Genomic DNA, 72089 nt, shown 5'->3' with positions numbered 1-72089 from the left:
CCACTGACCACACCAATGCTGCCCGTGTACCCCTGGAACCTATTTAAAAGTTCATAGAGCCTAGTTATATATTTTATTTACTATTAATAAGGCCATGATGGACTACGCTGTACCACGCTACAAGCTAACCAGTCGACACTTCTTTTGCGAGAAAAGCCATCCCAACCCTCCACCAGCATGTAGAAGACCGCATTGTCCATGCACTCTGGCAATCTGTGAGTACAAAGGTGCACCTGACAACAGACGCATGGACCTGTAGGCATGGCCACGGAAGATTACGTGTCCATTACGGCGCAATGGGTTAATGTGGTGGATGCATGGTCCACAGGGGACAGCCTACTAAGTCTGTCTGCAGTCCCTAATTCAAATTGTCCTCCACTGTCTAAATTGGAGCTTCCACCTTCTGGCTTTCGGCCTATAGTATCAGAAATTAAACTGCATTTGGCCTTCAACTTTGGTTAGGGCCTACTAACGGCTTCTGCCCCTCCCTGGTGTTGCCCTCAACTAAATAAAGCTGAGCTTCAACCTTCCGGCTCTCATTAAGTGGTTTTTAAAAAAAAAAATGGTGGTTAGGGCCTACTAACGGCTTCTGCCCCTCCCTGGTGTTGCCCTCAACTAAATAAAGCTGAGCTTCAACCTTCTGCTCCAAATTACCATTTTAAAAAATGCAATAGGCTTTTCCGGCCTACTAAAGGTGTCTGTCTGTGTGCCCCTGCCTGGTGTTGTCCTCAACTAAATAAAGCTGAGCTTCAACCTTCTGCTCCAAATTACCATTTTAAAAAATGCAATAGGCTTTTCCGGCCTACTAAAGGTGTCTGTCTGTGTTCCCCTGCCTGGTGTTGTCCTCAACTAAATAAAGCTGAGCTTCAACCTTCTGCTCCAAATTACCATTTTAAAAAATGCAATAGGCTTTTCCGGCCTACTAAAGGTGTCTGTCTGTGTGCCCCTGCCTGGTGTTGCCCTCAACTAAATAAAGCTGAGCTTCAACCTTCTGCTCCAAATTACCATTTTAAAAAATGCAATAGGCTTTTCCGGCCTACTAAAGGTGTCTGTCTGTGTGCCCCTGCCTGGTGCTGTCCTCAACTAAATAAAGCTGAGCTTCAACCTTCTGCTCCAAATTACCATTTTAAAAAATGCAATAGGCTTTTCCGGCCTACTAAAGGTGTCTGTCTGTGTGCCCCTGCCTGGTGTTGCCCTCAACTAAATAAAGCTGAGCTTCAACCTTCTGCTCCAAATTACCATTTTAAAAAATGCAATAGGCTTTTCCGGCCTACTAAAGGTGTCTGTCTGTGTGCCCCTGCCTGGTGTTGTCCTCAACTAAATAAAGCTGAGCTTCAACCTTCTGCTCCAAATTACCATTTTAAAAAATGCAATAGGCTTTTCCGGCCTACTAAAGGTGTCTGTCTGTGTGCCCCTGCCTGGTGTTGCCCTCAACTAAATAAAGCTGAGCTTCAACCTTCTGCTCCAAATTACCATTTTAAAAAATGCAATAGGCTTTTCCGGCCTACTAAAGGTGTCTGTCTGTGTGCCCCTGCCTGGTGTTGTCCTCAACTAAATAAAGCTGAGCTTCAACCTTCTGCTCCAAATTACCATTTTAAAAAATGCAATAGGCTTTTCCGGCCTACTAAAGGTGTCTGTCTGTGTGCCCCTGCCTGGTGTTGCCCTCAACTAAATAAAGCTGAGCTTCAACCTTCTGCTCCAAATTACCATTTTAAAAAATGCAATAGGCTTTTCCGGCCTACTAAAGGTGTCTGTCTGTGTGCCCCTGCCTGGTGTTGTCCTCAACTAAATAAAGCTGAGCTTCAACCTTCTGCTCCAAATTACCATTTTAAAAAATGCAATAGGCTTTTCCGGCCTACTAAAGGTGTCTGTCTGTGTGCCCCTGCCTGGTGTTGCCCTCAACTAAATAAAGCTGAGCTTCAACCTTCTGCTCCAAATTACCATTTTAAAAAATGCAATAGGCTTTTCCGGCCTACTAAAGGTGTCTGTCTGTGTGCCCCTGCCTGGTGTTGTCCTCAACTAAATAAAGCTGAGCTTCAACCTTCCGGCTCTCATTAAGTGGTTTTTAAAAAAAAAAATGGTGGTTAGGGCCTACTAACGGCTTCTGCCCCTCCCTGGTGTTGTCCTCAACTGAACAAAGCTGAGCTTCCACATTCTGGCTTTCGCCCTATACTATCAGATATTAAACTGCATTTGGCCTACTAGTGTGGTTAGGCCCTTGAAACAGTGTCTGCTGCTCTTGGGTTTGCTACTCCACTGAACAAAGCAATGCCGCCTGTTTAGTCCTGTTACCAATTTTGAACTGCATTTAGCCTACTTTATTCTTTGGCCCTATATCTGTTTCCTCCTCATCCTGCCCATTGCCCAGCCACTGCTAAATGAGTCTGCTGGTACATTGACCTAGACCACTACATTCCCCTTGTACTCTACACAGCCAGAATCTGACCCTGCTGAAAGTAAGGTTCCCCTTCCCGCATGTTATACCACCTTACACAGGGACAAAGAGGAAGGTGCAGATGAAAGTGCAGGTTCCTTCATCAGGTGGGGGGGCATACTCGTTGGCGACGTCACTGGCACAGGGCCCCTCAGAGTACGCAAAAGTGTCGCTGCTGGTGGGAGGCGCCCCCGCCATGCAAACACACCGCCGTACTTTGAGGGGCCCTGTGCCAGTGCCAATGCGAACGAGTGGGCCCCCCCCTGCTTGCTCAGGATCACAGCACTTGCAACGTTTAAATACTTACCTTTCCCTGCAACACCGCCGTGACGTAGTCCGCATTTCCTGGGCCCACGAAAAACTTGAGCCAGCCCTACTCCCCCCACAACTTTCCCCCAATTCCCTATGCCCAACTATTATTATACAGTTAATTAAGATTGGCAAGCTTCAGAAACAAGAATGGATGTTTTTGGCATTAAAATGGGCACTGTAGGTGTTTTCCTGGCCTCCACTCACTGCCGACTATGCTTCCCCATTGACTTGCATTGGGTTTCGTGTTTCGGTCGATCCCCGACTTTTAGCGATAATCGGCCGACTGCACTCGACTCGACTCTGGACAAAATCGGGTTTCCCAAAACCCTACTCGATCTTAAAAAAATGAAAGTCGCTCAACCCTAGCGATGACATCACGGGTGCACCGATGGGCAAAAGGAAAGACACGCATGCTTGTCGGCGCGAGTTAAATGCTTCTGTCAGAGATTGACAGCAGCATTTAACAGGTTAATAATTGTTAACAGCAGGTCCTGGCTGTAATTCTCAGGTGTCGCCTGCGGGTCGTTGCGTGAGCCCGCTCTATACATCCGTTTCCAACTTGCACCGTATATATACGGTGCATGTCATGAAAGGGTTAAACATTTCTTAAAATCCAATACTCTTTTTAGGTTCATTTTTATTCATTTTTCTTTAAGGGAATGTGTCTCATACATTTTTTAAAATGACCAATAATACCAAATAGGAGGGACAAATATCTCCACAACATGACCAGACCACATATTTACCGAATAATGCCGCATACAAGGAACAAATTCTGCCACACCATGACCAGACCACATATTGCCACCAGATAGTTACAGAATAATACCTCATAAATAGTGTTGAGCGATACCGTCCGATACTTGAAAGTATCGGTATCGGAAAGTATCGGCCGATACTGGCAAAGTATCGGATCTAATCCGATACCGATACCCGATACCAATACAAGTCAATGGGACTCAAGTATCGGACGGTATCCCTGATGGTTCCCAGGGTCTGAAGGAGAGGAAACTCTCCTTCAGGCCCTGGGATCCATATTAATGTGTAAAATAAAGAATTAAAATAAAAAATATTGCTATACTCACCTCTCCGACGCAGCCTGGACCTCACCGAGGGAACCGGCAGCGTTCTTTGCTTAAAATGCGCGCTTTTACTTCCTTCCGTGACGTCACGGCTTGTGATTGGTCGCGGGCCGCCCATGTGGCCGCGACGCGACCAATCACAGCAAGCCGTGACGTAATTTTCAGGTCCTCAATGCCTAATTCTAGGCATTCAGGAATTTAAAATTACGTTCCGGCTTGTGATTGGTCGCGTCGCGGTCACATGGTCGACGCGACCAATCACAAGCCGTGATGTCACGGGAGGCAGGAGACGCGCGCATTTTTAAAATTACGTCACAGCTTGTGATTGGTTGCGTGCCGCCCATGTGACCGCGACGCGACCAATCACAGCAAGCCGTGACATAATTTCAGGTCCTGATGCCTATTTCTGCATTGAGGACCTGAAATTACGTCACGGCTTGCTGTGATTGGTCGCGTCGCGGTCACATGGGCGGCACGCAACCAATCACAAGCCGTGACGTAATTTTAAAAATGCGCGCGTCTCCTGCCTCCCATGACGTCACGGCTTGTGATTGGTCGCGTCGCCCATGTGACCGCGACGCGACCAATCACAAGCCGGAACGTAATTTTAAATTCTTGAATGCCTAGAATTAGGCATTGAGGACCTGAAAATTATGTCACGGCTTGCTGTGATTGGTCGCGTCGCGGCCACATGGGCGGCACGCGACCAATCACAAGCCGTGACATCACGGAAGGAAGTAAACGCGCGCATTTTAAGCAAAGAACGCTGCCGGTTCCCTCGGTGAGGTCCAGGCTGCGTCGGAGAGGTGAGTATAGCAATATTTTTTATTTTAATTCTTTATTTTACACATTAATGTTGTTTCGATACCGATACCCGATACCACAAAAGTATCGGATCTCGGTATCGGAATTCCGATACCCGCAAGTATCGGCCGATACCCGATACTTGCGGTATCGGAATGCTCAACACTACTCATAAAGGGAACAAATACCACCACACCATGACCAACCACATAGTAACTGAATAATGCCACATACAAGGAATACCAACATATAATGACCAGACCACATATTACCACCACATAGTGACCGAATACTACAATACTGATCATTAAAAAAAATAAAACCCACAATACTAATATTGCCATAAGTGCCATTATACACAGGAGCTCTGAATATAGTGTATATTGTACAATTAATATAGGGATCACCGATTTCATTATACACAGGAACTCTGTGTATAGTGCACAGTGACATTATACACAGGAGCTTTGTATATAGTGTCAGTATACAAGTAATACAGTGATCACTGGTGACATTATACACATGAGCTCTGTATGTAGTGTCAGTGTACAGGTAATACAGGGTTTACCAGTGACATTATACACAGGAGCTTTGTATATATTGTCAGTGTACAAGTAACACAAGGATTACCAGTGACATTATACACAGGAGTTCTGTATATAGTGTCAGTGTACAAGTAATACAGTGATCACTGGTGACATACACAGGAGCTCTGTATATAGTATACAGTGCATAGTGTTAGTGTACAGGTAACACACTGACTCACCGGTGTTATCTCTAGTTGAAGTCCTACTTCACTTTTCTTCTTCATCCAATTTGGACCACCATCACTTCTGCCAGCCAGGATGCAATTCTGCATTAAATAACAGTAAGGCTAGGTTCACATCGCGTTAGTGCCATCCGTTTAACGGATCTGTTAAACGGATGCGATAACACTGATGCCCAAAATCTCTTTTTTTCGACAATCGTGCTAACGCATGGTACCATTGCGTTGGCATGCGTTAGCAATAGAGGTCTATGCACAGCGAACGCATCCGTTCACAGTGTGTTAGACCTAACGTACCCAAAAAGTGGTAGACCGCGTTCGAGGGCGCGTCACAAAGTAATGCATCATCGCTAACGCATGCCAATTTAGACATGCGTTAGGATGCGTTACGATAATGGAAGTCTATGGGCGCGTTAATGGCTCCGCTACATTGCGTTAGTGCCGCTAAGTAACGGATCCGTTACACGGATCGCCCTAACGCAATGTGAACCTAGCCTTACCTAGTTCATCGCTTCCAGAGCACATTCCCCACTTTTTCCTGCTTGTACATTATGCAGCTGAATAAATACATGCACCCACCATTAATATGCAATTAGTTATTATACAAATATAAATTGTAATCCACCACTGCGCCCCCACTAACTATCAATAGCCACTTTCCCCACCCAATAAATATATAAATTAATTAGAACCTGTACTCTTTCACCCAATCCATTACCAGTCACATTCCTGCATTCTTAATCCCCCACTCTGTACCTCCCGCTCCCCTGATTCATTATATTTGCATGCCTCCATCTGCCCCAATTCAATATTTCAATATTTCTTGTCCTCTCTCTCTATCATCCCTACCCTCAATTCATAATTTACTCCCCCATCCCCCAGTCTCAATTAATCATCATTTACTCTCCCCCACACCATCAATTCATTATCATTTGCTCTCCCTCATCCTCAATTAATTATCACATGCTCCCTAACCCACCCTGAATTTATCATCATTTGCTCTCCCCCACCCTCAATTCATTATCATTTGCTGTCCCCCACCCCCAATTCATCATTATTTGCTCTCCTCATTTCCCCACCCTCAAGTCATCATTTGCTCTCCCCAACCCACAATTGATCATTTGCTGTCCCCCACCCTCAATTCATCATTATTTGCTCTCAATACCCCTCCACCCTCAATTTATCATCACTCAATTCATCATTTGCTCTCCCCACCCTCAATTCATTATCATTTGCTGTCCCTCACCCCCAATTCATCATTATTTGCTCTACTCAATTCCCCACCCTCAAGTCATCATTTGCTTTTCCAAACCCTCAATTGATCATTTGCTATCCCCCACCCCCTACCATCAATGGATCATCTTCTGTCCCCCACCTCATTTCATTATTATTTATTCTCCCCCACCCTCAATAATTATCATTTGCTGTACTCCACCCATAATTCATCATTATTTGCTCTCCCCACTCCTTATTCTTAAGTCATCCTTTTCTGTCCCCGTCCCCCACCCTCAACTGATCATTTGCTGTCCCCACCCCAATTTATCATTATTTGAGCTCCCCCTCCTGAATTCACTGTCCCCTGTCACACATCCTTAATTCATCATCACTTGCTCCTCCAAGCCCATTTAATTCCTTTAAAAAAAATAAGTTTTTCATACTTACCCCTCACGATCCCCAGCAAAAGCAGCTCTGCTTCTAGTGTACTCCTGAAGAAGGGCGCACGCATATGCTAGCGCATATGTGCCATCACTAGTGCATCATAGAAGAGGTGAGAGATTGAGCGGCACACACTGCATTATTTTACCCTGGGCCCAGTGAGCAGAAGCACAAGAGGAAGTGGGGTGTGGGGTCCTGACTGGGTCCAAGCCCCCACTCTTTATTTCTGCTCACTGGGCCCAATATAGCAGTAAGGGCATGAATGCCCTGATGACAGCCCTGCTGCTGATCCATGGAAAGGAATCTAGCAGTCATTGCACATGTCTACCTCTAATGATCCATAAAAAGGGAATCAAGCCGTGGTTGCACATGTCCACTACTGATGACACAGTTTTTGTACATGTCTACTACTAATGATGACCCATAGAAAGGAATTGAGCAGTGGTTGCACATGCCTGCTACTGCTGCCACATAGAAAGGAACCAAGCAGTGGTTGCATGTGTCTACTATTGATGTGTCATAGAAAAGACTTATGAAGTGGTTGTACATGTCTACTACTGATGACCCATAAAAATGAATCGAGCAGTGGTTGCACATTTCTACTACCACTGATGTGGAGATCCTAGCTGTCTATCATTGCACTGATCATTTATTTATCTCCTATGCTATGGAGAGGTAATAAATATGGCATGAAGCCATCCTTTGAAATTTTAATTTAATGGGTCAACCTATTACATAAGCTACATGAAATGATCGGATCGCTTTGCGCAACCATGATCCAGGTCAGTGCTCTCAAGAGCTGCATGAATTTCCTAACCTTCTAGGTTCCTCAGGGCTGTGTTTGATTATCTGGCCTGGTGTGACATCATCTTGTGCACCGTTCGGCACATAGATTATTATTACTATTATTATTATTTATTTATATAGCACCATTGATTCCATGGTGCTGTAAATGAGAAGGGGTTACATACAAGTTACAGATATCACTTACAGTAAACAAACTAACAATGACAGACTGATACAGAGGGGTGAGGACACTGCCCTTGCGGGCTTACATTCTACAGGATTATGGGGAAGGAGACAGTAGGTTGAGGGTTGCAGGAGCTCCGGTGTTGGTGAAGCGGTAGCTTCAGTAGTGATGAGGAGGCAGCGGGGTCAGTGCAGGCTGTAGGCTTTCCTGAAGAGATGGGTTTTCAGGTTCCGTCTGAAGGATCCAAATGTGGTTGATAGTCGGACGTGTTGGGGCAAAGAATTCCAGAGGATGGGGGATATTCGGGAGAAGTCTTGGAGGCGATTGGATGAGGAGCAAATAAGTGTGGAGCAGAGAAGGAGGTCTTGGGAGGACCAGAGATTACGTGAGGGAAGATATCGTGAGATTAGTTCAGAGATATATGGAGGAGACAGGTTATGGATGGCTTTGTAGGTCAGTATTAGTCATTTGAACTGGATACGCTGAGGGAATAGGAGCCAGTGAAGAGATTTGCAGAGGGGGGAAGCAGAGGAGTAGCGAGGAGAGAGATGAATTAGTCGGGCAGCAGAGTTAAGGATGGACTGGAGAGTGGAGAGGTGCAAGGGTGTTAGCAGGGAGGCCGCAGAAAAGGATGTTGCAGTAGTCAAGGCGGGAGATGATGAGGGCATGCACAAGCATTTTAGTAGATTGACAGTTGAGGAAAGGACGGATTCTGGAGATATTTTTGAGCTGGAGGCGACAGGAGGTGGAAAGAGCTTGGATGTGCGGTTTGAAGGACAGGGCAGAGCCGAAGGTTACTCCGAGTCAGCGGACTTCCAGTACGGGGGAAAGCATGATGTCATTGATTGCGATAGATAGGTCAGGTAAGGAAGATCTATGGGATGGAGGAAAGATGATGAGTTCAGATTTGTCCACATTGAGTTTGAGGAAGCGAGAGGAGAAGAAGGAGGATATGGCTGATAGGCACTCTGGGATTCTGGACAGCAGAGCGGTGACGTCTGGGCCAGAGAGGTAGATCTGAGTGTCATCAGCATAGAGGTGGTACTGGAATCCATGGGACTTTATGAGTTGTCCCAAGCCAAGTGTATAGATTGAGAAGAGTAGGGGTCCTAGAACAGAGCCTTGGGGGACTCCAACAGAGAGAGGGTGGGATGAGGAGGTAGTGTGGGAGTGGGAGACGCTGAATGTGCGGTTGGAAAGGTACGAGGAGATCCAGGATAGGGCGAGGTCTTTGATCCCAATGGAGGAGAGGATCTTTAGTAGGAGGCAGTGGTCAACTGTGTCAAAAGCAGAGGACAGGTCTAGAAGGAGGAGTACAGAGGACTGTCCATTAGCTTTGGCGGTAAGTAGGTCGTTAGTGATTTTGGTCAGGGCTGTCTCAGTTGAGTGATGGGGGTGGAAACCAGATTGTAGATTGTCAAAGAGCAAGTTAGATGAGAGGTGGGAGGAAAGTTCAGAGTGGACGTGCTGCTCCAGGAGTTTGGAAGCGAATGGGAGCAGTGATATTGGGCGATAGCTGGACATAGCAGTTGGATCGAGGGTTGGCTTTTTAAGGATAGGTGTGATTGTGGCATGTTTGAAAGCAGAAGGGAAGGTGCCAAAAGATAGTGATAGGTGGAAGAGGTGGGTTAGGGATGGGATAAGTGTGGTGAGGTTGGGGAGGAGGTGGGATGAGATGGGGTCAAGCGCACAAGTGGTGAGGTGCGATTTGGAGAGGAGACAATTAAGCCCCCCTTCAGTGATGTTGGATAGGGAGGTTATGGGGTTTTGGCATTGGTCTGGTATACGAAGGGGTTGTGGTGGTTGAACAATGAAGACTTGCCTTGTCTGGTCGATCTTATTTTTAAAGTGTGTGGTAAAGTCCTCAGCAGAGATGAGGGAGGTTGGAGGGGGCAGTGGGGGGTAGAGGAGGGAGTTAAAGGTTTTGAATAACTGTTTGGGGTTGTAGGATAGGGAAGATACAAGGGTTGTGAAGTAGGCCTGTTTAGCAGAGGTGAGAGCAGATTTAAAAGCGAGTGTTGCCTGTTTGAATGCAGTGAAGTCGTCTTGCAAGTGTTAAAATTCGCTGGCATAGAGATAGTAAAAAAAACCCTACAAGGGGGAGATCATAATAAGCTATTATTGCAAAAAGAAGCCAGATGGATTTTGAATACTAATGCGCAAGGTCCAATTGGACTACATGACAGATTAGATATGTCGGTATTTTTATAGGAAGTCCATTATACATGTCTGTAACGCTATGTTAAGGAAATAAGGGTCCGCATTAATATTTAAGGTTGTGAGTCTGCTTAGGAGAGATAATTACTTGGCACTATTGCACTTTCACTTGTTGTTTAAAAATTGTTTGTTTTTGTATGTATTTGCATATACGTCTAAAACCCTTTAAAGGGAAATGACGTTTAGTAATTGATCACCTGAACCCGTTGAAGCACACTCTGTGCAAAACGGCCGTCGTCCACGCTCCAACACCGCACCCTCCTGTGAACCTGATGTCCTAACATGGATGTTTTAACCTGTACAAGTTATATCCAATAAAGAACACGAATACACAGCAAAAGAAGGGTGAGTGACGCATATTTTCTTCTTCTTGATGATTATTCAGCTATGCACCTGATTTGCAGAGCACCACAGACCCAGATAATTCGTGAAAACTGCAGACCAGTTGTAAATGAATCCAAGCTCTAAAGAGTCTGTATTTCTCTTGTGCCGTCTATTCCATTTTTTCTTCAATAATTGGAATTCGTCTTGCAAGTGTGTTTTCTTCCAATGCCGCTCCACAACCCTGGACACTTGCTGGAGCTTTTTAGTGGTGTTATTGTGCCAAGGTTGTCTATTGATACGTCGCACTCTGCCATGGACGAGAGGGGAAACTGTGTCAACAGCTGATGAAAGAGTGGCATTGTAGAAAGCAGTGGCACTGTCTGTGTCGTGGAGTGAGGATATGGATGCCAGTGGTAGGATAGAGTCAGAGAGTGTGTGGGTGTCTAGGTGTGCAAGGTTTCTGCAGGGGTGCGCATTTTGCTGGCCATGGATGACCGGTGAGGAGGACAGGGATGAGAAGGTGAGCAGATGGTGGGCAGATAGAGGGAGAGGGGAGGTGGTGAAGTTAGATAGAGGGCAGAGACGGGTGAATACTAGTGTTGAGCATTCCGATACCACAAGTATCGGGTATCGGCCGATACTTGCGGGTATCGGAATTCCGATACAGAGATCCGATACTTTTGTGGTATCGGGTATCGGTATCGAAACAACATTAATGTGTAAAATTAAGAATTAAAATAAAAAATATTGCTATACTCACCTCTCCGACGCAGCCTGGACCTCACCGAGGGAACCGGCAGCGTTGTTTGCTTAAAATTCGCGCGTTTACTTCCTTACTTGAAGTCCCGGCTTATGATTGGTCGCGTGCCGCCCATGTGGCCGCGACGCGACCAATCACAGCAAGCCGTGACGTAATTTTAGGTCCTTCAGGATTTTAAAATTACGTTCTGGCTTGTGATTGGTCGCGTCGCGGTCACATGGGCGACGCGACCAATCACAAGCCGTGACGTCACGGGAGGCTGGACACGCGCACATTTTAAAATGCGCGCTTGTCCTGCCTCCCGTGACGTCACGGCTTGTGATTGGTCGCGTCGCCCATATGGCCGCGACGCGACCAATCACAGCAAGCTGTGACGTAATTTTAGGTCCTTCAGGATTTTAAAATTACGTTCTGGCTTGTGATTGGTCGCGACGCGATGCGACCAATCACAAGCCGTGACATCACGGGAGGCAGGACAAGCGCGCATTTTAAAATGCGCGCGTGTCCAGCCTCCCGTGATGTCACGGCTTGTGATTGGTCGCGTCGCCCATGTGAGCGCGACGCGACCAATCACAAGCCAGAACGTAATTTTAAAATCCTGAAGGACCTAAAATTACGTCACGGCTTGCTGTGATTGGTCGCGTCGCGGCCACATGGGCGGCACGCGACCAATCACAAGCCGGGACTTCACGTAAGGAAGTAAACGCGCGAATTTTAAGCAAACAACGCTGCCGGTTCCCTCGGTGAGGTCCAGGCTGCGTCGAAGAGGTGAGTATAGCAATATTTTTTATTTTAATTCTTTATTTTACACATTAATATGGTTCCCAGGGCCTGAAGGAGAGTTTCCTCTCCTTCAGACCCTGGGAACCATCAGGAATACCGTCCGATACATGAGTCCCATTGACTTGTATTGGTATCGGGTATCGGTATCGGATTAGATCCGATACTTTGCCGGTATCGGCCGATACTTTCCGATACCGATACTTTCAAGTATCGGACGGTATCGCTCAACACTAGTGAATACCAGGTCTAATGTATGTCCGTCTGTGTGGGTGGCTGTGGAGGACCACTGAGTAAGTCCAAAGGATGAGGTAAGGGACAGAAGTTTGGAGGCTGTTGACTGAAGAGTATAAATGGGGATGTTGAAGTCACCCATGATGATGGTGAATGTCAGCAGAGAGAAAGTGAAGAAGCCAGGTGGAGAATTGGTCAATAAAGGCAGTGGCTGGGCCTGGAGGTCAGTATATGATGGCCACTTGGAGGTTGGAAGGAGAGTAGATGCGGACAGAATGGACTTCAAAAGAGGGGAGGATAAGGGAGGGTAGAGGTGGGATTGGGTTAAAGGTGCAGTTAGAAGAAAGGAGAAGACCCACTCCTCCACCATGTTTGTTGCCGGGTTGAGGGGTGTGGGTGAAGTGGAGGCCACCGTAACATAGTGTAGCAGGGAAGGCAGTGTCAGAGGGTGTTAGCCATGTTTCTGTGAGGCCAAGGAAGGCAAGATTGTGAGAGAGAAAAAGGTTGTGAATCACGAGAAGCTTATTGCAGATTGAGCGGGCATTCCAGAGTGCTCCAGAGAGAGGGAGCAGGGGGGTGGGCATCAGGGGCACGGGTTTTATGTTGGATGTTTACGCACCAGCACAACAAATCTTAAGACGAGCCCAAGATCCTGAAAAGTCAAGAAAGCACTGACCTGGACCATAGATCGAGGTTGTACGAAGTGATCCACTCATCTCTACATGCTACCATACCCCACTTCCATTTTCAAAGCCATAATCTTGAATATTATATTGATATATCACACAGAAAGGAGATCATGTTTTTAAGAGATCTTTTGTAATATATTAATTTCCAAATCAAGAGATTAAATGCTTATTTCACTTCAATCAAGAAATCATCTGACATCCCATTGTAGCCAATAGGTTTAACTCCTGTTGATACCCCGTGTATTTGAAGAGCAGGGAATGAGAAGTTCTAATTACACTTATCAATTGGCTGATTATAAAGCAAGACTGAGTTACATCCAAAAAGCTAATTTTTCATTCTGTGATTTAGATCTGGTTGTGTTTTGCTCAAAGGGCTCACATGCCAAGTAGGTAGAAAGGCTGTAAGCAATTAAAATACCATGCTAGCTTCATATTCACTCACTGGTTGCTATCCCACCATGCTCCAGTCTGTTAATCACTCTTAAAACACATATTTATAACTCCAAAGAGGATTACAGCACTTTTTGTCGCTCAGGGCTCTGTTTTAGGCTATCAAATGCTGTTAATTTGTCTCCACATGCCATAGCCAAACAGCGGAAGAGAGAGCTTATCCTGCCAATCAGAAGGCACTGCGGGGTGTTTGTGCCGTATGCGGGGCTTTTATTACTACGCGCTGTGGAGTTAACTAATGCTGCTTTCACTATTACAGTTTTTACCAGCTTTCCGTCATACCAGTAGCATGCTTTACTATTACTAACTACAATTCCAACAACTGAGGTGCAATTCCAGTTTTTGAAAAATAATAAAACATAAAAAAAAATTTTGTCTTCGCTTTTGATATTTTTAATTTGAGCCTCTAAAATACACAGGATTAAGAATTCCTGGCAAATGAACAATGTGCCTACAGCTTTGAATTTGGCTTTGGATTTCCTTAAATGCAAATGCATCGATTTCACTGGTACCATAATAATCAAGAGAAACGGATCCAAGCCCAATAAATTAATGGTTATCATAGATTAGGGATCTTCTAATCACATATTTGAAAATTCCAAAATTGTAAACGTAATTTAAAGCGCCATATTTAAAATGACAGATGAACAGTGGAGTTAACGCTTCTAGGAGGTACTAATGATATGGATGATAAAGTTCATAGGTGACCACAAGGTTCCTTATGTGTAGGGGTAGATATTGTCTTTCAGAGTCAAAGATTGACACTTTATGCCACTCAAATTTTCCTTTCTTGTGATGTTAAACCTTAATTATTTCAGCAAGTGGAACTCCTCCAGAACACATTAATACAGTAATACTAATAGTAGATGACAGTTTCACTCTGACGCACATAACAGTAAAGCATAGTCAATGCAAGAATGAGAATGTGTATGCAATATGATGAAGGTGGTAAGAAGATGAAGGTAGACTCTAATCACCCGCTTGCCCGTTTTTGTGTTTGGCATGTTGCCTCTGTTGTTTTGCATTGATCCTTTGCACTATCATTTATATTCCATTGTATTTTATTCACAGGATACAGCACTGCCAGAGGAAAATATTAATCTGTGAGATTTGTTTGTTTCCAGCCCCTACATGGATTTATGGATTTATGTTTAGTATACTTGTCTTTGTTTAAATTGTGTGTTCATTACCAGCGATGCATTCTCTGTCTCTGTACAGTGGCTTGCAAAAGTATTTGCCCCTTTCAGATTTGTACCTATTTTGTTACATTACAACCTGTGTTTAACCCCTTCACCCCAGGAGCTTTTTTAGTTTTTTCGTTTTTCGCTCCCCTCCTTCCCAGAGCCATAACTTTTTTATTTTTCCGCCAATATGGCCATGTGAGGGCTTATTTTTTGTGGGACAAAATGTACTTTTGAACAATACCATTGGTTTTACCATGCCGTGTAACAGAAAATGGGAAAAAAATTCCAAGTGCGATGAAATTGCAAAAAAAGTGCAATCTCACACTTGTTTTTTGTTTGGCTTTTTTGCTAGGTTCACCAAATACTAAAACTATATATAAAATAAATTTTTCAGTGGCGCTTAGACACCAACTTGGTATAATGCTGCAGACTTATACCACCCCCACACTGTGGTTAAAGGACAAAATCCTGTATACAATATAATAATTAATTAAATCTGCGCAAAATACTGTTAATAAATTCAATAAATTTTTTAAGAACTTTCACTGAAAGTGTCATATAAATATCGTTTTTCACATGCTCTGCTCTGAAAGTTCTTAAAAAATTTATTAAATTTATTAACAGTATTTTGCGCAGATTTAATTAATTATTATATTAAATACTAAAACTAACCTGCCATTATGATTCTAAAGATCATTATGAGTTCATAGACACCAAACATGTATAGGTTCTCTTTTATCTAAGTGGTAAAAAAAAATTCCAAAGTTTGCTAAAAAAAAAAAAAAAAAAAAAAATTGCGCGATTTTCCGATACCCGTAGCGTCTCCAATTTTCGTGATCTGGGGTTGGGTGAGGGCTTATTTTTTGCGTGCCGAGCTAGCATTTTTAGTGATACCATTTTGGTGCAGATATATTCTTTTGATTGCCCGTTATTGCATTTTAATGCAATGTTGTGGCGACCAAAAAAACATAATTTTGGCGTTTTGATTTTCTTTCTCGCTATGCCATTTAACGATCAGGTTAATCCTTTGTTTTTATTGATAGATCGGGCGATTCTGAGCGCGGCGATACAAAGTATGTGTAGGTTTGATTTTTTTATTGTTTTATTTTGATTGGGGCGAAAGGGGGGTGATTTGAACTGTTATATATTTTTTATTTTTTTTATATTTTTAAACACTTTTTTTTCTTAATTTTGGCATGCTTCAATAGCCTCCATAGGAGGCTAGAAGCATGCACTACACGATCGCCTCTGCTACATAGAGGTGAAGCACAGATCACCTCTATGTAGTGGAAATTCAGGGTTGCTTTGAACGCCGACCACAGGGTGGCGCTCAAAGCAATCGTCCATCAACAACCATAGAGGTCTCAAGGAGACCTCTGGTTGTTATGACAATGCACCGATGACCCCCAATCATGTGACGGGGTCAGCGGTGCGAGCACTTCCGGCCGCGTGGCCGGGAGCGCTAGTTAAATGCCGCTGCCAGCGTTTGACAGTGGCATTTAACTAATTCATGGGCGTGGGCGGATCACGATTCTGCTCGCACTCATTGCGCGCACATGTCAGCTGTACAAAACAGCTGACATGTCACGGCTTTGAGGTGGGCTCACCGCCGGAGCCCACCTCAAAGCGGGGGTTCTGCCAGCTGACGTACTATTCCGTCAGCTGACAGAAAGGGGTTAAATATTTTTGTAATCCGATTTGTGTGTGATGCATCCGCACTAAATATTCTAAGATGGTGAAGTGAGAAACATATAGGCATAAATTACATTTATGGGATCAAATAACTAAAAATTGGCCTGTGCATATGTATTTAACCCATTTGCTATGAAGCCGCTAAAAAATTTTGGTGCACGCAATTGCCTTCATAGCACGAGCTTAGTCAAAGGACATCCACCTGTGTGCAATCTAAGTGTCACATGGTCTGTCAATATATACACTTTACTTTTCCTGAAACACCATTAAGCAAGAGGCACCACTAACCAGACAACAATATGAAGACCAAGGAGATCTCCAAACAAATCAGGGGCAAAGTTGTTGAGAAGTTCAAGCCAGGGTTGGGTTATAAAAAAAAATCCCAATCTATGATGATCGCCCGAAGCACCATCAAATCCACTATTATCAAATGGACAGAACATGGCACCACAAAAAACCTGCCATGAAAGGGCTACCCACCAAAACTCTCAGCCCGGGCAAGGAGGGCATTAATCAGAAAAGCAGCACAGAGAACAAAGATAACCCTGAAGGAGCTGCAGAGTTCCCAAGCAGAGACTGGAGTATATGTCCATATGACCACAATAAGTCACACATTTCTTAGAGGTGGCCTTATGGAAAAGTGGACAGAAAAAAGCATTTACTTGCACCCAAAAATGGTAAGGCTCATTTTCAGTTTGCCAAAAGACATGTGACAGACTCTCCAAATGGGGGAAGGTGCTGTGGTCAGATTAGACCAAAATTAAACTTTTTGGTTACCAAGGTAAATGCTATGTCTGGTGCCAAATTAACGCAGCTCATCACACCAAGAACGCCATCCCCAAAGTGAAATATAGTGATGGCAGCATCATGCTGTGGGGATGTTTTTTGGAAACAGGGACTGGGAAAATGGTCTAAGTCAAAGAGAAGATGGATGGTGTGAAATCTTGAGCAAAACCTGTTTTAGTCTGTCAGTGATTTGAGACTGGTATGGAGGTTCACCTTCCAACAAGACAATTACCCAAAGCCTTCTGTTAAAGCAACACTCGAGTGGTTTAAGGGGAAACGTGTAAATGTTTTGGAGCGACCTAGTCAAAGCTAACACCTTAATCCAATTGAGAATCTGTGGTCAGACTTGAAGATTGCTGTTCACCAGAGGAAGCCATCTAACTTGAAGGCGCTGGAGCAGTTTTGCCTTGAGGAATGGGAAAAAACCTAGTGGCAAGATGTGGAAAGCTCATAGAGACTTACCATATTTTTCAGATTATAAGATGCTCCGAATTATAAAACGCACCCCAAATTTTGAGAAGCAAATAGGAAAAAAAAATTTTTTTTTATAAAATGGTGGTGCTTCTTATAATCCATGCATCTTCTTGCTTACCGGGGGTGGTGGCTGCGGTGAAGCAGGGTCCCAGGGTCGCTGCTGGAGGAGGCAGGAGTGGGGTTATGCTGCAGGCCACAGGCTGGGATGAGGGGGTGTTCCGCCACTGTGGGTGTCCGATGCTGCTGCGGGGGCTCTGCCGACATTTTGTGAAAGGCCAGCGCTTTTCGTGAAAGGTCAGTGCTGAGATCTCATCTCCCGAGATCTTGGTGCCTGAGATCTCCATCTGCGCAAGCGCCACCCCCGGCGGACATTTTCCTGGACCGCACAGGAAACCATGGAACTGTGGGTGTCTGGCCTTTCACAAAATGTCAGCAGAGCCCCCTGCAGTACCGGAGACACTCACAGCAGCACTGGACACCCTGCAGCACCACCGGGCACCCGCAGCACCGCCAGACACCCCCTCATCCCAGCCTGTGCCATGCAGCAATGGTATCTGTAAGATATATCCGCATTATAAGACACACCCTCATTTTGTATTCAGGTACTCTGCAATAGGCTCTGGTATGTCACTTTGCACTAGGCTCTGTTAGGGTACCAGGCTCATTATAAAATTGCGGCGCTACCTGTGATCTGGCATTTATGCAGGTCGGGTCACGTGGTGCACTGGCCAATTACAGCCATGGCTATAAATAAATAATACAAAAAATGGCGTGAGTTCCCCTGTATTTTTGATAACCAGCCAGGCAAAACTGACAGCTGCAGGCTGCAACTCTCATCTGTCAGCTTTAGCAAGGTTGGTTATCAGGAATAGAGGGGTCCCCACATCATTTTTTTCAATTATATAAATAAATTTAAAAAAGGCTTAGGGTCCCTCCCATTTTCGACAACCAGCCAAGCAAAAGCAGGCAACTGGGGGCTGGTATCCTCATTTTCAATTATATAAATAAATTTAAAAAAGGCTTAGGGTCCCTCCCATTTTCGACAACCAGCCAAGCAAAAGCAGGCAACTGGGGGCTGGTATCCTCAGGCTGGTAAGGGGCCATGGATATTGGCCCCCCTCAGCCTAAAAATAATAGTCAGCAGCTGCCCAGAAAATAGGTAGTGTGGAGACATGGGGGGGTTGGCTGGCGCCTCAGGTCCACTAGCCAGAACCGAATGGACCATGGCTTGTCCCGCCAAACGCCCGTTCTCTCTTTAACATGGATGTAATGCTACTCAGACAACACAGTGTGAGGGTAAAACAGTGTGGCAATGCTTTATTGAACCACAAAACAGGCAGATAACAGATAGATAAGTCCAAGCACAGTACCCGAGATGGTGCACATTGCAGAGTTTCACTCTTCTGCTGACTCAGGTTGCTAATAGCAGCTGTGACTTCAGATCTTCCAGGGTCACTACCCCACCTGTGGCACATGCACAGAGAGGAGGGAACGACAAGCGTAGGAAGATAACAGCCCATTGAGGTACAAGGCCAGTTGACCCAACAATCACAACCTGGCTTCTCCAAACATATCCAATAGGTTGTTTCCTGTAGAATGGTAGATCTGTGGCCCTTGTGATGGAGCCATGATGTAGTGCTGCTGTCCTGTCTCTGGTCCTTTGGATGTATGTCTTGGCAGCGTCTCTGGCTGTCTCTCTCTCTCTCTGTCTCTGAATCTCTTTATACAGAGGCATGTAACCTATTTTTAGATTTAACAAGTGTCCTTCAGTCCAGCATCACAGAGAAGGAGAAGAATGGTGACGACCAAGTCGCCTTGTTTATGTAATCTATTTACATAGATTTTCCTCCTCTGTTTTAAAAATCAACAAACTATCTGGGCTAGACAATGTATAATTAGTATATCAGTAAATCTCACTAGTCATCCAGAATAAGAGCACACTATATTATATGAAATATCAGCTTGCATGGCAATATTACAGGCTTACACTTAGGTAGGAGAAAAAAAGATCATCCCCACACTGCCGCAAGAAGAATTCCAAAAATTGTAGAGGTTTCAACGTGGCTTATTGAATTTATTGAATAAGCCACGTTGAAACCTCTACAATTTTTGGAATTCTTCTTGCGGCAGCGCGGAGATGATCCTTTTTTCTCCTACCTAAGTGTGTGTTTCAATCAGGTCCTGCACTGACCTGTGGATCTGCAGCAGCCACCATCAGGGTATGTGCACACGTCCGGATTTCTTGCAGAAATTTCCTGAAGAAAACCGGAAATTTTTTGACAAGTGTGACCAACTTGTTACTATAGATGCTGCTTATGCAGCATCTATAGTAAAAGATAGAATGTTTTAAAATAATAAAAAAAATAAAAAATGGTTATACTCACCCAGACGATCTCCTCAGCGGCGTCCGTTCCTATAGATGCCGGTGTGGTTCAGGACCTGTGATGACGTCGCGGCTTGTGATTGGTCGTGTGAGTCACATGAGCGGTCACGCGACCAATCACAAGACAGTGACGTCATCACAGGTCCTGAACCACACCATCTATAGGAACCGAAGAGAGAGCATGCACCGGAGAGGCAGGAACACTTCGGGGGCCATCAGAGGGTGAGTATAGGACTATTTTTTATTTTAATTCTTTTTTTTTGACCAATTATATGGTGCCCAGTCCGTGGAGGAGAGTCTCCTCTCCTCCACCCTGGGTACCAACCGCACATAATCTGCTTACTTCCCGCATGGTGTGCACAGCCCCGTGCGGGAAGTAGCAGATCAATGCACTCCTAGGTGTGCGGAATCCCCGCAATTCCGCATTTTTAATGAACATGTTGCTTTTTTTTCCGCGATGCGATTTTCTCGCGGAAAAAATCGCAACATTTGCACAAAAAATGTGGAATACCCTGTAAATAATAGGAGGCATATGTAAGCGGTTTTTTTGCATTTTTATCACGTTTTTATAGTGAAAAAACGCGAAAAAAACGCGAAAAATCCTGAACGTGTGCACATGGCCTCAATATATGTCCTTCCTTCAATCTCACCAGGTGAGTAGTTCTCTTGGTAGGCAACTTTGTGTAACGTTTGATAAGACCCTAATTGCGCTTTTGTGTCTCCCTCTTTTCTCTGAATATTACAGGCTTACACGAACAAAAGTTTGTTTTCTTGACCAACCAGAAATCAAGACTTAAATTCAAAAGCCAATATATAAATAAAAAGTCTATTCTTCTTGGTTTTCAAAAATTAGTTGTCTGGCTAATTAAGATACAATGCTGTGTCTTCACTTTGCTCCCCTATCTTAATTAGCCAGACATGATAGGATTCTGATCATCCCTCTCCACTTATCTAGGATAGTCCGCTTCATGTCTTTAAGCACAGTCACGAATGTAAGAGGTCTCACCTTTATGACAACAAAACTTTGTATCATCCAGTTTCCTAAGAGCATATGCCATGTTTTTCTTACGAAAATAAACTCCACACATAACTGAGGAGAAACTGCTGATATCCATTGAGTCCACACATGGCTTCCTCCACATTCCGTAGTACCTGGATTAAATTCCATTCAATCCGTTGAAGCTGGCACATCTGTAGTTTCCGTTTCTTGTTGAGGTTATACATCCACTCTGGTCTTCTTCTCAAGGCCGAGTTGGTGGGATTGAACACAGTAGCATCCAAAACCTGCTGTGCATGTCTCATCAATGGTCTGCTCGGTCTGTCTGTATGCCTCCCTGGTTGTGGAGCCGTAGGCGGTGTGTGAGAACACCAGTCCCCTCCAGCTCCCCCAGTTCCGCCGGCCTTTGTAGTAACCCACTGCTATCACCATAATGTGGAGATACGGGGTGGTCGATGGCTGCCCCAGGTCTGCTAGCTGAAACTGCATGGATCAGGGATCGTCCTGTCAAATGCCCGCTCTCCCTTTAAAGTCCCAGCATTATACCCAAGATAGTGCACATTACAGAGTCTCACCCTTCTGCTGACTCGCCAGGATAATAGCAGCTGTGACTTCAAATCTTCCAAGGTCGCTACGCCATCTGTGGCACACACACAGAGAGGAGGTAACGACAAGCATAGGAAGATGACAGCTCATTCAGGTACAAGGCCAGTTGACCCAAGAATCACAAGCTGGCTTCTCCAAACATATCCATGGTTTAGCGATGGTCAATGGAGCAGAATTGGATTCTTCCAACCGGGGCCAAGGTCCAATAGGTTGATTCCTGTTGAATGATAGATCTGTGTCCCTCGTGATGGAGCCATGATGTAGTGCTGCTCTCCTGTCTCTGGTCCTTTGGATGTATGGATGTCTCAGCAGAATCTCTAGCTATCTCTCTCTCTCTGTCTCTGAGTCTCTTTATACAGAGGCATGTAACCTATTTTTAGATTTAACTGGTGTCCTGCAGTCCAGCATCACAGATAAGGGGAAGAATGGTGACTAGGGTTGAGTGAAACGGGTCGGCCATTTTCAGAAGTCTCCGACTTTTGGCAAAGTCGGGTTTCATGAAACCCGACCCGACCCCTGTGTGAGGTCGGCCATGAGGTCGGCGATCTTCTGAATCTGGTATCGGAATTCCGATACTGAGTTCCGATATGTTTGCGATATCGGGAATCGGTATTGGAATCCATATTTAAGTGTTAAATAAAGAATCAAAATAAAAAATATTGATATACTCACCCTCGGACGCGCCCTGGTACTAACCGGCAGCCTTCCCTCCTAAGAATGAGCGCGTGAAGGACCTTAGATGACGTCGCGGCTTGTGATTGGTCGCATGACCGCCCATGTGACCGCTCGCGACCAATCACAAGCCGCGACGTCACCGCAGGTCATTCACGCGCTCATTCTTAGGAAGGAAGGCTGCCGGTTAGTACCAGGGCGCGTCCGAGGGTGAGTATATCAATATTTTTTATTTTGATTCTTTATTTTACACATTAATATGGATCCCAGGGCCTGAAGGAGAGTTTCCTCTCCTTCAGACCCTGGGAACCATAGTATCCCATTGCACTGCATTGGGTTTCGTGTTTCGGCCGACCCCGACCCCGACTTTTTTATAGGATCGGCCGATTTCACTCGACCCGACTTTTGAGAAAGTTGGGTTTCGTGAAACCCGACCCGATCCTATAAAAATAAAAGTCGCTCAACCCTAATGGTGATGACTAAGTCGCCTTGTTTGATTATGTAATCTATTTGCATAGATTTTCCTCCTCTGTTTTAAAAATCAACAAACTATCTGAGCTACACAATGTATAGTAAACATATCAGTAAATCTCACTAGTCATCCAAGATAAGAGCACATTATGCTACAGTTGTGCTCAAAAGATTACATACCCCGGCAGAATTTTTGCTTTCTTTACCTTTTTTCAGAGAATATGAATGATAACACCTTTTCTCCACTCATGGTTAGTGGTTGGGTGAAGTCATTTATTGTCAAACTACTGTGCATTCTCTTTTTGAATCATAATACCAACCAAAAACATCCAAATTAAACTCAGATCAAAAGTTCACACACCCTGGTGATTTTGGCCTGATAACATGCACAGAAGTTCACACAAATGGGTTTGAATGGCTACTAAAGGTAAGATCCTCACTTGTGAACTGTTAGCATTTATGCACACACACTGATTACAAGCAGAGTGAGTTTCTGGGATCCAGACAGAATCTTGCATCGGTCATCCAGCCACTGACATTTCTGGATTGTAAGTCATTAGAAAAGCAAAATAATTGTCAATGGATCTACGGGAAAAGGTAGTTGAGCAGTATAAAACATTAAAGGGATACAAAAAGATAACCAAGGAATTGCTAATGCCAGCATTGAAAGCAATGGGTGGTGCAAAAAACACTGAAAAAACACAAGTATCCATTTTTGCTGCATTTTTTCTTCCAAAACCTGATGAAGTAGAATCAGATTTTTTTCATGCACTAAACTTTATGAGCATGCTCCAAAGACAAATTTACCACGAAAAAGACGCAGGAAAAAATGCAACAAAAACTAAGAAAAAACTGCTTTTTTAACCCCTTACTGACATCGGACGGGATAGTACGTCCTATGTCAGCTCCCCTGCTTTGATGCAGGGTTCCGCGGTGAGCCCGCATCAAAGCCGGGACATGTCAGCTGTTTTGAACAGCTGACCTGTGCCTGCAATAGCGGCGGGTGAAATCGCGATTCACCTGCCGCTATTAACTAGTTAAATGCCGCTGTCAAACGCAGACAGCAGCATTTAACTACCGCATCCGGCCGGGCGGCCGGAAATGAGCGCATCGCCGACCCCGTCACATGATCGGAGGTCGGCGATGCTTCTCCATTGTAACCATAGAGGTCTTTGAGACCTCTATGGTTACTGATCGCCGGTAGCTGTGAGCGCCACCCTGTGGTCGGCGCTCACAGCACACCTGATTTTCTACAACATAGCAGCGAACAGCAGATCGCTGCTATGTAGCAGAGGCGATCGTGCTGTGCCTGCTTCTAGCCTCCCATGGAGGCTATTGAAGCATGGCAAAAGTTTAAAAAAAAGTTAAAAGAAATGTGAAAAAAATAAAAAAATATAAAAGTTTAAATCACCCCCCTTTCGCCCCAATCAAAATAAATCAATTAAAAAAAAAATCAAATCTACATATATTTGGTATTGCCGTGTTCAGAATCGCCCAATCTATCAATAAAAAAAAGTATTAACCTGATCGCTAAACGGCGTAACGAGAAAAAAATAGAAACGCCAGAATTACGTTTTTTTGGTCGCCGCGACATTGCATTAAAATGCAATAATGGGCGATCAAAAGAACGTACAGTGCCTACAAGTAGTATTCAACCCCCTGCAGATTTAGCAGGTTTACACATTTGGAATTAACTTGGCATTGTGACATTTGGACTGTAGATCAGCCTGGAAGTGTGAAATGCACTGCAGCAAAAAAGAATGTTATTTCTTTGTTTATTTTTTTTTTTTTAATTGGGAAAAGTTTTTTCAGAGGGTCATTTATTATTCAACCCCTCAACCCACCAGAATTCTGTTTGGTTCCCCTAAAGTATTAAGAAGTAGTTCAGGCACAAAGAACAATGAGCTTCACATGTTTGGATTAATTATCACTTTTTCCAGCCTTTTCTGACTATGTAAGACCCTCCCCAAACTTGTGAACAGCACTCAAACATGGTCAACATGGGAAAGACAAAGGAGCATTCCAAGGCCATCAGAGACAAGATCGTGGAGGGTCACAAGGCTGGCAAGGGGTACAAAACCCTTTCCAAGGAGTTGGGCCTACCTGTCTCCACTGTTGGGAGCATCATCCGGAAGTGGAAGGCTTATGGAACTACTGTTAGCCTTCCACGGCCTGGACAGCCTTTGAAAGTTTCCTCCCGTGCCGAGGCCAGGCTTGTCCGAAGAGTCAAGGCTAACCCAAGGACAACAAGGAAGGAGCTCCGGGAAGATCTCATGGCAGTGGGGGCATTGGTTTCAGTCAATACCATAAGTAACGTACTCCACCGCAATGGTCTCCGTTCCAGACGAGCCCGTAAGGTACCTTTACTTTCAAAGCGTCATGTCAAGGCTCGTCTACAGTTTGCTCATGATCACTTGGAGGACTCTGAGACTGACTGGTTCAAGGTTCTCTGGTCTGATGAGACCAAGATCGAGATCTTTGGTGCCAACCACACACGTGACGTTTGGAGACTGGATGGCACTGCATACGACCCCAAGAATACCATCCCTACAGTCAAGCATGGTGGTGGCAGCATCATGCTGTGGGGCTGTTTCTCAGCCAAGGGGCCTGGCCATCTGGTCTGCATCCATGGGAAGATGGATAGCACAGCCTACCTGGAGATTTTGGCCAAGAACCTCCGCTCCTCCACCAAGGATCTTAAGATGGGTCGTCATTTCATCTTCCAACAAGACAACGACCCAAAGCACACAGCCAAGAAAACCAAGGCCTGGTTCAAGAGGCAAAAAATCAAGGTGTTGCAGTGGCCTAGTCAGTCTCCTGACCTTAACCCAATTGAAAACTTGTGGAACGAGCTCAAGATTAAAGTCCACATGAGACACCCAAAGAACCTAGATAACTTGGAGAAGATCTGCATGGAGGAGTGGGCCAAGATAACTCCAGAGACCTGTGCCGGCCTGATTAGTTCTTAGAAAAGACGATTATTAGCTGTAATTGCAAACAAAGGTTATTCCACAAAATATTAAACCTAGGGGTTGAATAATAATTGACCCACACTTTTATGTTTAAAATTTATAAAAATTTAACTGAGCAACAAAACTTTTTGGTTTGTAAGATTTATGCATCTGTTAATAAATCCTGCTCTTGTTTGAAGTTTGAAGGCTCTAACTTATTTGCATCTTATTAAACCTGCTAAATCTGCAGGGGGTTGAATACTACTTGTAGGCACTGTATCTGCACCGAATTGGAATCATTAAAAACGCCAGCTCAGCACGCAAAAAATAAGCCCTCAACCGACCCCAGATCATGAAAAATGGAGACGCTACGAGTATCGGAAAATGGCGCAATTTTTAGCAAAGTTTGGATTTTTTTTTCACCACTTAGGTAAAAAATAACCTAGTCATGTTAGGTGTCTATGAACTCGTAGTGACCTGGAGAATCATAATGGCAGGTCAGTTTTAGCATTTAGTGAACCTTTCCCGTTTTCTAGTACACGACATGGTAAAACCAATGACGTCGTTCAAAAGTACAACTCGTCCCGCAAAAAATAAGCCATCACATGGCCAAATTGATGGAAAAATAAAAAAGTTATGGCTCTGGGAAGGAGGGGAGTGAAAAACGAACACGGAAAAACGAAAAATCCCACGGTCATGAAGGGGTTAAAGCAAGTTTCTTACTGCCAAGACAGCAGGTGTTGCCTGCATAAAAAAAACGGCATAAAAAATGCAACATGTGAACATAGCCGTACTGTAATTTTACTACACATCCAGTATATAACACACCTGGAGGTCATTGTCAGACCCTCGGCTGCCACAACAGCCTACAAGCACCATTACAAGAGGGTTGATGGGTGAAGGATGGAGCTCCAAGATGCCTTTGTCATTACTAATGCAGCATCTAACTGGTTAAACGTCCCTGATTTAAGATATCGCTGATCCTGGCCATTAAAGCAAGATAACAAATGTATAGCACAGCTAGCACCCACAAGTGGTGGCACGGTCACAGCTCCCGAGGCTACAACACCAGCTCTCCATAATGCTGCAGGAAAGACATTATTCCCTTGACATAGTATTACAGTGGAGGGCGGGAAGGGGTTAATGCATTACATGAATGAACTGTGTTTTTGTATGGCCGTTTATGTCACACTATTTTGCCACAATTATAATAATTGTCTCCTTCCATAAACATGTTTGTGTGTTTTAGGCTAAAAATATAACAGCGATAATGGACGCAGCGTATCCAATCAATTTATTGTTGGCTGTTTTCTTTCTGGAAAATGACAGCGTTGTTCGGTTGTGGTATAATGTGAACAACTGCTACAAACCGAGGATAAACAGGCCGCCTAAGCCCTGGAATAATTGTAAACCACACGTGTGTAATTATCCCTAAGCATTTAATTATAAGGTATATGTAGGGTCTTTTCTCCTGTCCTTGTTGTGCAGCGCAGTGTCTTAATATAAACACATAAAACGCCGCGCATGGAACATTGTGGTTTAGCCCTGATTCCTCCATGAATGTAACAGATGGAACATCTGCTCATCGAGAGATCTTATGTATTCCCCTCACGTTTGGTGGATTCATTGCTCCACAAGCACAATTTCTATTACTTTCTCCTTTGGACGAAGCTGTTGTTATGTTATATACAGTAATTACTGCATAGTACCAATGGTAAAAGAAAGCATTAACTTGATAAAAAAAAGTTCCATGGATGCTTAAAGTAGCTAAAAATGGGCTTAAGAGCTCCTTCAGACGTCAGTGATTTTTCGAGTTTCGTCATCGCTTTTAATCATTGTTATCAGAGTTTGGTTAGTGTCAGTTTTTATCATCAGAGTTTGGTCAGAGTTTCATCAGTTTTTCCCAGATATAAAAAAAATGGTTTCCAAGTGCTGCCCGATTTTCTACGCACATACAGTGAAGAAACTAAGTATTTGATACACTGCTGCTTTTGCAAGTTTTCGCACCTATAAAGAATGGAGAGGTCTGTAATTTTCATCGTAGATACACTTCACCTGTGAGAGACAGAATCTTAAAAAAAATCCAGAAAATCACATTGTATGATTTTTACATAATTAATTTGCATATTATTGCATGAAATAAGTATTTGATAAAATAGAAAAACAGAATTTAATATTTGCTACGTAAACCTTTGTTTTTAATTACAGAGGTCAGACGTTTCCTGTAGCTCTTGACCAAGTTTGCACTCACTGCAGCCGAGATTTTGGCACACTCATCCAAACAGATCTTTTCCAGATCTTTCCGTTTTCGGGGCTGTCGCTGGGCAACATTGAGATTCAGGTGCTTTCAAAGATTTTCTATTGGGTTCTGGACTGGAGACCGGCTAGGTCACTCCAGCACCTTGAAATGCTTCTTAGGCTACTTTCATACTAGTGTCGTGTGACGCACGTCGCAATGCATCGTTTTGGAGAAAGAACGCATCCTGCAAAGTTGCCCGCCGGATGCGTTTTTCTCCATACACTTGCATTAGCGACGCATTGCGACGGATTGCCACACGTCGCATCCGTCGTACGACGGATGCATCGTGTTTTGGCGGACCGTCGGCACAAAAAAACGTTCCATGTAACTTTTTTTGTGCATCGTGTCCGCCATTTTCGACCACGCATGCGCGGCCAAAACTCCACCCCCTCCTCCCCGGACATTACAATGGTGCAGCAGATGCGTTGAAAAACTGCATCCGATGCCCCCGTTGTGCATTTATTTCACAGCATGCGTCTGTACGTCGGGCCGACGCATGGCGACGGCCCCGTACCGACGCTAGTGTGAAAGTAGCCTTACGGAGTCACTTAGTTGCCCTGGCTGTGCATTTAGGGTCGTGGTCATGCTGGAAGACCCAGTCATGACGCAATTTCAATGCTCTTACTAAGGGAAAGAGGTTGTTGGCAAAAATATTGCAATACATGACCCCATCCATCCTCTCTTCAATATGGTGCAGTCGTCCTGTCTCATTTCCAGAAAAAAAACTCCAAAGTATGATGTTTTCTGAACCATGCTTCATGTAAGAGACCGTGTTCTTGTGGTTATACTCATTTTCTTCTTCCACCTAAAACGGTGAGTAGAGTTGATACCAAAAAGTTCTATTTTGGTCTCATCTAATCACATGACCTTCTCCTATGCCTCCTCTGGATCATCAAGATGGTTATTGGTGATCTTCAAATGGGCCTGGACATGTGCTGGTGTAAGCAGGGGGACCTTGCATGCCCTGCAGGATTTTAATCCATGGCAGCGTAGTGTGTTACTAATGGTAATGTTTGAGAATGTGGTCCAAGCTCTCTTCAGGTCATTGACCAGGTCCTCCCTTGTAGTTCTGGGCTCATTCCTGACCTTTCTCAGAATCATCCTTACCCCACAAGGCAATATTTTGCATGGAGCCCCTAACCGAGGAAGATTGACAGTCATCTTGTGTTTCTTCCATTTTTCTAATAATTGTGCTAACAGTTGTTGCCTTCTCACCAAGCTGTTTGCCTATTGTCCTGTAGCCCATCCCAGCCTTGTGCAGGTCTACAATTTTGTTCCCGATTTCCTTAGACAGCTCTTTGGTCTTGACCATGGTGGAGAGCTTTCAGTGTGATTGTTTGAGTCTGTGAACAGGTGTCTTTTATATGGGTAATAAGTTCAAACAGGTGCAATTAAAGAGAAACAGAAAACCGGTGCAATTAATAGAGGTAATGGATGGAGAGTAGGAGGGCTTATTAAAGAAAAACTAACAGGTCTGTGAGAGACAAAATTCTTGCTGGTTTGTAGATGCTCAAATACTTATTTAAATAATTAAATTGCATTTTATTGCATGAAATATCATACCATGCGATTTTCCTTTCCTATTTTTAGATTCCAGCTCTCACAGTTGAACTGTACCTATGATAAAAATTACAGACCTCTCTATTTTTTGTAGGTGGGAAAACTTGCAAAATCGGCAGTGTATCAAATACTTATTTTCCCCACTGTATATAGTTTTGACACTTAGTTCAATCTCATACAAGTATCCGTGCTTTTATGCTAACTACTCAGACCGAGGAAAAAATAAGTTATGTGTTTGACCCCATCGACTATTGTGAGAGCAGGATTTATATTTATCTCTCCTGATTCTATCTTGGTTTCTTTGTACATGCATCTATTTCCTTGCAAGATGGAGTCTATGATCAGATGAGGGGGTCTTAGGAATATCTTTTTCTACAGACAATTTTAGCCACTTAGAAGTATGTATGCAAAATGCCAACACATATTTAAAGATAAGCTGAGCCAGATATATTATTACAATGCATGACTATTAATAACCTATATAAACTAGCAATGAAGGGGTTCTATTCTGATACCATGTACTTGGATTTTACCATTTAATTTGGAGCAGACATAGCATCCCAGAACAGGGATCCATTAGTTTAAAGCACCGCTTGAGCCAAATGTTTTGCTGGCATACAGACTTACAACTTGAGACAGTAGCTGAAGCTAAGAAGCTTTATTCTCACAATACCTGAACTTGTCTCTCTGTCTTGGTGGTTCTGGTGTTTTTTGGGTAAGTGGTTCCACAGATCGCTCGATCTGTTCATAGTAAGTGGGTCCATTATTGTTAGACAAAGAACCCTGATGAGACCTTGTGTACGGTGTTGAAGTCTGTGTTGTATGTTGTATGCAGAGTGTGGATTTGGCATTTCACTGGTCATCTGTATATGGGGTTGGAATGTAATGATTAGTTGATTGTACCCGATGGAGCCAACGTTGGGGATTGTTGGTAGCAGCCTCTTGTATTGCTAAGGAAATCCATGTGGTTCCAGCTTCTATATTTAGAGGCTGATGTTTTTTTTTGTCTGATTATATATGCGTCAGGCATGAAGTCCCCACTGATTTGCCTTTCTAGTCCTGTATCTCTGTTTTTAATGTAAACAGAAATGGGTAATCTGTTCAATTAGGAGCAGATTGAGCATGGTAGAACTGATGCTGAATTGGTGAAACAGAAAGATGGTAAAAAAAAATTGTGCAGAAAATGTTTTTGGTTTTTTTTTAGACTTGATGAAAGTTTCTGAAAAATTGTGTTGCAGGAAAAGCGAGATTCCTTAAATGATGCTGGCTTGTTGGATCAGATTTGGTGGAAAACCTCTAAATGTGTAAGCAGAGGCTAGCTGAAGGAAGACAAACATGGTGATAAGTTTTTGCATGTTAAAGCATGTAACAAGATGGCGAAGATTCTCCTGCCACTCACAGCTTGACTCCACCCCCTTACGTGGTCCCTGAGGATGGACAGGTTGCAGGAATCAGAATCCAGATTGGGTGGGGGCCTGTCGTGTATGTGGTGCCCCCTGTCGCCACATAGAATCTGATCAGCCTCCTACACCTAAAAAAGGATTGTATCCTTTGTTTTCCCCTCACAATCCATTTGCATACTACAATGCCCGAGAACCCGGTCAAGCCAGAGTAGCCCCCCTTGCCAGAGCAACACCCCCACAAGTCTCAGCCATGCCCCTAATGAATATCATGCCTGTACTGAATGGGATTATGATGACTTCGGGACCTGCCCTGCCCTCCAGCTCCTCCCCTGACAAAACCCAAATGGATGCAGAAGTTATAGGTCAGTCTTTTTCTGCCATTGAAGACTCACTAGGACAATTACTCAGTCAAGGTGGCAGCTCACCTCAACCCCTACTGCTCACCTGCAGCACTCTCCCAGATGGCTATCACCAGACCTCACACCCCTGTATAGTGAATCCGCTACTGTAAAACCCCAGGAGGGTGTGTGCTGTCCCTGGAATCTTAGTGAAATGCTGGCTATGATGAGTAGAATGCAGTGAAATGTTTCCCATGCCATTTGTTAGCAAGGTAGAGAAAATTAGAAAGGATTTCTCCTGTTCTTAGCAGGATTTAGAGGACCTGATGTCAGCAAAGACAGAGGATACTTTCTACTCCCTTGTGGCGGGGGGCAATAGGGACCCCACCTGCAGATGATACTACACTGGATTCCATGAAGCAGTACATGAAAACATTTATTCAGTGGGGACAGGCCAGGTTAGCTTGAAAGTCAGGTACCCTTCATGATATCCAACAGGATGACCTATGAGGATAAACTATCAGTGTAAATGTGATACTTTGAGACAAACTATTGGTTAGAATGGATAAAATACTCTGCAGAGTATTTTGCCTCTTCTATCTCCAGGGTGCACTTCATTGGATTTATGGTAAACCCTGCCTTCCTCAGTGCATACAGTACCACCTGGACCTTCTGCTGGTGACTTCCCTAATCTGGGCTGAAGATCACAATGTCATCCAGATAAGCGGTGGCGTACTTTTTGTGAGAGGCTAGGATCCGGTACATGGTCCTCTGGAAGGTAGCTAGGGCTCCTTGTAATCTGGATGTCATCCGGGAACACTGAAAGCACACATCATATGTAGAGAAAGCCATCTTCTCCTTGGCATTTGGTAACAGGAGAATTTGCCAGCATACTCTTGCTAGGTCCAGGGTGGTGGTATATCTGGCTGACCTTAGCCTCTCAATGAGCTCATTGACCCCAGGCATGGGATATGCTTCAAACTTGGACACCTCATTTAGCTTCCTGTAGTCATTACAGAAGCCCCACTCTCCATCCAGTTTTGGCACAAGGACAATAAGGCTGGATCAGCCACTCTGACTCCTCGATGACACCTAGGCTTAACATTCTTCTCACCTCCTTGGAGATCACCTCGCAGCAAGCTTCGGGAATCTGATATGGATTTTGGTTTACCCTCACATGCGGTTCAGTCAGGATTTTGTGCTCCACAACCTGCGTACATCCTAGTAACTCCGCAAACAGATCCTGGTTATGCTGAAGCAGCTCACAGCACTGTTGTTTCTGGGCCAGCAACGGTGTCTTTGCCATTGTGACATCCTCAACCCTGGATTCAGGATTGGTCCCTAGGCACATTGCTTCCACCAGTTCCCTGTCTCACCACGGTTTCAGCAGGTTAATGTGGTACACCTGGTATGCTTTTCTTCTCCCTGGTTGGTGGACCTTGTAGTTGACTTAACTCAACTTTTCAAACACCTCATATGACCCTTGCCACGTGGTCAGGAACTTACTTTCCACCATGAGGATCAACACCAGCACCCGGACTACAGGGCTAAACTGTCTCAGTCTTGCAGACCAATTGTAAACCTTTTTCTAGGACTCTTGAGCTTGAAGGAAGCTCTCCCTCACAATCGGCATGATGTCCGCGTTTCTGTCCTGCATCAGTACCACATGTTCAATAACAGTTTGGTGGGGTGTTACCTCCATGTCCCAGTCTCCATTGCAATGTCCAGGGTGCCGTCTGTATAAAGATTGAAGTCCCACTTGATTATCACGGGGTGTAGAAAGTCTTTGACTATCCCAACCTGATGGAACTCGTATTTATCGTCATCATCGCCTGCTGTCATATTCTGCATATGTGTTGCATATGTGTTGTCACCTAGACTTGGGGAACAAGTTTCTGGCCTTCAACAAACTGCCTCTGCGAGCAACTCAATCTGCTGCTGCTGTTTTTGAAACTGGTCTTGTTGGTGCTGCAGCTGTTGCTGGAGCTGCTGGTGATGCTGCTGCAGCTGTTATTGCCTCTGCTGGATAAGCAGCTTACTCGTCTCCTGATGTACCGGTTGTTGCTGCTCCTGTGTGTTCACCAGATGCTTATGCAGCGCCCCAGAGTTCTGGTCGTTGCAGTACTGTGGCTCTGCCACTAAGGGGAGCCATGGTACGTTCGATGGCACTGAAGGAGTTCCTCCAATCAGGTATCACAGACACCAATATGTTTCACAGCAGGGCCTCCGGGGGGAGCTAAGGGTGCTATTCATTAGGCCACTCCCCACCATAGTGGGTAAACTGGGGGTCAGGCAGGAAGTTAGAAGAGAACGCTGACGGGATTGAACAGAGCAACACCCTGTGGCAGAGGGTGTTGTGAAGGGAGAGACTGTAGGGTCTCTGCCAGGGGTGGGATCCTGGCAGAGGCTTGGCATTGAGAGAACGTAACGGGACCGTGCCTGCTCAGCTTAGCGGCGGTGCCCAAGAAAGGACTAGAAGCGAGGCAGATTGTGCTGAGTGAGAAACGAGATCAAGCAGAAGGAGAATACCAGCAGGGGTTTTGTTGAAAGAGGCAGCACCCTGCTGAGGCGCAATACCGGTGGCCGGAACGCCGAGGGAGTGGATTAGAATACAGCTTCAAGCCATACTCCAAACAGCGGCAGGACAGTCGGTCTCAGGCGGGCTGTCTACCACATATCACCTATGAAGTCTTGGGGGGCAATTGCGGGAGAGGGGCGTCTCTAGGGTCCCGGAAGAACTCCAGGCCTACCTGACAAACGGGTGCCATTCCAACCTGAATACAGGGAAGGGGTGGATTACAGAGGAACATCAAATCGAGTTGTGAGGGAACTTAAGAAACAGACACAACCGTTGTGGGGTCACTTTCCGTGAGCACAGCAGGGAAGGACTACAACACATAGCGCTAGAAGGAAGGCACAGATCTCCACCTGAGAGGAGGACTCTGGAGGTGCCATTGGACCGGCTGGACTTGCGTAGCCTGGTGAACCGTGTTCTGGACTGAGGACTCAGAGATCTCCAGTAAAGAGGTAAAGAGACTGCAACCTGGTGTCCTTGTTATTTACTGCGACCTGCACCCCCACAACTGCACCGCTACATCGCTATCATTACTTCCAACACCCACACCTTGCATTTTACTGTGCGCCCCCCCCCCCACGGCAGGGTCACGGACCGGGGCCTAGCCGCCGTGACAACCCCAGAAGCAGAGACTCAGAGGCCCGGTACCGGGTACCCCTCGGCCCTGCGGCGGTGGAGGGGGCGCTGCAGAACTTGGCGTCACGAACAGGATCTACTTAAGCCTGAAGAATCAGGTCATGTGTGCCTAGAGACTGTGATTTACTGTGCTTGAACTGTACTTTATTGAGAGGACTGTGTGTTGTGCCATTTGCCGCCAAAATCCGCCGCCATTGTAGCGCTGAGGAGAGCACAGGAAGAGAAGAGGGGCGTGGAGTGGGCGTAGACAAGCTGGAGAGCGCGAACAGCAATGGCCGCCCAGTCTAAGTATTTCTGTGTCCTGAGGACGTGCCCGTCAACAGCCGAGGTACGCCTCCTGATCTTGGTCGGAGGGTGGAGACCATGGGGACGGGGCCGCCCACGGAAGAGACCGCGGGAGGAAGACGCGGGAAAAGAACAAGAAATGGCGGCACCAGGAGCACAGCGTGGAGCTGACCCGGCCCAGTCCGAGGCCGCACAAGCTGGGATAGGCTCTGAAACGCCAACGCTGCGGGGTCTGACCCTCACCGAGCCACTGTTGGGCCGACCCCCTGTGCCACTGTCCGGAGAATGTGTGGCTGCAGCCGAGGCCCGACAGCTGGCCCGCCGCCTGAAGGCTGATGCCCGTGTCCTCACCCGGGTGGGCCAGCCCACCGAGATCAAGTTGTCTCCTGTTGCTGCTTACCCGGCCGCGGCGGAAGGTACGCTACCCGCACCGGGCCTGAAAATCATGCCGGATGCTGAGCACTTACGGCGTCTGATAGCAGCATGGCGGAGCCGGCCCCATCCTACAGAACCGGTCGACCTAGTTAGTGCTCCGGAGATCCCGCCATCACACTGGGGTGTGGTGGTGGCCTTTAATCCCCAGTGCGGAAGGGGAGTAATCCAAGAGATCGGGGAGCCGATACAGGTCCGCGTAGACCGGGAGGAGGTGGAGCCTTGCAGCGGGAGGATCGCTCGCGATCTGGAGCCGGGTGATGCCGTCACCTACACTCGTTGGAGGAGGGCTACGGGAGAGGCTGGCTGGATGGCGCGGGGCGTGCAGCGATGCATTGCCCTCCAGGCTGCTGCCGGAACACCAGAAGGAGCTGATTCAGTGGGGAAAGCAGCAGAGCCCGGCCCCGCGGAACCCCGAGAAGCCCAGCCTTGCCGTGCCCCGGAGGGACGTGTGCGTCTGCCAGTAAGGAGGACCTCCCGGCGAGGGATTTTATCATTACTGGGACCGGAACGGCGTCCTGGCTCACCGGTGCGATCTGTTGGCCTGGTGAGGCCGGATAAGAGGTCGCCTTCCGCAGAACCCCAGTAAGATTTTATTGCTTTATAAAAATGTAAATAGTTTTCCTTTAACTGTTCCTGATTGTTCGTTGCTAAACCCGTCCAGGGTAAACTTTAAAAGGTGACCCCTTTGTTGACCTGGGGTCACTATTGTTGTTTTCCAGAAGTTTTACACAAACTGCAGTAATCATGGACTGTGCATGATTCGAACTTCCTTGTAAATAGTTGCACCTTCTTAAGGGTGCCTCCTACTGGTTTTAGTTAAAAGACACTTTGCGAAGATACCTTTCCTACTGGTTTTAGTTAAAAGACACTTTGCGAAGATGCGATTCCGGAGCCTTTGCGTGGACTGGTAGGCTGAGAAGACGAGCTACCTCAGAAAGGCTTGGTCCCCTCTTAAAGGGGATGCGTGGAATTGAACTTGAAAGCGATACTGTTTTAGAACGGTAACATGATGATGCTTTGAGAAAAAGAATGTAACTGTTTTACATGAAAAGTTATATGTGTTTAAATTGTTTGAATTGTGAAATCTGAAAATAATGTTTTGTGAAAGGAAAAGATGCAGAGAGCCCGCAGGGGTAGAAGTAGAGATCTGCGTAGTTGAAATTAAAGAAGTAATGATGAAGGTGAGGATAGAAGGTAAACCCTGCGTCCCCATAGAAAGTTACTTTGTTACTAAGGACAGAAAGCGAACCCGTAGGGGTTAGGGAGTGAGTCCTTAAAGGAGCCGAGTAGAGCTGGCTCAGAGTTCTTTAAACGAAAGGAATGTTATGTCTATACTATGTATAGTAGCGAAAGGCAGTAGGCTCTGGCTGAACGGGGCGGTCCTGTAAAAGAAAGGAGAGGCAGTAGGTCTGGTGCCATAGGGACAGGCGGTCCTGCAGGTTCAAAGTAGGAGAATGTGAAGTTACCCTACCCTGTAATGTGATTATAGGAAGGCCTTTGGTAAACTAAGAGTGTATGTTTCTTAAAGGCAATGTTAATTTATTGTTCCAGAATTTGCACTAAGTAGAATACCCGGTTGGGTAACAGGAGTTATGTATAGCCTGCAATTTATAATGTTGACTATGTTTGTAACGTTAAAAGTGTCCTCACCTCCCATAAAGGGAAGCCTGTTCAAGTATACTTATTGTTTTGCACTCAACAAAATTGTATGTCTGTTTACTAATCTGTATTGTTGTTTTTCTTCCCAGTCCCGGAGTACTGTGTTTAACCAGGGGGGAGTGCAGCGCCCCAGAGTTCTGGTCGTTGCAGTACTGTGGCTCTGCCACTAAGGGGAGCCATGGTACGTTCGATGGCACTGAAGGAGTTCCTCCAATCAGGTATCACAGACACCAATATGTTTCACAGCAGGGCCTCCGGGGGGAGCTAAGGGTGCTATTCATTAGGCCACTCCCCACCATAGTGGGTAAACTGGGGGTCAGGCAGGAAGTTAGAAGAGAACGCTGACGGGATTGAACAGAGCAACACCCTGTGGCAGAGGGTGTTGTGAAGGGAGAGACTGTAGGGTCTCTGCCAGGGGTGGGATCCTGGCAGAGGCTTGGCATTGAGAGAACGTAACGGGACCGTGCCTGCTCAGCTTAGCGGCGGTGCCCAAGAAAGGACTAGAAGCGAGGCAGATTGTGCTGAGTGAGAAACGAGATCAAGCAGAAGGAGAATACCAGCAGGGGTTTTGTTGAAAGAGGCAGCACCCTGCTGAGGCGCAATACCGGTGGCCGGAACGCCGAGGGAGTGGATTAGAATACAGCTTCAAGCCATACTCCAAACAGCGGCAGGACAGTCGGTCTCAGGCGGGCTGTCTACCACATATCACCTATGAAGTCTTGGGGGGCAATTGCGGGAGAGGGGCGTCTCTAGGGTCCCGGAAGAACTCCAGGCCTACCTGACAAACGGGTGCCATTCCAACCTGAATACAGGGAAGGGGTGGATTACAGAGGAACATCAAATCGAGTTGTGAGGGAACTTAAGAAACAGACACAACCGTTGTGGGGTCACTTTCCGTGAGCACAGCAGGGAAGGACTACAACACATAGCGCTAGAAGGAAGGCACAGATCTCCACCTGAGAGGAGGACTCTGGAGGTGCCATTGGACCGGCTGGACTTGCGTAGCCTGGTGAACCGTGTTCTGGACTGAGGACTCAGAGATCTCCAGTAAAGAGGTAAAGAGACTGCAACCTGGTGTCCTTGTTATTTACTGCGACCTGCACCCCCACAACTGCACCGCTACATCGCTATCATTACTTCCAACACCCACACCTTGCATTTTACTGTGCGCCCCCCCCCCACGGCAGGGTCACGGACCGGGGCCTAGCCGCCGTGACAACCCCAGAAGCAGAGACTCAGAGGCCCGGTACCGGGTACCCCTCGGCCCTGCGGCGGTGGAGGGGGCGCTGCACTTAATCAGGTCCTCCATACTGTCTGACTTTTTCTCCTGGCTTATTGCCATCTTCACTATGGACTTGCGGATTGTCCAAAGATGCTACTCTTGTTCCTGGAACGTTGCCCGCATTCGAAACATCACTTGTGGTAGGTCGGCTCACTCAGCTGCACACTGAGGTAGACACAGGTACACTGTCACTTTAAATCTTCCATTAGTTTATTATGTATGCAGCATAAACCAACATAACGTGAAAATAAACACAGCCCATAGGGCAAAACAAGAAAACAAAACAAAATGGTATCTCGTAGTCTCTGCAGCTGTTCAGGGTTAGAAAAAAAACACCTGGTTCAGGTTAACACCAACATAACTGTCTTGAAGTTCCACATATGCTGAACAAAGACTGGTCCTGCAGGCCAGCTATTTGAGCGCCAGACCACACCCTGGGGTGGAAAAAAGGTGGACAACCTCCCACCGCAATGCACAATGTAAATTTGACATATCTTGAGCCTTCCAGGTGACATGGCCTAAAATCTATGCCAATCTGGAGAAGATTTCTTCTATAATTTCTGCCAAATTTTGGTGTAAATTATTGTAAATCTAGCAGTCCCTGGTTCATCAGGCCCCTTCACTAAGCTATGCCCATTTTAAGGAAAGTGAGAAAAGCATCAAAAACACAAAGTTGATAAAAATAAAGTTGTCAATTTTCACACAAAGCAAAAAAATTCCCCCTTCTCTGTCAAGTGCAATTTGAAGAGTTAGTTGCTGAATGTTCCAAGGCCTAAGTAAAATGAATATTCATTAATGAAGGTTATCTCGGTGACGTCAACCCAACTTAGTGTCTTCTGTGCCTGAAAGAAAAAATAATATAAAATCCACAAGTGTTTTCCTCTTCATGTGAGAATCACCACCTGACTCTACGTATCTCCTGATTGCTCTCCGCACAGATGTACAGATGGCAGGAATTCAGTTTTGTAAAGATTATGAAATGAATGGGAAGGTGCTGGGATTCCTCACAATTCCTATTTATGTTGTAGTCTGCAACATCTGCAAACACTCAGCGCATTTCTCTACCATTCTGAGACTGCGCTGGGTTATTTACAAGAGAAGTGCCATTTGGAGTGATAAACAAAATCTTGGGAGCGATGCGATGTGAGCTCATCTGCTCAGGAAATATAAAGTTTAGAATTTCCCATTTATGTGCTTTTTATTAAGTGGAGGCTCTCATAAAAGTATGAATGTATTGTATTTGGGCAATGCTCTTGTCTGTTCAGTAAAAAGGTGATGTTTGGCAACATCTACTATATAATTGTCTAAGGGACACTTCCGTCTTTCTGTCTGTCCTTCTGTCTGTCCTTCTGTCTGTCCTTCTGTCTGTCACGGATATTCATTCGCTGATTGGTCGCGGCAGCCATGACAGGCAAAACAGCCACGACCAATCAGCGACGGGCACAGTCCGGCGGAAAAATGGTCGCTCCTTCCTCCCCGCAGTCAGTGCCGGCTCCATACTCCCCTCCAGTCTGCCCTCACACAGGATTAATGGCAGCGGTAACGGACCGCGTTATGCCGCGGTGTAATGCACTCCGTTACCGCTGCTATTAACCCTTTGTGACCAACTTTTTACTATTCATGCTGCCTATGCAGCATGAATAGTAAAACGATCTAATGTTAAAAATAATAAAAAAAATAAAAAATCATTATATACTCACCGTCCGTCGGCCCCCGGATCGACAACAGGCCTTTCCCGCTCGTGACACTTCGGTAACCGGTCCATGCTGCGATCTCGCGAGATGATGACGTAGCGGTCTTGTGAGACCACTACATCATCATCTCGTGAGACCGCAATGCACTCTTGAGACCGGAGCGCACGAGCAGCGTCGGTAACCGCTTCCCTTGGATCCGGGGGCTCCGGAAGGTGAGTATATAACTATTTCTTATTTTATTTTATTTTTTTAACAGGGATATGATGCCCACATTGCTATATACTATGTGGGCTGGGCAATATACTACATGGGCTCGGCAATATACTACGTGGCTGGGCAATATACTACATGAGCTGAGCTATATACTATGTGGCTGGGCAATATACTACATGGGCTGGGCAATATACTACGTGGCTGGGCAATATACTACATGGGCTGTGCTATATACTACATGGGCTGGGCAATATACTACGTGGCTGGGCAATATACTACATGGGCTGTGCTATATACTACGTGGGCTGTGCAATATACTACGTGGCTGGGCAATATACTACGTGGGCTGTGCAATATACTACATGGGCTGGGCAATATACTACATGGGCTGGGCAATATACTACTGGGCTGGGCAATATACTACTGGGCTGGGCAATGAGCAACACATACAAGGATAGGGATGAGGAACCATGCATACCAGGACAGGGATGAGGAGCCATGCAGACAAGGATGGGAATAAGGAGCCATGCATACAAGGATAGGGATGAGGAACTATATATGCCAAGATAGGGAGTAGGGGACAATGCATACCCGGCTTATACTCGAGTCAATAAGTTTTACCAGTTTTTTGTGTCAAAATTAGGTGCCTCGGCTTATACTCGGGTCAGCATATACACAAGTATATATGGTAATTTTTTTTAAATGGGGAGTAATTGTTTTTCATCTTATCCTCTTCATCTTCTCATCTGAAAGAATTGGATCACACTATCAGAGTTTGATCAGAGTGTCAGTTGCATAATTGTCCCGATTCTCTTGGATTACAGAATATATGGCTGTTTGCACCTTCCCTACATGTGGGTTTCAACATTATGATCCCATAGTGATAGGTAAGTTATCACCTATCCTATGGATATTTATCACCTATTGTGACATGTGGATTAATAATAACTTTACTTCTTGGTTAAAAACCCTTTAAGCTTTGACTTAATAGAGAGTAATAAAAAAAAAAGAACTGGAATCAGTAACGTGATATTTTCTGGAGAAATAAGCTCGGGAATATCATAAAAATGTTGTGCAAAACTGGCAGTTTTGCTTTGAGGCTTAACTTTTCGCGGGTAGCATCTAATAACTTTGCAGCACATGTTGACTGTTTATTTAGTCATGGGAAAATGCACAAGGTTCCCATCAAGCATCATTGAGGGTAAAGAGCCACATCACTACAACCACAATAACTACACAATTATCACCCAATCTGGCGCATTGAGACATTTGTGGGGAGTTAAAACAATGCGGTGTGGGAAAACTAACATCATATAAAATGTATTTGAACCCAACAATCTTATGTAAGGAATCACAATAGATGGATTATAACATATCTACTTATATTAACCCCTTTCTGGGTTAATTCTTACCTCTTACATAAAATTAACTATTTGTTGTCCTTAACGAATGATATTTCATATCACTCATAGCTTCTTAGTAAAGATGAGCAAATCGCTTCAAGTTTAATTCACCAGCTTAACAGAATTTTCCCCAAAATTTAATTCCTGTAGTATAAATTTGCGGTCATTCACAATAATGAAATGGATTACTGCAGCTCTCTTCTGATCAGTCTCACTCTAATCCCTCTAACCAAACTCTCTCCTTTCCAATCCATCCTGAATGCAGCAGCCAAGGTCGTATTTCTATCAGGCCGCTTCACCAACGCCTCTACCCTGTGCCAGTCATTACACTGGTTACCCATTTGCTACAGAATACAGACAAACTTATCTCTCACACCCACAAAACTCTCCACAGTTCTGCACCACCCTATATCTCTTCCCTAATTTCTATCTCCCCTCTGTGTCCTCCGTTCTGCTATTGATCTAAGACTAACATCCGCCATAATCCGCTGTGTATCACCGAATTTGTAGTCCAAGCTATCAAAATAGAAAAAATAGAAAAAAAAAGTGCAGCATTGCTGTTTACCTGTTGCTTGTCTCAGAAAATGCAATAAAAAGCTATCAAAATATCATATATATAGTATCAGTGAAAACTACAGTTCACTATGAAAAACATAATCTCGCACAAAGTTTCATAAGTAATTGGTCTCAGAAATTGAAGACAGAAAAATGCAATTTTTAATAAAATTTTATTTTTATTAACTACTAAAATAATAATATAATAATGCTAAAAAATAGTGTACATGTTTAGTATCACCATAATCCTATTGACCTGAAGAATCTTTTTGCCAGGTCATTTTTATCACACATTGAAAAGCTAAACTCAAAAAACTAATGAGGGAATTGCATTTTTTCACCATTTCAACCTACTTTGGAACTGTTTTCAGATTTTCAGTACATTATATATTAAATGAATTGTGTTAGTTAAATTTACAACTCATCTAGCAAAAAAAAAAAACAAGCCCTCGTAAGGCTATTTAGCTGTAAAAATAAATTATAGCTTACAGGTTCTCGTTAGAAGAGGAGGAAAAAAATAACGAGCAATAATAAAAGGGCTAAATAAATGAAATGTTTCTTTTTATCCAAATATTTTTTAGTAATGCATGTTGTGAGGGGTTAGTTGTGGTGAGTTTAGTTATTTTGATATGTTTTGTGGGTTTTTTTAGATTTTGCGGCCAAAAATTAGACATCAAAATAATAATAATATGGAAATATTAAATTTCAAAACTAATAGTAGATACATTTAATATGGCAAGGCAAACTCAATGGTCTGGATGCCGGATCTCTAGAATGTTCCTCTTGGGAAAATTTGCTGATTTAAATACCTACAATACTTTGTATATATAATGATTAGGAAGGATGAGAAGATATTAAATCTGTCTCCCCATTTGTAGATGAGCAACATCATAAAAAAATATATTTGAATTAATTGAAAGGTTATGGTCTTCCACACTCACATTTCAGGCTATGCTTCCTGGATTTCGTCATCCAGTTTTGGCCACTATGATAAACCATTTACTTTTTCACTTTTTTTTTGTCACTCTCCTGGAGTCATTTTTTTTTAATTTCTTTGGCGACACAGTCGTGTGAAGACTTTTTTTAGTGGGGAGTGAGGGAGTATGACCTGTATTTGACAGTCCAATCATTTCAGTATACACAAAGCTTAACATTTTTTTAACTCTGTTTTAGAAAAGAATATCAACAAAACAGTAATTCTGCCACTTTTTTCATTCAAATTTCATTTTACGCCACTGACCACGTTGCATAAATAAGGTATTTAGTTAATTCTGTAGGTCAATCTGCTTTTTTAGAGTTTTATCTATATTTTATTATTTTTATATCATTAATACAATCTTTGGAGAAAAAAAAAATATTTGTTCTTGTGTTGCCATAAAATTCTACAATTTTCTGTCAGTGGAGCCGTATGAGGGCTTCAATTGTTATTGGTACCATTTTTGTAACACTTTTTAATTACTTTTTTTTGGTAGTAGGCATTAAAAAAAACAATGCATTTAGAATTTTTTTTTTATTTTATTTTTTACAGAGTTCACCTTTCAATAGAATTGACATGCTAACTTCATTTTCGAGTCGATATAATTGCAGTGATGCCCAATTTATACCCTGCATATAAGATTTACTACTTTTGTTCAACAAGATCGCTTTTTTAAAAAGAAAAAAAAAAACATTTTTGGGTCGTCATTTTCTCACTTTTTTCCCTAACTTTTTCATTTTTTTGTTTACAAATAGGTATGAGAGCTTCTTTTTTTGCATAAGAAGATGTAGTTTTTAATGGTGCCATTTTGAGACACATTACTTTTTTGTGAGGCCAGATAAACTAAAGCAGCAATTATGACATGCAGGATAAATAAAAAAATAGTTTTATAGTACTCTTTAACGAGCCTTGCAATATGATGGCTTTTATCCTAAGTCATATTGCAAGGCTTGTTAAAGAGTTTATATTGACTTTTAGGGTTCCTGCTTCCAATAGGTGGCCCTAGAGTTCTGTTTAATTGATTTCATTTTCCACAGCAGTGTGTTTATGGTAATTAATGCGATTATGTAATTGGACAACATTTGCACATGTGGTTTGTATTTTAAAGTATTTGTAGACGGCTTTATTCTTTTACAACACACAATGAATAAGGCACAATGCCAAAACGCATTGGTTTTACTGGATTATCTTTGGTTTGCCAAGAATACAGTTTTTTAATCTTTTTTTATGATAACAATGTGAAGTTTTATACATACAGTGGGTAAGGAAAGTATTCAGACCCCTTTAAATTTTTCACTCTGTTTCATTGCAGCCATTTGGTAAATTAAAAAAAGCTCTCTTTTTTTCTCATTAATGTACACTCTGCACCCCATCTTAACTGAAAAAAACAGAAATGTAGTAATTTTTGCAAATTTATTCTAAAAGAAAAACTGAAATATCACAAGGTCATAAGTCTTCAGACCCTTTGCTCAGTATTTAGTAGAAGCACCTTTTGAGCTAGTACAACCATGAGTCTTCTTGAGAATAATGCAACAAGTTTTTCACACCTGGATTTGGGGATCCTCTGCCATTCTTCCTTGTAGATCTTCTCCAGTTGGGTCAGGTTGGATGGTGAACGTTGATGGACAGCCATTTTCAGGTCTCTCCAGAGATGCTCAATTGGGTTTAGATGAGGGCTCTGGCTGGGCCAGTCAAGAATGATCATGGAGTTGTTCTGAAGCCACTCCTTTGTTGTTTTAGCTGTGTGCTTAGGGTCATTGTCTGGTTGGAAGGTGAACCTTCGTCCAAGTCTGAGGTCCAGAGCACTCTGGATGAGGTTTTCATCCAGGATATCTCTGTACTTGGCCGCATTCATGTTTCCATCAATGACAACCAGTCGTCCTGTCCCTGGAGCTGAAAACAAGCCCCATAACATGAGGCTGCCAACACCATCTTTCACTGTTGGGATTGTATTGGGCAGGTGATGAGCAGTGCCTGGTTTTCTCGACACATACCGCTTAGAATTATCACCAAAAAGGTCTATCTTCAGAGAATCTTATGTCTCATAGTCTGATAGTCCTTCATGTGTTTTTTAGCAAACTCTATGCGGGCTTTCATATTTCTTGCACTGAGGAGAGGCTACTGCAGGGCCACTCTGCCATAAAGGCTCGACTGGTGGAGGGCTGCAGTGATAGTTGACTTTGTGGAACTTTCTCCCATCTCCCTACTGCATCTCTGGAGCTCAGCCACAGCGATCTTGTGGTTCTTTTTTACCTCTCTCACAAAGGCTCTTCTCCCATGATTGCTCAGTTTGGCTGGACGGCCAGGTCTAGGAAGACTTCTGGTCGTCCCAAACATCTTTCATTTAAGGATTATGGAGGCCACTGTGCTCTTAGGAACCTTGAGTACTGCAGAAATTCTGTTGTAACCTTGACCAGATCTGTGGCTCGCCACTATTCTGTCTCTGAGCTCATGGGCCAGTTCCTTTGACCTCATGATTCTCATTTGGTCTGACAAACACTCTGAGCTGTGAGGTCTTATATAGAGAGGTGTGTGTCTTTCTAAATCAAGGCTGAAAAAAGACATTTGTCCATCCAGTTCAGCCTATATTGCGTCAGAATAAATCCCCAAATCTATGTCCTTCTAAAGGACCTAATAACTGTAAGATACAAAATTGTTACTTTCTAGTAACACATCCAAGCCTCTCTTGAACCCCTCGACTGAGTTCACCATCACCACCTCCTCAGGCAAGGAATTCCAGATTCTCACTGCCCTAACAGTAAAGAATCCTCTTCTATTCTATGTTGGTGGAAAAACCTTCTCTCCTCCAGACGCAGAGAATGCCCCCTTGTGACCGTCACCTTCCTTGGTACAAACAGATCCTCGGAGAGATATTTGTATTGTCTCCTTATATACTTATATACTTATACATGGTTATTACATCGCCCTTCAGTCGTCTTTTTTCTAGACTAAATAATACTAATTTTGCTAATCTCGCTGGGTATTGTAGTTCCCCCATCCCCTTTATTAATTTTGTTACCCTCCTTTGTACTCGCTCTAGTTCCATTATATCCTTCCTGAGCACCGGAGCTCAACTGTACACAGTACTCTATGTGCGGTCTAACTAGGGATATCAGTTTAATTAAACACAGCTGGGCTCCAATGAAGGAGTAGAACCATCTCAAGGAGGATCACAAGGAAATGTGGAGCGCCCCCACACCGCCGCAGGGCCGAGGGGTACCCGGAGCCGGGCCTCTAGGTCTCAGTCCTGGGGTTGTCACGGTGGCTAGACCCGGTCCGTGGCCCTGTCTGTCAATGGGGGACGTCCGGTGCAATAAGTGGTGTGGTAACGGTGCAGGTCGCGGTAAATAACGAGGACACCAGTTTGCAGTCTCTTTACCTCTTTACTGAAGATGTTGGAGACCTCAGTCCAGAGCGCTGTTAACTGGGTTTTCAGAGACCGGCCGGTCCAACGACACATCAGGAGTTCTCATCACAGGTGGGAATCAGTATCTACCTTCTAGCGCTGTGTGTTGTAGTTCTTCCCTGCTGAGCTCCCGGGATAGTCCTCACAACTGTTTCTTTCTGTCTCTACTGTTCGTTCTCCGTCCTCCAGATGATATGGTAGGACGCACCCGTATGACGGGGTAGGCCTGGAGTTCTTCCGGGACTCTAGAGTCGCCCCTCTCCCACAGCTGCCTCCGTTGTCTGCTTAGGTGTTAAGTGAGACAGCCAACCTGTAATTAGCTGTCCTGCCGTGGTTTGCAATGTACTTAAAGTCTCTTACTTGCTCGGCGTTCCGGCCACCGATTGTTTGCGCCTCAGCAAGGTGCTGCCTCTTTCAACAAAACCCCTGCTGGTATTCTCCTTTTCTGTATTCCCGTTGTTTGCTGGTTAGTTCTGCTCTGAGGAGTCTGCCAGGATCCCCATCCCTGACAGGTCCTCTCACTAGCTCTTCCCAGCTACTTCTCTCTCTCTCTCTGTCCAACCCCCAGTTTTACCAGAGTTGTGAGGAGTGGCCTACTAGATAGGACCACCCCCCCTGGTGGCCGGAGTGTGAAGTGTGGTGAGAATGTACCTGGTCAGAGAAACTCCTTAGTGCAATCAGACGTACCATAGCTCCCCATAGTGGCGGAGCCACAGTACTGCAACAACCAGGACTCTGGGGTGCTGCACTCCCCCCCGGTTAAATCCAGTACTCCGGGACTGGGAAAACAAGAACAATAATACATGTTAACAGGAAACACACAAACTTTTGAAATAGCATAACAATTGAACATAACAATGCTTCCCTTTACGGGAGGTGAGGATTCTTGAACGTTGCAAAAGTTAGGTCATGCACAGTTTATGACTCTCAGTTCAGTGGTTGAAACCGCGGGGACCCCGGGTAAACAAAGGGGTCCCCCTTATGAAAGTTTTTGAGCAATTCACTGTCCATTACTCTATTGTCCATTTTAACAACCTGTAACAAAAAGATATGCATACAAACATTTTTAATGAAATAGCAGCCCTTATCAATACCTCCACATTTTGTAGCGGAGGGGAGTTTGGTTCTGTGTGCTGCGTGTGGACCTTCGCAGCGCAGGGGTTGCTATTGGCCTAACAGGGCCCGCTATGCTTGCTACCGCTGGTGTAGTGCGCTGTCTTCTAACTACACTTCTAGTGAGTCTGGGTAGCACTGGCAGGTTGGGGCTCTCAGAGCTGCTGCTATCAACAGTGGGTACGGCAGGCTCACTGATAGCAGAGGGAGGATTTGCCGGTTCAACGGTTGGCATGGCTTCTTCAGGCAAGGCTTGTTGAGGTTGCGGGGCCGGATGATCTGGTTCCACCATTGTTTCTGGCGGGTCCGGCTGTTCAAACATTACAACAGGTACCGCAACTGCTTGGTTTATCAGAGTCCAGGACTGGGGAAAGTCACCAAGGACAGTATGGAACATTTTCTCCTTTTCTACCGGCTGGGAGATTTCTGGGGCCGTGCCCCTCTCTTTCAATTTATCGGGGCAGACCTTAAGGTGATCCCTGGATACCGCTGTCGAGGTCTCCCCTTTGTCCTTGCTAATGAGACAGACCTTAGTGTTGTCGAAGTCGGATGGCAAGATGGTATACGGTTCCGCTTCCCATTGGTCATCGAGCTTGTGTAACCTCCTCTTTCGTTTAAGCACTTGCTCACCAGGTGACAGGGGAATCGCAGGAGCGTGTTGGTTGTAGTCCCTTTCTTGCCTCTGCCTAGCCTGGGCGAGACTTCTCTCCACACACTCTTGCACTTCGCGGTACCTTCGCTGTCTTTCTGCATCCCAATCCGCATCCGGCGAGGTATCTTCGGGTACTAGGACTCCCATGTCCAGATCAACGGGTAACCGACTAGACCTTCCTCGCATCAGGTACGCTGGAGTACAGTTGGTGGAACTTACTGGGATGTGGTTGTACATATCCACCAAGTCAGGCAACTTTGTCGGCCACAGATTCCGTTCCTCCACAGGCAAGGTCTTCAATAAATCGATTACTACCTGGTTCATCTTCTCGCACATCCCGTTGGTTTGAGGGTGGTACGGTGTAGTTCTGATCTTCTTACACCCGTACAACTGGCAGAATTCTTGGAATACTTCTGCTTCAAAGGCAGGTCCCTGGTCGGTCAGTACCTTCTCTGGGTAGCCATGGGGCCTACAAAAGTGCTGCTGGAAGGCCCTGGCGGCAGTCCGGGCCGTTAGATCTTTAACAGGCACAACCACCAGAAACCTGGAGTAGTGGTCCACGATGGTAAGGGCGTAGATATAGCCCGACCGGCTAGGTGTCAGCTTCACATGATCCAGCGCGACCAGTTCAAGCGGCCGTTTGGTGATGATAGGCCGCAGGGGGGCCCGTTGGCTGTCACGGTCCTTTCTGCGCAGACTACATGGACCACACTCCCGACACCACTTCTCAATGGTTCTCTTCATGCCAATCCAATAGAACCTCCCTCGGAGTAGCTTCTCCAGCTTCTTCCATCCGAAGTGTCCGGCTCCATCATGGTAGGCTCCCAGAACCATGGGCGCATCTCGCCTTGGCACCACTATCTGCCACACCAATTCATGAGTACGTGGGTCGATGCTCCTCCTGCACAGCTTGCCATCATGGATAAACAGCTTGCTTCTTCCCTTCCACAGCTGTTGGGTTTCTTGTGGATCATCTGGGCCAGGGTGCAACCCAGCCTGCGTCAAGAGCTCCTTCACCTGACGGACCGCGGGGTCACTATCCTGGGTTTCTGCCCATCCGTGGTGGGGCAGGGGATTCAGCGTGGCATCCGGTTGGTTCTTGTGCCTGTTCTTCACGTGGTGAGAGCTCTGAGTGGCTTTGGGGCGATGGAAGGCAGGCAGCTCCACCTCTTCAAGTGCCTCCGGGTCTTCTCCCACTTCTGGTAAATTGGGCATTCGGGACAAAGCATCGGCATTGGCATTCTGGTGCCCTGCCCGATATTTGATGGTGAAATCATAGTTGGACAGCCGGGCCATCCACCGCTGTTCCAAGGCCCCGAGTTTGGCGGTATCCAGATGCGTTAGCGGATTGTTGTCCGTGAAGACGGTGAATTTCGCGGAAGCCAGGTAGTGCTTAAACCTCTCCGTCACTGCCCAGACAAGGGCAAGGAATTCCAGTTTGAAGGAACTGTAGTTGTCAGGGTTCCTTTCCGTGGGACGGAGTTTCCTGCTGGCGTAAGCGATCACTCTTTCCTTGCCGTTCTGGACCTGAGACAGCACGGCTCCCAGTCCCACATTACTGGCATCTGTGTACAGCACAAACGGTTGGTCGTATTCGGGGTAAGCCAGTACCTCTTCCCCCGTCAGCGCCGACTTCAAGCAGGTGAAGGATTCCTCCAGCTCTTCATTCCAATCAAAGGGGGTTTTCCTCCCCTTGGTCTTCTTTGGTTGGCCCACCAGCAGATTTTGCAAGGGTGCGGCCTTCTTGGTGAAATCCTTAATGAATCTCCGGTAGTAACCTACCAACCCGAGGAACTGCCGGACTTCGTGGAGGTCACTAGGCTTTGGCCAGTCCTGGATCACTGTGACCTTGTCGGGGTCTGGGGCGACTCCTTCAGCGCTCACCACATGACCCAGGTACTGCACTTTTGGTTTCAGCAGATGACACTTGGACGGTTTCACTTTTAGGCCGAATTTGGACAAGGCTTCAAACACCTCAGCCAGGTGCTTCAGATGGTCTTCGTAGGTTTTAGAGAAGACTATGACGTCATCCAGATATAGCAGCACGGTTTCGAAGTTCAGGTGTCCCAGGCAGCTCTCCATCATCCTCTGGAACGTTCCGGGAGCATTGCACAATCCGAAGGGCATGTAGTTGAACTCACAGAGGCCCATTGGCGTCGTGAAGGCCGTCTTTTCCTTGTCCGCCTCCGCCACAGGAACCTGCCAGTACCCACTGGTGAGATCTAAGGTAGAGAAATAGTTAGCAGATTTTAAAGCAGCCAGAGACTCCTCTATCCTGGGCAGTGGGTATGCGTCCTTATGTGTAATGCGATTCAACTGTCTGTAATCAACACACATCCTCATTGTACCATCTTTCTTTTTAACAAGGACTAACGGAGCCGCCCAGGGGCTACAGCTGTCTCTCACCACCCCAGCCTCCTTCATTTCCCGCAACATGTCCTTGGCACACTGGTAATGAGCTGGGGGTACAGGGCGATATCTCTCTTTTATGGGTCGATGATCTCCCGTGGGGATGTGATGTTGGATCCCTTTCACCTGCCCAAAATCTGAGGGGTGTTTGCTGAATACCTGTTCGTACTCGTGTACCACCCTGTAAGCCCCCTGTATTTGATGAGATGGGGTAGAGTCAGTGCCCACATGCAATTCCCGACACCAATCTTTCGAGTGCTCTGCAGAACCTTTGTTCTCCGCCACGTTTGACGGGCCCAAGGGTTCAGGTGTCTGTATTACACTATTATTGACAGTGAACAGTTTGGCGAGCGTAGTATACTTGGTTAGGTGGACCTCTTCCTCCCCACAATTGAGGACACGTACAGGCACTCTCCCCTGTCGGACGTCTACCACCCCCCGGGCTGTCAGAACAGTAGGCCTATTGTCTGAATATACAGGTTCTACCAAGGCCTGGTAGTCCTTACCCCTGAGGCCTATGGCTGCTCGACACCATATTAACATTTCACTCTTGGGAGGTATCACGATGGGGTTTGAATCACTTACAGTGACACGACCAATCTCACCACCAGTCAGCTCTACCTGCTGTCTCTGCATCAGAGCTCTGATTTCCTTCTGCAGGGCACGTTGCTCACTGTGGCCAGCGTTTTCTGCCACCTGTTGCAACAAAACAATCACTTCTGCAAGACAATTTTCTATAACATTAGTACCAAGAGTCATCATGGGATTACATTCTCGACGATCAATATCTACAATCACAATCCCTTGGGCTTTCAATTCCACCCGCCCCACTTTGATGGTGACCTCCTTATACCCCACTTGTGGCAATGGCTGACCATTACTGGCGATTATGGTGAAATCATCATCAGGGCCACGAGTAATATCAGCGTCCTCCCAATACCGTTTGTAGAGCACGTAAGGTATAGTCGTCACCTGAGAACCGGTGTCCAGCAAAGCATTCAAGGGGATTCCATCAATCACTACAGGGAGAACTGGTCGTCCTCCAATATACTTGGTTCTCCAATGCTGCGGGCCTGACCGTCCTACTCCTGGGGGTTGGCCCTTTGCCCCAGGGGTTGCTCGTTTAAAGGACAGTACCTTGCAAGATGGCCCACCTGGTGACAGCGGCGGCAGATGGGTCGTCCATCCTGGTGGAAGCGATCGTCGGGCCGGCTCCTGGTCGGCGGAGTCCTCCTCTGTCGCATCCAAGGGACATCCTCCGGGCTGGAAGCCAACTGGATCTTCTCTTTGGGGGCCTCCTGTAGGGACTGCACCGTCCGGGCCAGGGCAGCAACGCTCTTGGTTAGCTCTTGCATCTGGAGACGAAGTCCTGCAGGGGAGTCGTCCTCGAAGCTCTGGGCGTCGGCCTCCGCGGCAACTGGGGTATCCGATGCCACCTCCTGGTGGTATGTGAGAGCGGGGCGCCTGGGTGGTACTGCGCGGCTGGGCTGTCGCTCCTGCAATGCCTGGATAGCTTTATCTTTAAACTGCGCAAAAGTCAAGTCTGGATTTTGCATGGCCAGAAAGTGCAATTGGCCCCGCTGGTGACTGCACAGGAGCCCCTCAATGAACCGCTCCTTCAGGATTTTATCTTCATCCTGCATGCTGCCGGGGTCACTCTGCTTAATGGCCCGCATCGCTTCCTGGAGATTAAGGGCATAGTCCCGCAAGCTATCCTGTGACTTTTGTTTGCATCCATAAAAAGTCAGTTTAATCTCTGTAGCAGTGCGAGTATCAAAGGTGGCTTTAAGCTTGGCAAAAATCTGTTGTGCAGTTCCTTTATCCTCAGCGGGCCAGGATTTCAATTCTCTCAGAGCCGCCCCAAAGAGTTGGCCGGTTATCATATGGACCTTCTGGGGCTCGGTTAGGGGATAGAACTCGAGCAGGCTGCAGAGCCCTTCTTTAAAGTCAGTGAACGTATGCGCCTCCCCAGAGTATCGTGGGAGCCAGGCCGCTCCGGGCAGGTAGGGCATGGAGAAGGGCATTATGGCTTTTGCATTAGCGGCAGTGTCCGACTGGCTGATGGGGGCAGCGGGTTCTGCGGCAGTCAGTGGTGGTATTAGGGCCGCGGCTTCGCCCGCTGCGGGGACCGGAGCTGCCCCTGCGTCCGCGGCTGCGACCGCCACCTCCTCTCCTCCCGACTCGGACATGGCCGTCCCTTCCTCCCACTAACCTGCTGGAGGTTGGAGTTCCTCTTCCGGGATTGGCGCCTCAACGCGCTTTCCGTTCCGCGCTTCTTTTGGCTGATCCCGCCCACGTAGCTAGGCTCCTCCCTCCGCGCGCGGCAATGGCGAATTTTGGCGGCAAATGGCACAGCACAGTCTTTTCAATAAAGTACGGTCCAAGCACAATAACTCACAGTTCCAAGGCACACATGACCTGATTCTTCAGGCTTAAGTAAATCCTGTTCGTGACGCCAAGTTGGAGCGCCCCCACACCGCCGCAGGGCCGAGGGGTACCCGGAGCCGGGCCTCTAGGTCTCAGTCCTGGGGTTGTCACGGTGGCTAGACCCGGTCCGTGGCCCTGTCTGTCAATGGGGGACGTCCGGTGCAATAAGTGGTGTGGTAACGGTGCAGGTCGCGGTAAATAACGAGGACACCAGTTTGCAGTCTCTTTACCTCTTTACTGAAGATGTTGGAGACCTCAGTCCAGAGCGCTGTTAACTGGGTTTTCAGAGACCGGCCGGTCCAACGACACATCAGGAGTTCTCATCACAGGTGGGAATCAGTATCTACCTTCTAGCGCTGTGTGTTGTAGTTCTTCCCTGCTGAGCTCCCGGGATAGTCCTCACAACTGTTTCTTTCTGTCTCTACTGTTCGTTCTCCGTCCTCCAGATGATATGGTAGGACGCACCCGTATGACGGGGTAGGCCTGGAGTTCTTCCGGGACTCTAGAGTCGCCCCTCTCCCACAGCTGCCTCCGTTGTCTGCTTAGGTGTTAAGTGAGACAGCCAACCTGTAATTAGCTGTCCTGCCGTGGTTTGCAATGTACTTAAAGTCTCTTACTTGCTCGGCGTTCCGGCCACCGATTGTTTGCGCCTCAGCAAGGTGCTGCCTCTTTCAACAAAACCCCTGCTGGTATTCTCCTTTTCTGTATTCCCGTTGTTTGCTGGTTAGTTCTGCTCTGAGGAGTCTGCCAGGATCCCCATCCCTGACAGGTCCTCTCACTAGCTCTTCCCAGCTACTTCTCTCTCTCTCTCTGTCCAACCCCCAGTTTTACCAGAGTTGTGAGGAGTGGCCTACTAGATAGGACCACCCCCCCTGGTGGCCGGAGTGTGAAGTGTGGTGAGAATGTACCTGGTCAGAGAAACTCCTTAGTGCAATCAGACGTACCATAGCTCCCCATAGTGGCGGAGCCACAGTACTGCAACAACCAGGACTCTGGGGTGCTGCAAATGGACAGCATGTGACTTAAATATGAGTGTCTGAGCAAAGGGTCTGAATACTTATTACCATGTGATATTTCAGTTTTTCTTTTTTAATAAATTTGCAAAAATGTCTACATTCTGTTTCTTTTTTCATTCAAGATGGGGTGCAGAGTGTACATTAATGAGAAAAAATGAACTTTTTTGAATCTACCAAATGTCTGAAATGAAACAAAGATTGAAAAATTTAAAGGGGTCTGAATACTTTCCGTACCCACTGTACATCATCTTCATCGCTGGAGAATCTTGTTTCTTCTGCACTTTGACTTCAATCTGGACTAGAACGCCTGCTTGCAATGTTTCCTGTCCTCATCCAGGAGCAGCCAGATTTGATGAGTGACTCTCCCCAAAAATTATTTACAGCTGTCACCAGTGGGACTTTTGCCCATTGGGGATGATATACACTTAATGCTTAGGGTTGTGTAAAAGTGCCGTAGAGGATTAAGGCCCTTTAACAGCCACTGTGAAAAGGCGTATCGTCGATCGTTAAGAGGTTAAGGGAGGAATATCCTTTGTTAAATTTTTGAGTCTATTATCTATACAGATTTTGCAGTTATAGGATGAATCTGGCTATTATGTAATACCAGATACAGCTTTAAGCCCCCCATGCACATTTAACTAAAGTCGGCTGGACCTGTTGATATTGGTGGTCTAATGTTTAAGTTGACGCCGACTGGCTGATGATCAGGATAGATGTTGATTGCACATATAGAATCTTGTACTGCCAATCGCAGTGTCAACATATTGCATCAGCTAAAGAAGGATCACATGACCTTTTGTGTGGCCAGATGGGCTTCCATATAATGTCTTGCAGCTATCATTTCACATGGTATAGCACATCCAATCAGGAGGGACTATCATTGCCTGTATAAAATCAGAAGCGGAGAAAGCAGCAGCCATATTATGGTGATTCTGGATAGTGCGAGGATGTCATAACTCACAGCTGAGCCATAGACTTAGGAAGACAAAGCCATAAAACACTGAATAAACTGTAGAGATAATGTATGTGAACAAGGTAGTGTATAAGAAAAAGAGGAATGCTTTTTTCAGGGATATTGGAGGCTTTGGAGTTTTCAATTAGCGGTGAATCGATTTGCTGCAAATAAATCAATTTTCCTGGAAAAAAGGTGGTGATTTCGCATTTCAAAAGATTCTCTAAACTATTAATTAGTGCTGTGGAATTTGCGGAATATGTTGGCGCTATGTAAATAAAAATTATTATTATTATTATTATTATTATTATTAATAATAATAATGAGTAGAAGATGAACTATTTGGAAATAATGTTGGCCATTCCAAGCTCAATAATGATCCCTCCTAAACACCTGTATCTTCTATTCTGATAAACCCGACATGACGGACCCATTTTGCAGAGCGGATTGGTTTTGTCCTGCGGTAAAGCACTTGGTTTGTATCAGAATTCTGTTCTAGGAATTTGTTTACCCTTCCTGTTTAGAAAAAAACTTGCCAAATGGCAACTGAACTGCAGTGCTGCCTTGCATTGTGTCTCTCTGTTTACTCTTAGAATCCACAATTAGATTTGCAGAGGAAGTGCTTTCAATCTTTTCTTTAAACTTTTTTTTTTCAGTTCTTCTTTTCTTTTAGCCAGAAGCATAAAAGTGTTTGGCAAAAGGAATGTCTTCCAAGTTAGGAGTGTTCGGAGACACATGCATTTGCTGTAGAAAGGAATAAAGTGTATCTTATGCCTATTTTAGTATACATACTCAATGTGTCAGCACACTGCGACTAATGAATACATGAACTCTTCAATATTGCTGTAAACATTGAAATTGTAAAGGTACAAAGTTAGCGTTTTTTGTTCAAAGGGTGCAAAAGCCATCCAACCACATCAAGGTGACCTTTTAATATGGATGGACCCTAGTTACTAAATGTCTTACCTCTCTATGTGCCAAAACAGCCTCCTGTGAATGGGAAGTGAAAATGAAACCATAGCTCGCCTTAAAACATTATGTTGGAATTACGGGTGGACAAGGGAGCTGGGCTCTGGAGGAGGCCACACCCCCGATATGTACTACACAAAAAATAAAAAATAGGACCCGCACACCTTTAGTATTAAAATAATGCACAGGTGCACCAACAGGCTATGTGGCCAACATCCTAACATAAACCTACACGATATGTCAACATGCTGCGACTAATGAATACATGAACTCCAATATTGTGAAAATGTTAAAGTAAAGGCACTAAGTTAGTGTTTTTGATCAAAGAGTGCAAAAACCATCCAACCACACCTTGATCAGGATTTACAGTAAGCAATAAATATATTGCTATAGGTTCATAAGGAATTGTATTTGATTGGCCAGTTTCAATGCTTTATTTACTTTATAACAATATAACAATGGTATGCTTAAAGGGAACCTGTAACCCCCTAAATCGAAGATGAGCTAAGCCCACCACCATCAGGGGCTTATCTACAGCATTCTGTAATGCTGTAGGTAAGCCCCCAATATATCCTGAAGGATGAGAAAAAGAGGTTAGATTATACTCACCTCACGGTCCGGTCCGGTGCCTCCTATCTTCATTCCATGACGTCCTCTTCTGGTCTTCACGCTGTGGCTCCGGCGCAGGTGTACTTTGTCTACCCTGTTGAGGGCAGAGCAAAGTACTGCAGTGCGCAGGTGCTGGGAAAGGTCAGAGAGGCCCAGCACCTGCACACTGCAGTACTTTGCTCTGCCATCAACAGGTCAGACAAAGCACACCTGCGCCGGAGCCACAGCGTGAAGACCAGAAGAGGACGTCATCGTAAGAAGATGGGAGGCCCCGGACTGGACCACGATGCCCATCTTACCAGGACCGCCCCTGGGAAGTATAATCTAACCTCTTTTTCTCATCTTTCAGGATACACAATGCTGTAGATAAGCCCCTGATGCCGGTGGGCTTAGCTCATCTTCGATTTTGGGGGTGACAGGTTCCCTTTAAAGGATATAAGATTTTCAAGTTTTATCAAAATAAAGCATAAAGGGGTTCTATTTTAGTTAATAGATCTTGGATTAATAAATAATTTCCATTATTGGATGTCTTAAAAATGTTCCTGTGCTGACATAATCTTATAAATTTGTCCCTGCTGTGTACTGTGTCTGACCATGCAGGAACATGGTCTGAACATACCGCATTTCCTGGCGGGGGAAAAGAAGCATAAGAGAGCAAGCAAACAACACAGCAGGAGCTTGAAGTTGCTTCTTTCTGTGAGATGGCACATTTCCCTGCCTATTGTATCACAGGAGTGAGTGTTTGTACTGCGTCTCTAGCCTTCTGCACTCATCATACATCAAGTCAGTAACATATGAGCTCAACAGCCGAAATGTTACTTTTTTTTATTATTATTTTGTTCCTAATTGCAATTGTAAGTAACTTTCTAAATAGTCTTCGTTAACAATGTTTTATTTTATTTTTTATTTTATTGCTGTGGAATGTACTGTATGTAAGTCCTTTATGTAGCTTAGTGCTCTGTAAAATGTTACAAATCCTTTGGCACATTTGCTTGGTTCTGATAACTCTCTCTGATCTGAAAAGCAATACTGGTATGTAGAGATTAGCAGATCTGATCGCATTCAAATTTCACCGAATTCATCAGATTTTATCTTGAAATTTGATTCTCCACAAATTTACTTTCCACAATTTCAATGTCACTTTTTATGGCTCAGAAATATCCCAAGACATAATAAACACAAAATGTGAAAATAAAAACAATTCTTACCTCACCGATGTTGCTCACTGTTCGCCGTATCATTGTCAACCTTTCTCCTTACTGCCACCTTGCGCTGAAACCCAGGGTATCTTTATGCATAAGGATGTCACAGGCATAATCACGGCCAGAAGTCTGGGCCCACAATACCTGTCATAAGGTCACGGTGCATGTCCTAACATCACAACAATGCCATGAACTTGTGATGCACGTGTGCAGAGATGTCTTGGGTTTGGCTGCACCAAGAAGTCCTGGCCTAGCGTGAGGAGCCATATGGTATCAGCGTGTAGTGGCTGTAAGAAAAAGTATCGATAAGCGCACTGAGGAGAGTGTGGAGCGGAGAAGGCTAGGAGGCAATTTATGAGTATTATTTTTTTAATTTTTTTAATTTTTTTACGTGTATGGTTCAGTAAATAACAAATAAAATCTGCATTCTAAAGTATTGATAAAGCATCCTTCTGCCACTTGCCAGGTCTTCTGCACAGTCAAAAAGTAATGTGCACCTAACCTGCATAAGACCTGAAGAAACAGGTCAAGCTGCCTGCGGGCAGATCAGTATCTCCTCTCTTTTCCTGATGTGGAATTGAAAGGTGCAGAAGAACCCCCCTTAAGTAGTATTTTCAACTACTTCCTTAAAGTTACTCTAGGGGTATATTCCATTTATGCTTAAATGAGCTGTCCAATACTCAACCAACCCATTTTCAATATCTCCCAGTATAAAATAACAACAGTCTATACTTGCCTCTGGTGACAACGTCTTTCCTGAGATGTCAGCGCCTGGTCTTCCAGGGCTCACGTTGTGTTCTTATGCCATATGAGCCCTGCAGCCAATCAACGACCACTTCACTCTCATTTCTTTTGGAGAAAATATGACACTGTGAAGAAATAAGAGCTGCTTCTGCTCTCTGACTTACTCCAAATCTCAGTTACATCCGATGGAGATGAGAGTGAATCGGCACTGATTGGCTGCAGGGCTCAAGTGGCACAACAACATCATGCTAGCCCCGGGAGACCAAGCGTTGAATTCTGGCACTGGAGCCGGAGGTGAGTATAGGCTGTTTATATTTTATACAGGGGGTATAACAATTGAGATGGAGTTGACCAAGTAGTGGACAACACCTTAGGCTACTTTCACACTAGCGTTGTTTGCTGTCCGTCGCAATGCGTCGTTTTGGAGAAAAAACGCATCCTGCAAAGTTGCCCGCAGGATGCATTTTTTTCTCCATAGACTTGCATTAGCGACGCATTGCGACGGATTGCCACACGTCGCATCCGTCGTGTGACAGATGCGTCGTGTTTTGGCGGACCGTCGACACAAAAAAACGTTCCATGTAACTTTTTTTGTGTGTCGCACCCACCATTTTCGACCGCGCCTCCCCGGAACTCACAATGGGCAGCGGATGCGTTGTAAAACTGCATCCGCTGCCCACGTTGTGCTACATTAACACACTGTCCGTCGTTACGTCGGGCCGACGGTTTGCGACGGCCCGTACCGATGGACTAGTGTGAAAGTAGCCTTAAAGCAACTAGTATTTAAATTGCTTTACATTTTTATTCTTTCTTCATTTGAAAGGGTTATATTTTAAGACATTAAATGTTATACTTTTGTTGCAGAAACTTTTGTACATGGGCTGATGTTGAGGTATTGCAGCTCGAAAAACTGAATCTCATAATGAATAAATTGGATTAGAGGAATCTTACTAAAATCTTTGTTGTTTTTCTGGAAATGTAGTAAATCGTTTGAGAAGCTGATAAAATATGTGTTAGAGGGTAAAAAACAGTATGAAGTGTTACATATGCAAATATTTTCTATTAATATAATTAAACATTTAGAATTACTTTAATAAAATATTTTGTATTATTTGAATAAACCATTGAAATGTTTCTCTTAAAGTAAGTAATATTATATGACTGCGGTAAAATAATTTTATGTGTATCCTTTTACTGTATCTATCAACCATTTTATATTAAAGAAAATTGTATAGTTACTCAAAGTTTGAAGCAGAAATAACTATTCTTTTCCCCATACGAGAATGCTGCTTATCTGTCATGCTGTTGCAGTGCAGTATAACGCAACCTCCACCTGAGGGAGCTTGAAAGGGAAGTGAGACTGCGTACACAGAGAAGCACCACAGAGCAGCAGCATAGGAGCCACCAAGTGGCAAGAGAGTGGTCAAACAAGCAGAGTCAAAAAACAACAATAGGCAGAAGTACTAAAGGGATCAGCAGTATACGTGGTCCGGAACAAGCCAGGAGGTTCAGCAACGGTCAGAAGCGGATAAGATAAAGTCAGAAGGCAGAAGCGAGTCCGAATACAAGCCAAGTCAGAAACCAGAGAATCAAAACTGAAAAACAGGGAAACACTGGGAAAAGGGCAGACAGAGGGAGTCAACAGACACGGGGCAAGTCAGGGATCAGAGCAGGATAAACCCTGGAACGGATCATGACATTATCTATCCATATAGAAATAAAGACATCAGTAGACATACTGTAAGTCCATCGCGTTCAACCTATACCCTAACATTTTGATCCAGAAGAGGTATAAACCCCATGATGTAGAGGTTAATTGGCCCACATTAGGGGGAAAATAATGTTTTAACCTGCTTCCTTATTGCCCCCAAAGCTCTTGGAGCTCATTGCTTTTTTCTTGGAACACTTCCATTATTAGACAACCATTAGTCAAGAGTTCAACTCAGAATTGTACATCCATGTTCTTAGCATGTGCTGTCCTAGCTTTGAGTAGTCCTGATGTGCTTGGTCTATGAACTACCGTCTAATACGTCTGATGATGTCAGCATTTTGATTGCACAAGTGTGCTCTGTAGCAAGCATCACCAGAATAAGCCATGACATCAGATATAAGGACATGTACTGTACATTGGTAGATGCTGCAAGTAAGGGAAAATACAATGTTAAATCAGATTTGATTTTGTAGCTGGAAGATGCACTAAGTTGGATTACAAAAGATTTGGGTACACAAGGTATCCAACTGTTAGTAGAAATAGGCAGGTATCTGCATCTGAAGAATAATTATAATCTGGAAAACTCTTTAAAGTGCTTGTTCTAGCATTTAGTAGTGATTACAGAGGGTTGGGGGAAGTCATAACAAAAATAAAAAGTAGATGGTTTATCAGGTGCTTCTCGATACCCAAACACTGCCAACCTCTAGCAACAAGAGGTCCAGGCACAACAGGTACATTGTCCACTTCTTTGCTTGTCAACATTACAACACTTTTAGAGATCACATCTCTGTGCAAGTTCTTACTACCCAAGTCAGTTACACGACCAACCTAAAATAGGCCCTCATTCTCCAATGGGTAAATTAGCTGCCTGCTGTACTCCAGTGACGTGCCCTAGCCTTCAACTATTTATTAACAAGTCATATTTGCCAGCATTTTGCTGTGCAAAATATTAAAAGTGCAATGTTTTGTACTATAACGTGGTATTGTTGTTCTTCAAAAGTGTTATCCCACCTGTAGCTATCCAATGGTTGTAGTGACTTTCCCAAAGTAAACCTATGGGACTCACGAAGAAGTTCTCAGAGGATTACATTGATTTACCCCTTCCTGACGTCGGACGGGATAGTACGTCCGAGGTCAGATCCCCTGCTTTGATGCAGGGCTCCGGCGGTGAACCCGCATCAAAGCCGGGACATGTCAGCTGTTTTGAACAGCTGACATGTGCCCGCAATAGCGGCGGGTGAAATCGTAATTCACCCGCCACTATTAAGTAGTTAAATGCCGCTGTCAAATGCAGACAGCGGCATTCAACCGGCGCTTCCGGCCGGGCGGCCGGAAATGAGTGCATCGCCGACCCCCGTCACATGAACGGGGGTCAGCGATGCTTCTGCAGAGTGACCATAGAGGTCCTTGAAACCTCTATGGTTACTGATCGCCGGTAGCTGTGAGCGACACCCTGTGGTCGGCGCTCACAGCACACCTGCATTTCTGCTGCATAGCAGCGATCTGATGATCACTGCTATGTAGCAGAGGCGATCGAGTTGTGCCAGCTTCTAGCCTCCCATGGAGGCTATTGAAGCATGGCAAAAGTAAAAAAAAAAAAGTTACAAAAAATGTGAAAAAAATAAAAAAAATATAAAAGTTTAAATCACCCCCCTTTCACCACATTCAAAATAAATCAATTTAAAAAAAAAAATCAAACCTACACATATTTGGTATTGCAGTGTTCAGAATCGCCCGGTCTACCAATTAAAAAAAAGCATTAAACTGATCGCTAAACGGCGTAGCGACAAAAAAATTTGAAACGCCAGAATTATGTTTTTTTTGTCGCCGCGACATTGCATTAAAATGCAATAATGGGCGATCAAAAGAACGTATCTGCACCGAAATGGTATCATTAAAAACGCCAGCTTGGCACACAAAAAATAAGCCCTCAACCGACCCCAGATCATGAAAAATGGAGACGCTACGAGTATTGGAAAATGGCGCAATTTTTTTTTTTTTTAGCAAAGTTCGGAATTTTTTTTCACCACTTAGATAAAAAATAACTTAGTCATGTTAGGTGTCTATGAACTCGTACTGACCTGGAAAATCATAATGGCAGGTCAGTTTTAGCATTTAGTGAGCCTAGCAAAAAAGCCAAACAAAAAACAAGTGTGGGACTGCACTTTTTTTGCAATTTCACCACACTTGGAAAGTTTTCCCGTTTTCTAGTACACAACATGGTAAAACCAATGATGTCGTTCAAAAGTACAACTTGTTTCGCAAAAGATAAGCCCTCACATGGCCATATTGACGGAAAAATAAAAAGTTATGGCTCTGGGAAGGAGGGGAGCGAAAAACGAACACGGAAAAATGGAAAATCCCAAGGTCATGAAGGGGTTAAGAGACTTCTGGTCCACGCAGAAGAGGATCAGAAGAGGTTGTAATGACCCTGAGAATGAGAGAATAGAGTGCTCAGTAAGTGTTTGAACAGATGCTCACTACACTACATACGTATTGCTAGATTACTTCTTTGGAAATGTGATAATATTTGCTTACAAGGTGTAGAAACTTGCCATCTACTGTTTTTTGTTTCTCTTCATCAGTATTCTACCAACCTTATAGGTGTAAGAACTTTTATAGCAAGAAAAGGAAAATCCAGCTTCCAAAAAAATTCCACATTTATTGTGAATAAAGCATGAAGTCCAGTAGGATGAATTCACATGATAATGAGTAGCAGATTACGCGTTTCGAACAATAGCTTGTTCTTTCTCAAAGCTTTTAACTCATCACTTTCCAGTATGCATTTAGGTTGTCATATTCTGATGGCTTGCCTGTCAATAACTGAAAAACCCAACTCAAGTGATTTTTTTTTCGGTAAGACAACATAATTTTGAAATAATTTTGAAATAAAATGATTTGCATATTTCCTATTAAATGAGAATATGGTTCCTGAAAATATTAAATACTAATATTAACTCTTCATACTTCAAGATAGACCGTGAATTATGAAGGAGTTTGTAGCAAAATAAAAAAGAGTATCCCCAGTGTTCAAGTGACTGAATAATCCTAGCAAAGACCACTATAGTAGCAACGCTAAAATAGTAGGAATTGAAAATGAACAACACTCTATTTTATAATCCTTGACAACCATGTACCCTAATAAAGCATACAGTGGAGAAAAAAAGTATTTAGTCAGCCACCAATTGTGCAAGTTCTCAGATGTAAAAAGAGGAGAGAGGCCTGCAATTGACATCATACATAGACCACAACTATGAGAGTCAAAATGTGAAAACAAATCCAGAAAATCAACTTTTCTGATTTGGCAAGATTTATTTTGCAAATTATGGTGGAAAATAAGTATTTGGTCACCTAAAAACATGCAAGATTTCTGGCTCTCACAGACCAGTAACTTCTTCTTTAAGAGGCTGCTCTGTTCTCCACTCATTACCTGTAGTAATGGCACCTGTTTAAACTTGTTATCAGTACAAAAGACACCTGTCCACAACCTGAAACAGTCACACTCCAAACTCCACTATGGTGAAGACGGAAGAGCTGTTGAAGGACACCAGAAACAAAATTGTAGCCCTGTAGCAGGCTGGGAATACTGAATCTGCAATAGGCAAGTAGCTTGGTGTGATGAAATGAACTGTGGGAGCAATAATAAGAAAATGGAAGACATACAAGACCAGTGATAATCTCCCTCGATCTGGGGCTCTACGCAAGATCTCACCCTGTGGGGTCAAAATGATCACAAGAACAGTAAGCAAAAACCCCTAACCAGATGACGGGACCTAGTGGATGACCTGCATTGAGCTGGGACCACCGTAACTTAGCTACCATCAGTAACACACCACGCCATCACGTACTCAGATCCTGCAATGCCAGATGTGTCCTCATGCTTAAGCCAGTACATGTCAGGGCCCATCAGAAGTGTACTAGAGAGCATTTGGATTATCCAGAATAGTATTGGGAGAATGTCATATGGTCTGATGAAACCAAAGTAGAACTGTTTGGTAAAAACAAAACTTGTCGTGTTTGGAGGAGACAGAATGCTGAGTTGCATCCAAAGAACACCATACCTACTGTGAAGCATGGGGATGGCAACATCATGCTTTGGGGCTGTTTCTCTGCCAGGACCAAGACGACTGATCCGTGTAGATGAAAGAAATGATGGGGCTATGTATCGCAAGATTTTGTGTGCAAACCTCCTTCCATTACCAAGGGCATTGAAGATGAAATGTGGATGGGTCTTTCAGCATGATAATGATCCCAAGCACACCACGAAGACAATGAAATAGTGGCTTCGTAAGAAACATATGAAGGTCCTGGAGTGGCCTAGCCAGTCTCCAGATCTCAACCCCATTGAAAACCTTTGGGGAAAGTTGAAAGTCCTTGTTGCCCAGTGACAGGCCCAAAACATCACTGCTCTAGAGGTGATCTGCATGGATGAATGGGCCAACATAACACCAACAGTCCAACAGTGTGTGCCAACCTTGTGAAGACTTACTGAAAACGTTTGACCATTGTCATTGCCAACAAAGGATATATAACAAAATACTGAGATGAACTTTTTTTAATGACCAAATACTTATTATTTCACCATAATTTGCAAAATAAATCTTGCCAAATCAGATAAGGTGATTTTTTGGATTTGTTTTCTCATTTTGACTCTCAGAGTTGTGGTCTACCTATGATGTCAATTACAGGCCTCTCTCATCTTTTGAAGTGGGAGAACTTGAACAACTGGTGGCTGACTAATTACTTTTTTCCCCCACTGTATGTCATGAAAATACAACCTACTCAAGAATTGAAATCTAATATATATATATATAGGTAAATAATTATAGTTAATAAATATGGTAAAATAAAATAATATTTACCATAACTCTAGCCACTAAATGACAGGATCAAATTTTTGAAATCTGACCAGTGTTACTTTACGTGGTAGTAACTCTGGAACACTTCAACAAATCCCAGTGATTTTGAGAATGTTTTTTCATACTTTATGATATTGGTAGATTTAAGTTGATATGTGTTTTGTTTATTTGTTTAAAAATACACAGAAATTTGACAAAACTGTAAAAAAAATAGCAACTTTCAAACTTTAAATGATTATCCCTTTAATCCAGATAGACATACCACAGAAAAAAATTATTAATACAATTTTCCACTTGTCTGCTTTACATCAGCGCTATTTGCAACATGTTATTTGATTTTGTTAGCATTTTAGGAGGTTTAAAAATGTAGCTGCAATTTTTCCTTTTTCCAAGGAAATTTACAAAAAATTTTTTAGGGACTTATCCAGCTTTAAAGTGACTTTAGGGGTCCTATATATTGGAAGCCCCCTCAAAAAATACAATTTTAAAACAGCACTCCTTGACATATTGAAAACTGCTGTCAGGTAGTTTATTAACCCTTCAGGTGCTTCTCAGGAATTAATGCAAAGTGAAATGACAGGAATGACAAATTGTATTTTTAGCACCTAAATGTCGCTAACTTCTGAACAGGCCGCTATAGCAGGCAGACTGTAAAGCAGCTATTTGGTCATGAATTGCCATGGCAAACATCAGGACTACACTAATCATGATCTCAGGGTGCCGAAGGGGATAAATAGGAAGCCCCAACACTCTGTTAACCATTTATATGATGTAGTCACTATTGACAGCAGCATCTAAAGGGTTAAACAGATATGGACAGTGGCTGATACAGCAAGTTGTCAGCTATAGTGTAGATCCGACAGCTGCTGGATTGTCACCTGTATGAGGATGTTATAACTCAGTTCAGTAAAAAGATGTATTGGTGGTCATTAAGGAGCTAGAGCTCCCAATATTAATGCAAAGTATGGGCTGCTGCAAACTGAGCGGTCATCTGTGCTACCACTGGGGTAAATAAATGCGAGTATAATCAATAGTCAGCGTGCTCCACCTAACCTGGAAAATTCAACACTCTCCACCTAATCTTTGTTCAAAAACCTACAATTTCCTCAGATAGGCTAATATATACCTATTAAGCTCACATAGTGAGATGGATCCACTAAAGTGCAGGTTGGGATATACACATTGACGGAGAGCAATGTCACAGTGGCAATAGAAATCATTACAGCGACATGTGAATAGCCTCTAAATAATTATTTGTAATGCAGATAACAAATGATGGGTCAACCAGCAGGTCTGAAAAGCAGAGAATACAAGGTGTAGAAACTATAGGAGAATGTATAGAAGAATGCATTGTAATGTGAATAGTTTCTAAATTCCAGCTTGTGATGCTTACTGCACGTGATGGGTTAGCCAATAGGTCTGAGGAGCAGTAGATGCAAGTTGTATCTTTAAAGCTCTTGAAATGTAGAAATGATTGCCGCATAAAGTGCCTTTGTCAGCAAAATAACAGTTCATAATGCTTACAGCAAAAGATGGGTTAACCTGTAGGCCTGAATAGCAGTAGATCTAAGTTGTAAAAATCATAGGAGATTTAATTGTAGCTGAAAAACTGGATAATGTCAAACTCAAAACAAACAGCAACAAAAGAGAAAACTGACTGAAAACTCAGTAAGGCTTTGATGATGTTGATCTTACACCAAGGAACATGTGAAAGCGTGGAGCACAACAAAGGAGGCTGAAGGGGAAGGGAGTGGAGCCGAACCCTGGAGTCTGGACAGGTATGTAAAAATAAAACCACTGATACATCAATACAACCACGCATATAATAAGTTCAAGCTTAAGCAGCATTATTCTGGGCCTGTTAGACCACAATAAGCAATAAACAAATCAACAACATATAGGGAATAAGTAAAGCAGATGTTATACTTGTAGTCACTCACTCACATTAGAAGAGACTGATTGGACAAACATGCATTACCCAGTGTGTGAGTTACTTATGCATTATATGTGGTGATTCTGCTATCATGGCCAAACGATGGGATAGGATGGGGAACAGGTCCTTAGAGATATTACTGGCACTTGGTTGTGTTTTTTTTACCACTAGTAAATATGTATCTATTAGCATAAATTTGAGGCTATCGAACCAGGATTAGGTGGATGATGATGACTTTTACTTTCACTCGATAAAGTAAGAAAACACTTGCCTTTCAATCTATAATCAGTACATGAGACTTCTCATATCCAAAACCTGATTTGCAATATAGTAATTTCTTAATTAAGAAATACAAGGATGCACAATAAAAAAATGAAAAAAATTAATTCAGATGGCAGAAAAAATGAATTGTCTGGATGATATATGATACCGTACATGAGTCATCTACCAGTCCTCAAAATTGATAAAATTGCTTTTGCGTTATTTTTAATTATTATCTTCCTTCTGTTACCAACCATCATCCATATGTCCAATTATAATGATTCAGACAAAGTAATTACACAAAGCTTTATAGCCTCCCAGTTCTACATGTTTAGGTGAACAGATGGGTGCGTCATATGGGCCTACAGAGTGACAGACACCTTGGAAAACCTTCTTATACAAACATCTAAAGCCAGAGCTACTACATTGAATGAGTTATTGATATGCGAGCGCCGTATCACTCTGACAGTCCACTCTATTAATATAGTTATTATGTCGCGCAACTGTTCCTAGATAATTGGTTTAGACGTTCTCATATGGTGACAAAAAACCATCATTTTTGGGGGCTAAGTACTAATTATGTACGAAGCTAACAAAGCTATCAATGTGCAGATTCATAATTTATCATTTTATGCTATTTTCCTGTAGCGTTAAGGATAGACTAGTTTTAATTTCAAGGGCATTTATAGATTTCTCAGTCGCCCATGACAGCACTACCAGAGAGAGGGGATCCGCCCTTCAGGGACAGGAAACCTACAGGATAAAAGGGCGGTACCTCTCCCCTGCATCAGTTTTGGTTTCCTGTCCCTGACGGGGAACCTCCTTGGACGGTACCTGACTGAAGACCGACCGACGAGGATCCGGGGCTGGCCAGTCCGACTTCTGGCAGCGGGGACGCCCCTGCCATGGCTGGTCCGGTATCCGAGGCCACCACAGCTCCGACCGATGGGTCCGGGAGTGTGTGCAGGGGGAAGCACTGGGAACCTGGGGCCTCATCACTCTGCAAGCCGCCACTCCGGATAGGAGTTTGGGGCTCCTGGCATTCGCCGCACACAGGACGCCGGCGTTCCAAGATGGCGCCGCTCCGGAAGTGGTGAGACGGCTTCCGGTTCGGGGGCGGTGCTGTAACTAAGGTGTACCAAGATGGCGCTGCCCCGGAACCAGATTGGTTCATTTCCGGGTCCTTGGCTGTGCGCGCATGCGCAGTAGAGAGTAAAGAAAAAAAAAATTCTTGAACGCTTCCTCAATGATGCGGCCACAGAGGAGGGGCTTAAAAGAAGGTGGGCATGGAGACTCCTTGCTGCGTGCCATCCCAAGGTAATACCATGGAAGACAGCGATCAGCAGCTCCAGCCGCCGCCACAGCAGCAGCAGCGCCACCATCAACGACCGAAGCCGGATGCACAGAAGAAGCAGACTTCTGCTGGCACCCGGAGTTCTCGGTCTGGTAGCCATTCCACGCAACATAGCAAGATCTCCAGCGTGGTGAATCAGCCACCATCTACGGATCTCACACTTCAAGATCCTACCCCTCCTCCAGAACCGGTACCTGTGGCTGCGTCAGTTTGGTGAGTGATCTTCGTGAAAGTTCACCTTTTTGTAATTGGGGTTCCCCTTCTCCATTTATCTTAGGCAAGGAAGAGAACGGGGAAGATGAAAAATAGAACCTGCCCCTTATGTGAAAAAGCTCTGCCACAGACGTGGGATAAGAAGCTATGTAACTCCTGTGTAGAACGAGTCCTCTGTGAGGAGACCCCAAACTTCGCCTCCGAATTACGATCTGTAATTAAATCGGAGGTCGAGACCGTGTTTAACTCCCTTAAAACCGGGAAGAGTGCTAGTAGAAAACAACCTACTCCCTTTGAAAATTCTTACCCTTCCAGCTCTGAAACTAAGAATTCAGATACACAGGATTCCTCATTTTCTTCTTCAGATAATGAAAGTGGAGGTCGTCATTGTTTCCCCCTAGATGAGGTGGATAGCCTCGTTAAGGCGGTAAGACCAACAATGGGGGTGCTCGACCCTCGTCCTGATAAAACTGTGCAGGACATTATGTTTGGGGGACTATCCCAGAAAAAGCGTAAAGTGTTCCCCCTTAATGAAAATATACAAGCATTAATTAAAAAGGAATGGGAGAAACCGGAAAGAAAAAATGCATCGGTTCCCTCTATTAAAAGAAAATACCCCTTTGAAGATGAGGCTTCTGTCTCATGGGATAAAGCCCCCAAACTAGATGTTGCGGTGGCTAAAGCCTCGAAAAAGTTCGCCTTACCATTCGAGGACATGGGAACCCTGAAAGATCCTCTCGATAAGAGAGCAGACACTTTCCTTAAAGGGGCCTGGGAGTCAGCAGGAGGATGCTTAAGGCCTACCATAGCGGCAGCCTGCACGTCTCGGTCTTTAATGATCTGGGTTGATAACCTAGAGAAACAGCTTAGGGATGGGGTCCCCAGAAGTAAAATCTTAGAGTCTATCCCTATGATTAGAGGAGCCGCAGCATTCCTGGCAGATTCGTCGGCCGACTCAATTAAGTTAGCATCTAAATCTGCAGCCCTTTCAAATGCAGCGCGTAGAACTTTATGGTTAAAGAGCTGGCCGGGAGACTTGCAAACTAAACAAAAACTTTGTTCCATCCCATGTGAGGGCAAGTTTCTTTTTGGAGAGACTCTGGACGATATCCTGCAAAAAGCAGGTGATAAAAAGAAAGGGTTTCCCGTTCTAGCCCCAACATATAATAAGCGGCCCTTTCGGAATAGAAAGTTTTTTAAAAGGAGACCGCCAAGGGAACAAACCCGATGGGATGACAGGAGAAGAAAGGATAGAGGGTTCCTTTTTGGTAACTCCCCTCGGGATAGAAACCCCCCCCCCCAAGTGACATCCTTCCCAGGGTGGGAGGGAGATTATCTCAATTCCTCCCGGCCTGGGAAAAAATTTCAACCAGCCCTTGGATACTAAAATTGATATGAGAAGGGCTTCACATAGACTTTCTAGCTTTACCCCCACGAAACTATGTGGTAACACCGCTGAGATCGTCTCCGCTACAACAAGAAGCTCTGGAATTAGAAATCGTAAAACTGATAGACAAAGCTGTCATCCAAGAGGTCCCCCCTCTGGAGAGAGGGAAGGGATTTTACTCTCCATTGTTCCTGGTTCCCAAACCAGACGGAACCTTCCGGACCATAATAAACTTACGGAAGTTGAATACTTATGTAAAAAAACAAAGATTCAAAATGGAGTCAATAAAGTCAATGATAAAAAATCTGTTTCCAAACTGTTTTATGATAGTTCTAGATCTCAGCGACGCGTATTATCACGTCCCCATCCACAAGACCTCTCAAAAATTCCTCAGACTGGCGGTAGTCATGAAAGGACAGACAAGGGAATATCAATACAGGGCTCTTCCCTTTGGCATATCAATTGCACCCCGCGTCTTCACCAAACTGATAGCGGAGATGATGGCGCATCTGAGAGAGGAAAATATCTTGATTATTCCATATCTAGACGATTTTCTGATTGTCAGCAATTCGGCCGAACTCTGTCGTCAGCAATGCGACAGAGTCATAGACGTTTTAAAAAACTTGGGCTGGCTAGTGAACCTCCAAAAGTCAAAGCTGGAACCAACCAGGGTTCAAGAATTTTTGGGTCTCACCTTGGACTCAATTCTCAAATGTGTTACCTTCCACACGTGAAAAAACAAAAGATAATTCACTTAGTATCAGAAGCGTGTGCAAACCCTACCATGACCTTAAGGAAGGCAATGTCATTACTGGGGTCCCTCTCTGCTTGTCTCCCAGCAGTTCAGTGGGCACAGCTCCACACAAGACCACTCCAGTGGGACATTTTAAGAAACCAGAAACTACTGGGGGGGCGGTTAGAGGGTCGCATGTCTCTAGGTTTGCCTACTATTTGTTCCCTAGCTTGGTGGTTAAATCCCAGCAACTTATCAAAAGGGGTTCCCTGGGTGATAGAGGCATCTCAGATAGTCACCACAGACGCAAGTCCCACAGGGTGGGGGGCTCACCTGGACAACAGAGTCGCTCAGGGGTTATGGACAAATCAGGAGCTCAAGTCTTCTTCAAATCAAAAAGAACTGACAGCAGTAAATCATGCGTTCCTGTTCTTTCTAGATGAGCTACAAGGACATCATGTCCGAGTATTCTCGGACAACCGAGTAGTGGTGGCTTACTTAAACCACCAGGGGGAACCAGATCCCAAACATTAATGAAAACCACCTCCGAAATTTTCAGCTTGGTTCAAAACAACTTCCTTTCTCTATCAGCCCTACATATAAAAGGGGTAGAAAACCAGAAAGCGGACTTCCTGAGTCGAACCCAATTAAAGCAGGGAGAGTGGTCTCTAAATCAGGATATATTCAACAAAATCGCAGATCTATGGGGAATCCCTGTGATAGACCTCTTTGCCAATGTCCACAACAGGAAAGTAGAAACCTTCTGTTCCCTGGATCCCAGGGGGAACCCTCAGGCTGTGAATGCATTCACAATTCCCTGGACACAAACACTTGCGTATGCATTTCTCCCCACTATTCTCATTCCAGCAGTCCTACGGAAAATCAGGCAGGACAGATCCAGACTCATCTTAATAGCCCCCTTCTGGCCCAAGAGAGCCTGGTTCTCATGGCTGAGGGTGCTATCGATCACCGATACCTGGGTCCTTCCGGATCTTCCGGACCTTCTGTCTCAGGGACCGGTGTTCCACCCTCAGTCGGAGAGTCTCCATCTAACAGCGTGGAATTTGAGAGGTCACTATTGAGGGAAAGAGGTTTTTCTGACAAACTAGTGTCTACTCTAATGAAAAGTAGA

The sequence above is a fragment of the Ranitomeya variabilis genome, chromosome 1, assembly GCF_051348905.1.
Source record: "Ranitomeya variabilis isolate aRanVar5 chromosome 1, aRanVar5.hap1, whole genome shotgun sequence".
In the NCBI taxonomy this organism is placed as follows: Eukaryota; Metazoa; Chordata; class Amphibia; order Anura; family Dendrobatidae; genus Ranitomeya; species Ranitomeya variabilis.
This window is presented reverse-complemented; position numbering follows the sequence as displayed.